Genomic DNA, 72,089 nt, shown 5'->3' with positions numbered 1-72,089 from the left:
TAACTGATGAATGATACAGGACATCTTAAAACATAGCTCTAGCATGAGGTTGAGCATCTATTTTCTTGGGAAGTTTAAAAGAAAGGATGAAGACCCAAACTACCAGCAGGCCGAAATAGCTCAGTTGGGAGAGCGTTAGACTGAAGATCTAAAGGTCCCTGGTTCAATCCCGTGTTTCGGCACAATTTCAACTTCTGCTTTTCATGTCACAAAAGCTGTTTGGAGTTAAATCAACGCTCTTCTTTATCAAAACCTTTTATCAATCTGATCAACAACACAATCAATTCAACATATTATTTACTTTCTGTCTTCCTTTCAAACTTGCTTCCACCTCTCTTGTATTCAACTATGCCTCATTTATTTGCAACTTCTTGCTTTATTTTAAAGTAAAGCTTTGCCTGCATCAGCCTCCAATTCCCCTTATACAAAACTGTCAGTAGTCAGATGACATAGCTTGTACACCCTGGCCATATAGGTCTGTGTTTCAGAGTATAAGTCAATTCAGAGTTTAGAAAAAAAAATTCTACCTACCTTGTCCCCTAAAAAGGATATTCACTCATCAGACCAAGTTACCTGCTGAATGATACTGGACACTTTAACACATAACTATAAACGAAAATAGAATGACCAGGTTCTGTATGTATCGTCTACAATTATTAATAATACATCAGGAGGCCACAGGGACTTGTTGGCTGAAATATCTCAGTTGGGAGATCGTTAGACTGAAGAGCTTAAGGTACCTGATTCAATCCTGACTTTCAGCACAGTGCGAGGGGATCCTACATTCTTGCAAAATATTTCTTGAAATCAGCTCTAGTTTTTTTCTTTATTTCTCAAAATATTTTATCAACTGATCAACAACATGATAACTTCAACAAAAAGTTGTCTTTCTGTCCTCCTTCTAAACTTGCTTCCACCTCTCTTGCCATCAGCTTTGATGACGAATTTATCCCATTTTATACTTTTTTCAAAGTAAACTCTTGTCTGCATCAGCTTTCACTTCTCCTTGAACAAAGTTGTCAGTATTGAGATGACATAGCTTACCTACTCAGGCGACATACGTCTGTGTAATACAGTGCTGGTCCACTGAGAGTTTTAAAAGAAAAACGACCTAACATTTATCCCAAAAACGCTACTCACCCATTTCACCAGTTAGCTGCTGAACAATGCAGGACACATTAAAACACAGCTCTAACCTCAGATTGAAAATCCAGGTTCTGCATCTCTGTTCTGGGATTGTTCAAAAAAAGAGGCTGAATACTATAGCTGCTGGCAGGCCGAAATAGCTCAGTTGGGAGAGCGTTAGACTGAAGATCCAAAGGTCCCTGGTTCGATCCCGTGTTTCGGCACATTTTGAACTTCTGCTTTGCATGCCACAAAGACTATTTTGAGTCAACTCATATTGACTTTGTTTATAATGATCAAAACCTTTTATCAAGATAATCGACAATACAATTAATTCAACATATTATTTACTTTCTGTCTTTCTTTCAAACTTGCTTCCACCTCTCTTGTATTTAACTTTGCCTCCCTTATTTCCCAATTCTTCCTTTAATTGAAAGTAAAGCTTTGCCTGCATCAGCCTCCAGTTCCCCTTATACAAAACTGTTAGTAGTCAGATGACCTAGCTTGCCGACCCTCGCCATAAAGGTCTGTGTTTCTGAGTATAAGTCCATTCATAGTTTACAAACATCATCTAACTAACTTGGCTCCTAAAAAGGAAATTCACCCATCAGACCAATTTAGCTACTGAATAATACTGGACAATTTAACACATAACTGCACATGCAGATAGAGTGACCAGGTTCTGCATTTATCTTTAACAATTATAAAAAATACAACAGAAAGCCAAAATTGCCAGCTGGATGAAATAGCTCAGTTGGGAGAGCAGTAGACTGAAGATCTAAAGGTCCCTGGTTCAATCCCGGGTTTAGGCACATTTTGAACTTCTGCTTTGCATGCCACAAATGCTATTTGGAGTCAACTCATATTGACGTTGTTTATAATGATCAAAACCTTTTATCAAGCTGATCGATAAGACAACCATTTCAACATATTTTTTACATTCTGTCTTTCTGTCAAACTTGCTTCCACCTCTCTTGTATTCAACTTTACCTGCTTTATTTGCCAATTCTTCCTTTAATTGAAAGTAAAGCTTTGCCTGCATCAGCCTCGAGTTCCCCTTATACAAAACTGTTAGTAGTCAGATTACCTAGTTTGCCTACCCTCGCCATATAGGTCTGTGTGTCTGAGTATAAGTCCATTCATAGTTTACAAACATCTTCTAACTAACTTGGCTCCTAAAAAGGAAATTCACCCATCAGACCAATTTAGCTGCTGAATAACATTGGACAATTTAACACATAACTGCACATGCAGATAGAATGACCAGGGTCTGCATTTATCTTTAACAATTATCAAAAATACAACAGAAAGCCAAAATGGCCAGCTGGATGAAATAGCTCAGTTGGGAGAGTGTTAGATTGAAAATCTAAAAGTCCCTTGTTCAATGCTGGGTTTCGGAAAAGTCTGAGAGGTTTCTTGCTTCTCACAAAATATTTCTTGGTATCAGCTCAAGTTTTTCTTTCTTTATTTATCAAAATATTTGATCAACTGACCGACAACATGATCAATTCAACATAGAATTGTCTTTCTGTCCTCCTTCTAAATTTGCTTCCACCTCTCTTGCATTCAGCTTCGACTACAAATGTTTCCTATTTCATGCTTTTTTGTAAAGTAAACTCTTGTCTGCATCAGCTTCCACTTCTCCTTGAACACAGATTTCAGTATTCAGATGACATAGCTTACCTACTCAGGCCAAATACCTCTGTGTAATATGGTGCTAGTCCATTCAGAGTAAAAAACAAAAGCTACCTAACCTGGATCCGAAAAATGCTATTTACCTATTGCACCCGTTAACTGATGAATGATACAGGACATCTTAAAACATAGCTCTAGCATGAGGTTGAGCATCTATTTTCTTGGGAAGTTTAAAAGAAAGGATGAAGACCCAAACTACCAGCAGGCCGAAATAGCTCAGTTGGGAGAGTGTTAGACTGAAGATCTAAAGGTCCCTGGTTCAATCCCGGGTTTCGGCACAATTTCAACTTCTGCTTTTCAGTCACAAAAGCTGTTTGGAGTTAAATCAACGCTCTTCTTTATCAAAACCTTTTATCAATCTGATCAACAACACAATCAATTCAACATATTATTTACTTTCTGTCTTCTTTTCAAACTTGCTTCCACCTCTCTTGTATTCAACTATGCCTCATTTATTTGAAACTTCTTGCTTTATTTTAAAGTAAAGCTTTGCCTGCATCAGCCTCCAATTCCCCTTATACAAAACTGTCAGTAGTCAGATGACATAGCTTGTACACCCTGGCCATATAGGTCTGTGTTTCAGAGTATAAGTCAATTCAGAGTTTAGAAAAAAAAATTCTACCTACATTGTCCCCTAAAAAGGATATTCACTCATCAGACCAAGTTACCTGCTGAATGATACTGGACACTTTAACACATAACTATAAACGAAAATAGAATGACCAGGTTCTGTATGTATCGTCTACAATTATTAATAATACATCAGGAGGCCACAGGGACTTGTTGGCTGAAATATCTCAGTTGGGAGATCGTTAGACTGAAGAGCTTAAGGTACCTGATTCAATCCTGACTTTCAGCACAGTGCGAGGGGATCCTACATTCTTGCAAAATATTTCTTGAAATCAGCTCTAGTTTTTTTCTTTATTTCTCAAAATATTTTATCAACTGATCAACAACATGATAACTTCAACAAAAAGTTGTCTTTCTGTCCTCCTTCTAAACTTGCTTCCACCTCTCTTGCCATCAGCTTTGATGACAAATTTATCCCATTTTATACTTTTTTCAAAGTAAACTCTTGTCTGCATCAGCTTTCACTTCTCCTTGAACAAAGTTGTCAGTATTGAGATGACATAGCTTACCTACTCAGGCGACATACGTCTGTGTAATACAGTGCTGGTCCACTGAGAGTTTTAAAAGAAAAACGACCTAACATTTATCCCAAAAACGCTACTCACCCATTTCACCAGTTAGCTGCTGAACAATGCAGGACACATTAAAACACAGCTCTAACCTCAGATTGAAAATCCAGGTTCTGCATCTCTGTTCTGGGATTGTTCAAAAAAAGAGGCTGAATACTATAGCTGCTGGCAGGCCGAAATAGCTCAGTTGGGAGAGCGTTAGACTGAAGATCCAAAGGTCCCTGGTTCGATCCCGTGTTTCGGCACATTTTGAACTTCTGCTTTGCATGCCACAAAGACTATTTTGAGTCAACTCATATTGACTTTGTTTATAATGATCAAAACCTTTTATCAAGATAATCGACAATACAATTAATTCAACATATTATTTACTTTCTGTCTTTCTTTCAAACTTGCTTCCACCTCTCTTGTATTCAACTTTGCCTCCCTTATTTCCCAATTCTTCCTTTAATTGAAAGTAAAGCTTTGCCTGCATCAGCCTCCAGTTCCCCTTATACAAAACTGTTAGTAGTCAGATGACCTAGCTTGCCGACCCTCGCCATATAGGTCTGTGTTTCTGAGTATAAGTCCATTCATAGTTTACAAACATCATCTAACTAACTTGGCTCCTAAAAAGGAAATTCACCCATCAGACCAATTTAGCTACTGAATAATACTGGACAATTTAACACATAACTGCACATGCAGATAGAGTGACCAGGTTCTGCATTTATCTTTAACAATTATAAAAAATACAACAGAAAGCCAAAATTGCCAGCTGGATGAAATAGCTCAGTTGGGAGAGCAGTAGACTGAAGATCTAAAGGTCCCTGGTTCAATCCCGGGTTTAGGCACATTTTGAACTTCTGCTTTGCATGCCACAAATGCTATTTGGAGTCAACTCATATTGACGTTGTTTATAATGATCAAAACCTTTTATCAAGCTGATCGATAAGACAACCATTTCAACATATTTTTTACATTCTGTCTTTCTGTCAAACTTGCTTCCACCTCTCTTGTATTCAACTTTACCTGCTTTATTTGCCAATTCTTCCTTTAATTGAAAGTAAAGCTTTGCCTGCATCAGCCTCGAGTTCCCCTTATACAAAACTGTTAGTAGTCAGATGACCTAGTTTGCCTACCCTCGCCATATAGGTCTGTGTCTCTGAGTATAAGTCCATTCATAGTTTACAAACATCTTCTAACTAACTTGGCTCCTAAAAAGGAAATTCACCCATCAGACCAATTTAGCTGCTGAATAATATTGGACAATTTAACACATAACTGCACATGCAGATAGAATGACCAGGGTCTGCATTTATCTTTAACAATTATCAAAAATACAACAGAAAGCCAAAATGGCCAGCTGGATGAAATAGCTCAGTTGGGAGAGTGTTAGATTGAAAATCTAAAAGTCCCTTGTTCAATGCTGGGTTTCGGAAAAGTCTGAGAGGTTTCTTGCTTCTCACAAAATATTTCTTGGTATCAGCTCAAGTTTTTCTTTCTTTATTTATCAAAATATTTGATCAACTGACCGACAACATGATCAATTCAACATAGAATTGTCTTTCTGTCCTCCTTCTAAATTTGCTTCCACCTCTCTTGCATTCAGCTTCGACTACAAATGTTTCCTATTTCATGCTTTTTTGTAAAGTAAACTCTTGTCTGCATCAGCTTCCACTTCTCCTTGAACACAGATTTCAGTATTCAGATGACATAGCTTACCTACTCAGGCCAAATACCTCTGTGTAATATGGTGCTAGTCCATTCAGAGTAAAAAACAAAAGCTACCTAACCTGGATCCGAAAAATGCTATTTACCTATTGCACCCGTTAACTGATGAATGATACAGGACATCTTAAAACATAGCTCTAGCATGAGGTTGAGCATCTATTTTCTTGGGAAGTTTAAAAGAAAGGATGAAGACCCAAACTACCAGCAGGCTGAAATAGCTCAGTTGGGAGTGCGTTAGACTGAAGATCTAAAGGTCCCTGGTTCAATCCCGGGTTTCGGCACAATTTCAACTTCTGCTTTTCATGTCACAAAAGCTGTTTGGAGTTAAATCAACACTCTTCTTTATCAAAACCTTTTATCAATCTGATCAACAACACAATCAATTCAACATATTATTTACTTTCTGTCTTCCTTTCAAACTTGCTTCCACCTCTCTTGTATTCAACTATGCCGCATTTATTTGCAACTTCTTGCTTTATTTTAAAGTAAAGCTTTGCCTGCATCAGCCTCCAATTCCCCTTATACAAAACTGTCAGTAGTCAGATGACATAGCTTGTACACCCTGGCCATATAGGTCTGTGTTTCAGAGTATAAGTCAATTCAGAGTTTAGAAAAAAAAATTCTACCTACCTTGTCCCCTAAAAAGGATATTCACTCATCAGACCAAGTTACCTGCTGAATGATACTGGACACTTTAACACATAACTATAAACGAAAATAGAATGACCAGGTTCTGTATGTATCGTCTACAATTATTAATAATACATCAGGAGGCCACAGGGACTTGTTGGCTGAAATATCTCAGTTGGGAGATCGTTAGACTGAAGAGCTTAAGGTACCTGATTCAATCCTGACTTTCAGCACAGTGCGAGGGGATCCTACATTCTTGCAAAATATTTCTTGAAATCAGCTCTATTTTTTTTTTCTTTATTTCTCAAAATATTTTATCAACTGATCAACAACATGATAACTTCAACAAAAAGTTGTCTTTCTGTCCTCCTTCTAAACTTGCTTCCACCTCTCTTGCCATCAACTTTGATGACGAATTTATCCCATTTTATACTTTTTTCAAAGTAAACACTTGTCTGCATCAGCTTTCACTTCTCCTTGAACAAAGTTGTCAGTATTGAGATGACATAGCTTACCTACTCAGGCGACATACGTCTGTGTAATACAGTGCTGGTCCACTCAGAGTTTTAAAAGAAAAACGACCTAACATTTATCCCAAAAACGCTACTCACCCATTTCACCAGTTAGCTGCTGAACAATGCAGGACACATTAAAACACAGTTCTAACCTCAGATTGAAAATCCAGGTTCTGCATCTCTGTTCTGGGATTGTTCAAAAAAAGAGGCTGAATACTATAGCTGCTGGCAGGCCGAAATAGCTCAGTTGGGAGAGAGTTAGACTGAAGATCTAAAGGTCCCTGGTTCGATCCCGGGTTTCGGCACATTTTGAACTTCTGCTTTGCATGCCACAAAGACTATTTTGAGTCAACTCATATTGACTTTGTTTATAATGATCAAAACCTTTTATCAAGATAATCGACAATACAATTAATTCAACATATTATTTACTTTCTGTCTTTCTTTCAAACTTGCTTCCACCTCTCTTGTATTCAACTTTGCCTCCTTTATTTCCCAATTCTTCCTTTAATTGAAAGTAAAGCTTTGCCTGCATCAGCCTCCAGTTCCCCTTATACAAAACTGTTAGTAGTCAGATGACCTAGCTTGCCGACCCTCGCCATATAGGTCTGTGTTTCTGAGTATAAGTCCATTCATAGTTTACAAACATCATCTAACTAACTTGGCTCCTAAAAAGGAAATTCACCCATCAGACCAATTTAGCTACTGAATAATACTGGACAATTTAACACATAACTGCACATGCAGATAGAGTGACCAGGTTCTGCATTTATCTTTAACAATTATAAAAAATACAACAGAAAGCCAAAATTGCCACACTGGATGAAATAGCTCAGTTGGGAGAGCAGTAGACTGAAGATCTAAAGGTCCCTGGTTCAATCCCGGGTTTAGGCACATTTTGAACTTCTGCTTTGCATGCCACAAATGCTATTTGGAGTCAACTCATATTGACGTTGTTTATAATGATCAAAACCTTTTATCAAGCTGATCGAAAAGACAACCATTTCAACATATTTTTTACATTCTGTCTTTCTGTCAAACTTGCTTCCACCTCTCTTGTATTCAACTTTACCTGCTTTATTTGCCAATTCTTCCTTTAATTGAAAGTAAAGCTTTGCCTGCATCAGCCTCGAGTTCCCCTTATACAAAACTGTTAGTAGTCAGATGACCTAGTTTGCCTACCCTCGCCACATAGGTCTGTGTGTCTGAGTATAAGTCCATTCATAGTTTACAAACATCTTCTAACTAACTTGGCTCCTAAAAAGGAAATTCACCCATCAGACCAATTTAGCTGCTGAATAACATTGGACAATTTAACACATAACTGCACATGCAGATAGAATGACCAGGGTCTGCATTTATCTTTAACAATTATCAAAAATACAACAGAAAGCCAAAATGGCCAGCTGGATGAAATAGCTCAGTTGGGAGAGTGTTAGATTGAAAATCTAAAAGTCCCTTGTTCAATGCTGGGTTTCGGAAAAGTCTGAGAGGTTTCTTGCTTCTCACAAAATATTTCTTGGTATCAGCTCAAGTTTTTCTTTCTTTATTTATCAAAATATTTGATCAACTGATCGACAACATGATCAATTCAACATAGAATTGTCTTTCTGTCCTCCTTCTAAATTTGCTTCCACCTCTCTTGCATTCAGCTTCGACTACAAATGTTTCCTATTTCATGCTTTTTTGTAAAGTAAACTCTTGTCTGCATCAGCTTCCACTTCTCCTTGAACACAGATTTCAGTATTCAGATGACATAGCTTACCTACTCAGGCTAAATACCTCTGTGTAATATGGTGCTAGTCCATTCAGAGTAAAAAAAAAAGCTACCTAACCTGGATCCGAAAAATGCTATTTACCTATTGCACCCGTTAACTGATGAATGATACAGGACATCTTAAAACATAGCTCTAGCATGAGGTTGAGCATCTATTTTCTTGGGAAGTTTAAAAGAAAGGATGAAGACCCAAACTACCAGCAGGCCGAAATAGCTCAGTTGGGAGAGCGTTAGACTGAAGATCTAAAGGTCCCTGGTTCAATCCCGGGTTTCGGCACAATTTCAACTTCTGCTTTTCATGTCACAAAAGCTGTTTGGAGTTAAATCAACGCTCTTCTTTATCAAAACCTTTTATCAATCTGATCAACAACACAATCAATTCAACATATTATTTACTTTCTGTCTTCTTTTCAAACTTGCTTCCACCTCTCTTGTATTCAACTATGCCTCATTTATTTGAAACTTCTTGCTTTATTTTAAAGTAAAGCTTTGCCTGCATCAGCCTCCAATTCCCCTTATACAAAACTGTCAGTAGTCAGATAACATAGCTTGTACACCCTGGCCATATAGGTCTGTGTTTCAGAGTATAAGTCAATTCAGAGTTTAGAAAAAAAAATTCTACCTACATTGTCCCCTAAAAAGGATATTCACTCATCAGACCAAGTTACCTGCTGAATGATACTGGACACTTTAACTCATAACTATAAACGAAAATAGAATGACCAGGTTCTGTATGTATCGTCTACAATTATTAATAATACATCAGGAGGCCACAGGGACTTGTTGGCTGAAATATCTCAGTTGGGAGATCGTTAGACTGAAGAGCTTAAGGTACCTGATTCAATCCTGACTTTCAGCACAGTGCGAGGGGATCCTACATTCTTGCAAAATATTTCTTGAAATCAGCTCTAGGTTTTTTTTTCTTTATTTCTCAAAATATTTTATCAACTGATCAACAACATGATAACTTCAACAAAAAGTTGTCTTTCTGTCCTCCTTCTAAACTTGCTTCCACCTCTCTTGCCATCAGCTTTGATGACGAATTTATCCCATTTTATACTTTTTCAAAGCAAACTCTTGTCTGCATCAGCTTTCACTTCTCCTTGAACAAAGTTGTCAGTATTGAGATGACATAGCTTACCTACTCAGGCGACATACGTCTGTGTAATACAGTGCTGGTCCACTTAGAGTTTTAAAAGAAAAACGACCTAACATTTATCCCAAAAACGCTACTCACCCATTTCACCAGTTAGCTGCTGAACAATGCAGGACACATTAAAACACAGCTCTAACCTCAGATTGAAAATCCAGGTTCTGCATCTCTGTTCTGGGATTGTTCAAAAAAAGAGGCTGAATACTATAGCTGCTGGGAGGCCGAAATAGCTCAGTTGGGAGAGCGTTAGACTGAAGATCTAAAGGTCCCTGGTTCGATCCCGGGTTTCGGAACATTTTGAACTTCTGCTTTGCATGCCACAAAGACTATTTTGAGTCAACTCATATTGACTTTGTTTATAATGATCAAAACCTTTTATCAAGATAATCGACAATACAATTAATTCAACATATTATTTACTTTCTGTCTTTCTTTCAAACTTGCTTCCACCTCTCTTGTATTCAACTTTGCCTCCTTTATTTCCCAATTCTTCCTTTAATTGAAAGTAAAGCTTTGCCTGCATCAGCCTCCAGTTCCCCTTATACAAAACTGTTAGTAGTCAGATGACCTAGCTTGCCGACCCTCGCCATATAGGTCTGTGTTTCTGAGTATAAGTCCATTCATAGTTTACAAACATCATCTAACTAACTTGGCTCCTAAAAAGGCAATTCACCCATCAGACCAATTTAGCTACTGAATAATACTGGACAATTTAACACATAACTGCACATGCAGATAGAGTGACCAGGTTCTGCATTTTTCTTTAACAATTATAAAAAATACAACAGAAAGCAAAAATTGCCAGCTGGATGAAATAGCTCAGTTGGGAGAGCAGTAGACTGAAGATCTGAAGGTCCCTGGTTCAATCCCGGGTTTAGGCACATTTTGAACTTCTGCTTTGCATGCCACAAATGCTATTTGGAGTCAACTCATATTGACGTTGTTTATAATGATCAAAACCTTTTATCAAGCTGATCGATAAGACAACCATTTCAACATATTTTTTACATTCTGTCTTTCTGTCAAACTTGCTTCCACCTCTCTTGTATTCAACTTTACCTGCTTTATTTGCCAATTCTTCCTTTAATTGAAAGTAAAGCTTTGCCTGCATCAGCCTCGAGTTCCCCTTATACAAAACTGTTAGTAGTCAGATGACCTAGTTTGCCTACCCTCGCCATATAGGTCTGTGTGTCTGAGTATAAGTCCATTCATAGTTTACAAACATCTTCTAACTAACTTGGCTCCTAAAAAGGAAATTCACCCATCAGACCAATTTAGCTGCTGAATAATATTGGACAATTTAACACATAACTGCACATGCAGATAGAATGACCAGGGTCTGCATTTATCTTTAACAATTATCAAAAATACAACAGAAAGCCAAAATGGCCAGCTGGATGAAATAGCTCAGTTGGGAGAGTGTTAGATTGAAAATCTAAAAGTCCCTTGTTCAATGCTGGGTTTCGGAAAAGTCTGAGAGGTTTCTTGCTTCTCACAAAATATTTCTTGGTATCAGCTCAAGTTTTTCTTTCTTTATTTATCAAAATATTTGATCAACTGACCGACAACATGATCAATTCAACATAGAATTGTCTTTCTGTCCTCCTTCTAAATTTGCTTCCACCTCTCTTGCATTCAGCTTCGACTACAAATGTTTCCTATTTCATGCTTTTTTGTAAAGTAAACTCTTGTCTGCATCAGCTTCCACTTCTCCTTGAACACAGATTTCAGTATTCAGATGACATAGCTTACCTACTCAGGCCAAATACCTCTGTGTAATATGGTGCTAGTCCATTCAGAGTAAAAAACAAAAGCTACCTAACCTGGATCCGAAAAATGCTATTTACCTATTGCACCCGTTAACTGATGAATGATACAGGACATCTTAAAACATAGCTCTAGCATGAGGTTGAGCATCTATTTTCTTGGGAAGTTTAAAAGAAAGGATGAAGACCCAAACTACCAGCAGGCCGAAATAGCTCAGTTGGGAGAGTGTTAGACTGAAGATCTAAAGGTCCCTGGTTCAATCCTGGGTTTCGGCACAATTTCAACTTCTGCTTTTCAGTCACAAAAGCTGTTTGGAGTTAAATCAACGCTCTTCTTTATCAAAACCTTTTATCAATCTGATCAACAACACAATCAATTCAACATATTATTTACTTTCTGTCTTCTTTTCAAACTTGCTTCCACCTCTCTTGTATTCAACTATGCCTCATTTATTTGCAACTTCTTGCTTTATTTTAAAGTAAAGCTTTGCCTGCATCAGCCTCCAATTCCCCTTATACAAAACTGTCAGTAGTCAGATGACATAGCTTGTACACCCTGGCCATATAGGTCTGTGTTTCAGAGTATAAGTCAATTCAGAGTTTAGAAAAAAAAATTCTACCTACATTGTCCCCTAAAAAGGATATTCTCTCATCAGACCAAGTTACCTGCTGAATGATACTGGACACTTTAACACATAACTATAAACGAAAATAGAATGACCAGGTTCTGTATATATCGTCTACAATTATTAATAATACATCAGGAGGCCACAGGGACTTGTTGGCTGAAATATCTCAGTTGGGAGATCGTTAGACTGAAGAGCTTAAGGTACCTGATTCAATCCTGACTTTCAGCACAGTGCGAGGGGATCCTACATTCTTGCAAAATATTTCTTGAAATCAGCTCTAGTTTTTTTCTTTATTTCTCAAAATATTTTATCAACTGATCAACAACATGATAACTTCAACAAAAAGTTGTCTTTCTGTCCTCCTTCTAAACTTGCTTCCACCTCTCTTGCCATCAGCTTTGATGACGAATTTATCCCATTTTATACTTTTTTCAAAGTAAACTCTTGTCTGCATCAGCTTTCACTTCTCCTTGAACAAAGTTGTCAGTATTGAGATGACATAGTTTACCTACTCAGGCGACATACGTCTGTGTAATACAGTGCTGGTCCACTGAGAGTTTTAAAAGAAAAACGACCTAACATTTATACCAAAAACGCTACTCACCCATTTCACCAGTTAGCTGCTGAACAATGCAGGACACATTAAAACACAGCTCTAACCTCAGATTGAAAATCCAGGTTCTGCATCTCTGTTCTGGGATTGTTCAAAAAAAGAGGCTGAATACTATAGCTGCTGGCAGGCTGAAATAGCTCAGTTGGGAGAGCGTTAGACTGAAGATCCAAAGGTCCCTGGTTCAATCCCGTGTTTCGGCACATTTTGAACTTCTGCTTTGCATGCCACAAAGACTATTTTGAGTCAACTCATATTGACTTTGTTTATAATGATCAAAACCTTTTATCAAGATAATCGACAATACAATTAATTCAACATATTATTTACTTTCTGTCTTTCTTTCAAACTTGCTTCCACCTCTCTTGTATTCAACTTTGCCTCCTTTATTTCCCAATTCTTCCTTTAATTGAAAGTAAAGCTTTGCCTGCATCAGCCTCCAGTTCCCCTTATACAAAACTGTTAGTAGTCAGATGACCTAGCTTGCCGACCCTCGCCATATAGGTCTGTGTTTCTGAGTATAAGTCCATTCATAGTTTACAAACATCATCTAACTAACTTGGCTCCTAAAAAGGAAATTCACCCATCAGACCAATTTAGCTACTGAATAATACTGGACAATTTAACACATAACTGCACATGCAGATAGAGTGACCAGGTTCTGCATTTATCTTTAACAATTATAAAAAATACAACAGAAAGCCAAAATTGCCACACTGGATGAAATAGCTCAGTTGGGAGAGCAGTAGACTGAAGATCTAAAGGTCCCTGGTTCAATCCCGGGTTTAGGCACATTTTGAACTTCTGCTTTGCATGCCACAAATGCTATTTGGAGTCAACTCATATTGACGTTGTTTATAATGATCAAAACCTTTTATCAAGCTGATCGAAAAGACAACCATTTCAACATATTTTTTACATTCTGTCTTTCTGTCAAACTTGCTTCCACCTCTCTTGTATTCAACTTTACCTGCTTTATTTGCCAATTCTTCCTTTAATTGAAAGTAAAGCTTTGCCTGCATCAGCCTCGAGTTCCCCTTATACAAAACTGTTAGTAGTCAGATGACCTAGTTTGCCTACCCTCGCCACATAGGTCTGTGTGTCTGAGTATAAGTCCATTCATAGTTTACAAACATCTTCTAACTAACTTGGCTCCTAAAAAGGAAATTCACCCATCAGACCAATTTAGCTGCTGAATAACATTGGACAATTTAACACATAACTGCACATGCAGATAGAATGACCAGGGTCTGCATTTATCTTTAACAATTATCAAAAATACAACAGAAAGCCAAAATGGCCAGCTGGATGAAATAGCTCAGTTGGGAGAGTGTTAGATTGAAAATCTAAAAGTCCCTTGTTCAATGCTGGGTTTCGGAAAAGTCTGAGAGGTTTCTTGCTTCTCACAAAATATTTCTTGGTATCAGCTCAAGTTTTTCTTTCTTTATTTATCAAAATATTTGATCAACTGATCGACAACATGATCAATTCAACATAGAATTGTCTTTCTGTCCTCCTTCTAAATTTGCTTCCACCTCTCTTGCATTCAGCTTCGACTACAAATGTTTCCTATTTCATGCTTTTTTGTAAAGTAAACTCTTGTCTGCATCAGCTTCCACTTCTCCTTGAACACAGATTTCAGTATTCAGATGACATAGCTTACCTACTCAGGCCAAATACCTCTGTGTAATATGGTGCTAGTCCATTCAGAGTAAAAAAAAAAGCTACCTAACCTGGATCCGAAAAATGCTATTTACCTATTGCACCCGTTAACTGATGAATGATACAGGACATCTTAAAACATAGCTCTAGCATGAGGTTGAGCATCTATTTTCTTGGGAAGTTTAAAAGAAAGGATGAAGACCCAAACTAACAGCAGGCCAAAATAGCTCAGTTGGGAGAGTGTTAGACGGAAGATCTAAAGGTCCCTGGTTCAATCCCGGGTTTCGGCACAATTTCAACTTCTGCTTTTCAGTCACAAAAGCTGTTTGGAGTTAAATCAACGCTCTTCTTTATCAAAACCTTTTATCAATCTGATCAACAACACAATCAATTCAACATATTATTTACTTTCTGTCTTCTTTTCAAACTTGCTTCCACCTCTCTTGTATTCAACTATGCCTCATTTATTTGAAACTTCTTGCTTTATTTTAAAGTAAAGCTTTGCCTGCATCAGCCTCCAATTCCCCTTATACAAAACTGTCAGTAGTCAGATGACATAGCTTGTACACCCTGGCCATATAGGTCTGTGTTTCAGAGTATAAGTCAATTCAGAGTTTAGAAAAAAAAATTCTACCTACATTGTCCCCTAAAAAGGATATTCACTCATCAGACCAAGTTACCTGCTGAATGATACTGGACACTTTAACACATAACTATAAACGAAAATAGAATGACCAGGTTCTGTATGTATCGTCTACAATTATTAATAATACATCAGGAGGCCACAGGGACTTGTTGGCTGAAATATCTCAGTTGGGAGATCGTTAGACTGAAGAGCTTAAGGTACCTGATTCAATCCTGACTTTCAGCACAGTGCGAGGGGATCCTACATTCTTGCAAAATATTTCTTGAAATCAGCTCTAGTTTTTTTCTTTATTTCTCAAAATATTTTATCAACTGATCAACAACATGATAACTTCAACAAAAAGTTGTCTTTCTGTCCTCCTTCTAAACTTGCTTCCACCTCTCTTGCCATCAGCTTTGATGACAAATTTATCCCATTTTATACTTTTTTCAAAGTAAACTCTTGTCTGCATCAGCTTTCACTTCTCCTTGAACAAAGTTGTCAGTATTGAGATGACATAGCTTACCTACTCAGGCGACATACGTCTGTGTAATACAGTGCTGGTCCACTGAGAGTTTTAAAAGAAAAACGACCTAACATTTATCCCAAAAACGCTACTCACCCATTTCACCAGTTAGCTGCTGAACAATGCAGGACACATTAAAACACAGTTCTAACCTCAGATTGAAAATCCAGGTTCTGCATCTCTGTTCTGGGATTGTTCAAAAAAAGAGGCTGAATACTATAGCTGCTGGCAGGCCGAAATAGCTCAGTTGGGAGAGCGTTAGACTGAAGATCCAAAGGTCCCTGGTTCGATCCCGTGTTTCGGCACATTTTGAACTTCTGCTTTGCATGCCACAAAGACTATTTTGAGTCAACTCATATTGACTTTGTTTATAATGATCAAAACCTTTTATCAAGATAATCGACAATACAATTAATTCAACATATTATTTACTTTCTGTCTTTCTTTCAAACTTGCTTCCACCTCTCTTGTATTCAACTTTGCCTCCTTTATTTCCCAATTCTTCCTTTAATTGAAAGTAAAGCTTTGCCTGCATCAGCCTCCAGTTCCCCTTATACAAAACTGTTAGTAGTCAGATGACCTAGCTTGCCGACCCTCGCCATATAGGTCTGTGTTTCTGAGTATAAGTCCATTCATAGTTTACAAACATCATCTAACTAACTTGGCTCCTAAAAAGGAAATTCACCCATCAGACCAATTTAGCTACTGAATAATACTGGACAATTTAACACATAACTGCACATGCAGATAGAGTGACCAGGTTCTGCATTTATCTTTAACAATTATAAAAAATACAACAGAAAGCCAAAATTGCCAGCTGGATGAAATAGCTCAGTTGGGAGAGCAGTAGACTGAAGATCTAAAGGTCCCTGGTTCAATCCCGGGTTTAGGCACATTTTGAACTTCTGCTTTGCATGCCACAAATGCTATTTGGAGTCAACTCATATTGACGTTGTTTATAATGATCAAAACCTTTTATCAAGCTGATCGAAAAGACAACCATTTCAACATATTTTTTACATTCTGTCTTTCTGTCAAACTTGCTTCCACCTCTCTTGTATTCAACTTTACCTGCTTTATTTGCCAATTCTTCCTTTAATTGAAAGTAAAGCTTTGCCTGCATCAGCCTCGAGTTCCCCTTATACAAAACTGTTAGTAGTCAGATGACCTAGTTTGCCTACCCTCGCCACATAGGTCTGTGTGTCTGAGTATAAGTCCATTCATAGTTTACAAACATCTTCTAACTAACTTGGCTCCTAAAAAGGAAATTCACCCATCAGACCAATTTAGCTGCTGAATAACATTGGACAATTTAACACATAACTGCACATGCAGATAGAATGACCAGGGTCTGCATTTATCTTTAACAATTATCAAAAATACAACAGAAAGCCAAAATGGCCAGCTGGATGAAATAGCTCAGTTGGGAGAGTGTTAGATTGAAAATCTAAAAGTCCCTTGTTCAATGCTGGGTTTCGGAAAAGTCTGAGAGGTTTCTTGCTTCTCACAAAATATTTCTTGGTATCAGCTCAAGTTTTTCTTTCTTTATTTATCAAAATATTTGATCAACTGATCGACAACATGATCAATTCAACATAGAATTGTCTTTCTGTCCTCCTTCTAAATTTGCTTCCACCTCTCTTGCATTCAGCTTCGACTACAAATGTTTCCTATTTCATGCTTTTTTGTAAAGTAAACTCTTGTCTGCATCAGCTTCCACTTCTCCTTGAACACAGATTTCAGTATTCAGATGACATAGCTTACCTACTCAGGCCAAATACCTCTGTGTAATATGGTGCTAGTCCATTCAGAGTAAAAAACAAAAGCTACCTAACCTGGATCCGAAAAATGCTATTTACCTATTGCACCCGTTAACTGATGAATGATACAGGACATCTTAAAACATAGCTCTAGCATGAGGTTGAGCATCTATTTTCTTGGGAAGTTTAAAAGAAAGGATGAAGACCCAAACTACCAGCAGGCCGAAATAGCTCAGTTGGGAGAGCGTTAGACTGAAGATCTAAAGGTCCCTGGTTCAATCCCGGGTTTCGGCACAATTTCAACTTCTGCTTTTCATGTCACAAAAGCTGTTTGGAGTTAAATCAACGCTCTTCTTTATCAAAACCTTTTATCAATCTGATCAACAACACAATCAATTCAACATATTATTTACTTTCTGTCTTCCTTTCAAACTTGCTTCCACCTCTCTTGTATTCAACTATGCCTCATTTATTTGCAACTTCTTGCTTTATTTTAAAGTAAAGCTTTGCCTGCATCAGCCTCCAATTCCCCTTATACAAAACTGTCAGTAGTCAGATGACATAGCTTGTACACCCTGGCCATATAGGTCTGTGTTTCAGAGTATGTCAATTCAGAGTTTAGAAAAAAAAATTCTACCTACCTTGTCCCCTAAAAAGGATATTCACTCATCAGACCAAGTTACCTGCTGAATGATACTGGACACTTTAACACATAACTATAAACGAAAATAGAATGACCAGGTTCTGTATGTATCGTCTACAATTATTAATAATACATCAGGAGGCCACAGGGACTTGTTGGCTGAAATATCTCAGTTGGGAGATCGTTAGACTGAAGAGCTTAAGGTACCTGATTCAATCCTGACTTTCAGCACAGTGCGAGGGGATCCTACATTCTTGCAAAATATTTCTTGAAATCAGCTCTAGTTTTTTTTTCTTTATTTCTCAAAATATTTTATCAACTGATCAACAACATGATAACTTCAACAAAAAGTTGTCTTTCTGTCCTCCTTTTAAACTTGCTTCCACCTCTCTTGCCATCAACTTTGATGACGAATTTATCCCATTTTATACTTTTTTCAAAGTAAACTCTTGTCTGCATCAGCTTTCACTTCTCCTTGAACAAAGTTGTCAGTATTGAGATGACATAGCTTACCTACTCAGGCGACATACGTCTGTGTAATACAGTGCTGGTCCACTCAGAGTTTTAAAAGAAAAACAACCTAACATTTATCCCAAAAACGCTACTCACCCATTTCACCAGTTAGCTGCTGAACAATGCAGGACACATTAAAACACAGCTCTAACCTCAGATTGAAAATCCAGGTTCTGCATCTCTGTTCTGGGATTGTTCAAAAAAAGAGGCTGAATACTATAGCTGCTGGCAGGCCGAAATAGCTCAGTTGGGAGAGTGTTAGACTGAAGATCTAAAGGTCCCTGGTTCGATCCCGGGTTTCGGCACATTTTGAACTTCTGCTTTGCATGCCACAAAGACTATTTTGAGTCAACTCATATTGACTTTGTTTATAATGATCAAAACCTTTTATCAAGATAATCGACAATACAATTAATTCAACATATTATTTACTTTCTGTCTTTCTTTCAAACTTGCTTCCACCTCTCTTGTATTCAACTTTGCCTCCTTTATTTCCCAATTCTTCCTTTAATTGAAAGTAAAGCTTTGCCTGCATCAGCCTCCAGTTCCCCTTATACAAAACTGTTAGTAGTCAGATGACCTAGCTTGCCGACCCTCGCCATATAGGTCTGTGTTTCTGAGTATAAGTCCATTCATAGTTTACAAACATCATCTAACTAACTTGGCTCCTAAAAAGGAAATTCACCCATCAGACCAATTTAGCTACTGAATAATACTGGACAATTTAACACATAACTCCACATGCAGATAGAGTGACCAGGTTCTGCATTTATCTTTAACAATTATAAAAAATACAACAGAAAGCCAAAATTGCCAGCTGGATGAAATAGCTCAGTTGGGAGAGCAGTAGACTGAAGATCTAAAGGTCCCTGGTTCAATCCCGGGTTTAGGCACATTTTGAACTTCTGCTTTGCATGCCACAAATGCTATTTGGAGTCAACTCATATTGACGTTTTTTATAATGATCAAAACCTTTTATCAAGCTGATCGATAAGACAACCATTTCAACATATTTTTTACATTCTGTCTTTCTGTCAAACTTGCTTCCACCTCTCTTGTATTCAACTTTACCTGCTTTATTTGCCAATTCTTCCTTTAATTGAAAGTAAAGCTTTGCCTGCATCAGCCTCGAGTTCCCCTTATACAAAACTGTTAGTAGTCAGATGACCTAGTTTGCCTACCCTCGCCATATAGGTCTGTGTGTCTGAGTATAAGTCCATTCATAGTTTACAAACATCTTCTAACTAACTTGGCTCCTAAAAAGGAAATTCATCCATCAGACCAATTTAGCTACTGAATAATACTGGACAATTTAACACATAACTGCACATGCAGATAGAGTGACCAGGTTCTGCATTTATCTTTAACAATTATAAAAAATACAACAGAAAGCCAAAATTGCCAGCTGGATGAAATAGCTCAGTTGGGAGAGCAGTAGACTGAAGATCTAAAGGTCCCTGGTTCAATCCCGGGTTTAGGCACATTTTGAACTTCTGCTTTGCATGCCACAAATGCTATTTGGAGTCAACTCATATTGACGTTGTTTATAATGATCAAAACCTTTTATCAAGCTGATCGATAAGACAACCATTTCAACATATTTTTTACATTCTGTCTTTCTGTCAAACTTGCTTCCACCTCTCTTGTATTCAACTTTACCTGCTTTATTTGCCAATTCTTCCTTTAATTGAAAGTAAAGCTTTGCCTGCATCAGCCTCGAGTTCCCCTTATACAAAACTGTTAGTAGTCAGATGACCTAGTTTGCCTACCCTCGCCATATAGGTCTGTGTGTCTGAGTATAAGTCCATTCATAGTTTACAAACATCTTCTAACTAACTTGGCTCCTAAAAAGGAAATTCACCCATCAGACCAATTTAGCTGCTGAATAATATTGGACAATTTAACACATAACTGCACATGCAGATAGAATGACCAGGGTCTGCATTTATCTTTAACAATTATCAAAAATACAACAGAAAGCCAAAATGGCCAGCTGGATGAAATAGCTCAGTTGGGAGAGTGTTAGATTGAAAATCTAAAAGTCCCTTGTTCAATGCTGGGTTTCGGAAAAGTCTGAGAGGTTTCTTGCTTCTCACAAAATATTTCTTGGTATCAGCTCAAGTTTTTCTTTCTTTATTTATCAAAATATTTGATCAACTGACCGACAACATGATCAATTCAACATAGAATTGTCTTTCTGTCCTCCTTCTAAATTTGCTTCCACCTCTCTTGCATTCAGCTTCGACTACAAATGTTTCCTATTTCATGCTTTTTTGTAAAGTAAACTCTTGTCTGCATCAGCTTCCACTTCTCCTTGAACACAGATTTCAGTATTCAGATGACATAGCTTACCTACTCAGGCCAAATACCTCTGTGTAATATGGTGCTAGTCCATTCAGAGTAAAAAACAAAAGCTACCTAACCTGGATCCGAAAAATGCTATTTACCTATTGCACCCGTTAACTGATGAATGATACAGGACATCTTAAAACATAGCTCTAGCATGAGGTTGAGCATCTATTTTCTTGGGAAGTTTAAAAGAAAGGATGAAGACCCAAACTACCAGCAGGCCGAAATAGCTCAGTTGGGAGAGTGTTAGACTGAAGATCTAAAGGTCCCTGGTTCAATCCTGGGTTTCGGCACAATTTCAACTTCTGCTTTTCAGTCACAAAAGCTGTTTGGAGTTAAATCAACGCTCTTCTTTATCAAAACCTTTTATCAATCTGATCAACAACACAATCAATTCAACATATTATTTACTTTCTGTCTTCTTTTCAAACTTGCTTCCACCTCTCTTGTATTCAACTATGCCTCATTTATTTGCAACTTCTTGCTTTATTTTAAAGTAAAGCTTTGCCTGCATCAGCCTCCAATTCCCCTTATACAAAACTGTCAGTAGTCAGATGACATAGCTTGTACACCCTGGCCATATAGGTCTGTGTTTCAGAGTATAAGTCAATTCAGAGTTTAGAAAAAAAAATTCTACCTACATTGTCCCCTAAAAAGGATATTCACTCATCAGACCAAGTTACCTGCTGAATGATACTGGACACTTTAACACATAACTATAAACGAAAATAGAATGACCAGGTTCTGTATGTATCGTCTACAATTATTAATAATACATCAGGAGGCCACAGGGACTTGTTGGCTGAAATATCTCAGTTGGGAGATCGTTAGACTGAAGAGCTTAAGGTACCTGATTCAATCCTGACTTTCAGCACAGTGCGAGGGGATCCTACATTCTTGCAAAATATTTCTTGAAATCAGCTCTAGTTTTTTTCTTTATTTCTCAAAATATTTTATCAACTGATCAACAACATGATAACTTCAACAAAAAGTTGTCTTTCTGTCCTCCTTCTAAACTTGCTTCCACCTCTCTTGCCATCAGCTTTGATGACGAATTTATCCCATTTTATACTTTTTTCAAAGTAAACTCTTGTCTGCATCAGCTTTCACTTCTCCTTGAACAAAGTTGTCAGTATTGAGATGACATAGCTTACCTACTCAGGCGACATACGTCTGTGTAATACAGTGCTGGTCCACTGAGAGTTTTAAAAGAAAAACGACCTAACATTTATCCCAAAAACGCTACTCACCCATTTCACCAGTTAGCTGCTGAACAATGCAGGACACATTAAAACACAGCTCTAACCTCAGATTGAAAATCCAGGTTCTGCATCTCTGTTCTGGGATTGTTCAAAAAAAGAGGCTGAATACTATAGCTGCTGGCAGGCTGAAATAGCTCAGTTGGGAGAGCGTTAGACTGAAGATCCAAAGGTCCCTGGTTCAATCCCGTGTTTCGGCACATTTTGAACTTCTGCTTTGCATGCCACAAAGACTATTTTGAGTCAACTCATATTGACTTTGTTTATAATGATCAAAACCTTTTATCAAGATAATCGACAATACAATTAATTCAACATATTATTTACTTTCTGTCTTTCTTTCAAACTTGCTTCCACCTCTCTTGTATTCAACTTTGCCTCCCTTATTTCCCAATTCTTCCTTTAATTGAAAGTAAAGCTTTGCCTGCATCAGCCTCCAGTTCCCCTTATACAAAACTGTTAGTAGTCAGATGACCTAGCTTGCCGATCCTCGCCATATAGGTCTGTGTTTCTGAGTATAAGTCCATTCATAGTTTACAAACATCATCTAACTAACTTGGCTCCTAAAAAGGAAATTCACCCATCAGACCAATTTAGCTACTGAATAATACTGGACAATTTAACACATAACTGCACATGCAGATAGAGTGACCAGGTTCTGCATTTTTCTTTAACAATTATAAAAAATACAACAGAAAGCCAAAATTGCCAGCTGGATGAAATAGCTCAGTTGGGAGAGCAGTAGACTGAAGATCTAAAGGTCCCTGGTTCAATCCCGGGTTTAGGCACATTTTGAACTTCTGCTTTGCATGCCACAAATGCTATTTGGAGTCAACTCATATTGACGTTGTTTATAATGATCAAAACCTTTTATCAAGCTGATCGATAAGACAACCATTTCAACATATTTTTTACATTCTGTCTTTCTGTCAAACTTGCTTCCACCTCTCTTGTATTCAACTTTACCTGCTTTATTTGCCAATTCTTCCTTTAATTGAAAGTAAAGCTTTGCCTGCATCAGCCTCGAGTTCCCCTTATACAAAACTGTTAGTAGTCAGACAACCTAGTTTGCCTACCCTCGCCATATAGGTCTGTGTGTCTGAGTATAAGTCCATTCATAGTTTACAAACATCTTCTAACTAACTTGGCTCCTAAAAAGGAAATTCACCCATCAGACCAATTTAGCTGCTGAATAATATTGGACAATTTAACACATAACTGCACATGCAGATAGAATGACCAGGGTCTGCATTTATCTTTAACAATTATCAAAAATACAACAGAAAGCCAAAATGGCCAGCTGGATGAAATAGCTCAGTTGGGAGAGTGTTAGATTGAAAATCTAAAAGTCCCTTGTTCAATGCTGGGTTTCGGAAAAGTCTGAGAGGTTTCTTGCTTCTCACAAAATATTTCTTGGTATCAGCTCAAGTTTTTCTTTCTTTATTTATCAAAATATTTGATCAACTGATCGACAACATGATCAATTCAACATAGAATTGTCTTTCTGTCCTCCTTCTAAATTTGCTTCCACCTCTCTTGCATTCAGCTTCGACTACAAATGTTTCCTATTTCATGCTTTTTTGTAAAGTAAACTCTTGTCTGCATCAGCTTCCACTTCTCCTTGAACACAGATTTCAGTATTCAGATGACATAGCTTACCTACTCAGGCCAAATACCTCTGTGTAATATGGTGCTAGTCCATTCAGAGTAAAAAACAAAAGCTACCTAACCTGGATCCGAAAAATGCTATTTACCTATTGCACCCGTTAACTGATGAATGATACAGGACATCTTAAAACATAGCTCTAGCATGAGGTTGAGCATCTATTTTCTTGGGAAGTTTAAAAGAAAGGATGAAGACCCAAACTACCAGCAGGCCGAAATAGCTCAGTTGGGAGAGCGTTAGACTGAAGATCTAAAGGTCCCTGGTTCAATCCCGTGTTTCGGCACAATTTCAACTTCTGCTTTTCATGTCACAAAAGCTGTTTGGAGTTAAATCAACGCTCTTCTTTATCAAAACCTTTTATCAATCTGATCAACAACACAATCAATTCAACATATTATTTACTTTCTGTCTTCCTTTCAAACTTGCTTCCACCTCTCTTGTATTCAACTATGCCTCATTTATTTGCAACTTCTTGCTTTATTTTAAAGTAAAGCTTTGCCTGCATCAGCCTCCAATTCCCCTTATACAAAACTGTCAGTAGTCAGATGACATAGCTTGTACACCCTGGCCATATAGGTCTGTGTTTCAGAGTATAAGTCAATTCAGAGTTTAGAAAAAAAAATTCTACCTACCTTGTCCCCTAAAAAGGATATTCACTCATCAGACCAAGTTACCTGCTGAATGATACTGGACACTTTAACACATAACTATAAACGAAAATAGAATGACCAGGTTCTGTATGTATCGTCTACAATTATTAATAATACATCAGGAGGCCACAGGGACTTGTTGGCTGAAATATCTCAGTTGGGAGATCGTTAGACTGAAGAGCTTAAGGTACCTGATTCAATCCTGACTTTCAGCACAGTGCGAGGGGATCCTACATTCTTGCAAAATATTTCTTGAAATCAGCTCTAGTTTTTTTCTTTATTTCTCAAAATATTTTATCAACTGATCAACAACATGATAACTTCAACAAAAAGTTGTCTTTCTGTCCTCCTTCTAAACTTGCTTCCACCTCTCTTGCCATCAGCTTTGATGACGAATTTATCCCATTTTATACTTTTTTCAAAGTAAACTCTTGTCTGCATCAGCTTTCACTTCTCCTTGAACAAAGTTGTCAGTATTGAGATGACATAGCTTACCTACTCAGGCGACATACGTCTGTGTAATACAGTGCTGGTCCACTGAGAGTTTTAAAAGAAAAACGACCTAACATTTATCCCAAAAACGCTACTCACCCATTTCACCAGTTAGCTGCTGAACAATGCAGGACACATTAAAACACAGCTCTAACCTCAGATTGAAAATCCAGGTTCTGCATCTCTGTTCTGGGATTGTTCAAAAAAAGAGGCTGAATACTATAGCTGCTGGCAGGCCGAAATAGCTCAGTTGGGAGAGCGTTAGACTGAAGATCCAAAGGTCCCTGGTTCGATCCCGTGTTTCGGCACATTTTGAACTTCTGCTTTGCATGCCACAAAGACTATTTTGAGTCAACTCATATTGACTTTGTTTATAATGATCAAAACCTTTTATCAAGATAATCGACAATACAATTAATTCAACATATTATTTACTTTCTGTCTTTCTTTCAAACTTGCTTCCACCTCTCTTGTATTCAACTTTGCCTCCCTTATTTCCCAATTCTTCCTTTAATTGAAAGTAAAGCTTTGCCTGCATCAGCCTCCAGTTCCCCTTATACAAAACTGTTAGTAGTCAGATGACCTAGCTTGCCGACCCTCGCCATAAAGGTCTGTGTTTCTGAGTATAAGTCCATTCATAGTTTACAAACATCATCTAACTAACTTGGCTCCTAAAAAGGAAATTCACCCATCAGACCAATTTAGCTACTGAATAATACTGGACAATTTAACACATAACTGCACATGCAGATAGAGTGACCAGGTTCTGCATTTTTCTTTAACAATTATAAAAAATACAACAGAAAGCCAAAATTGCCAGCTGGATGAAATAGCTCAGTTGGGAGAGCAGTAGACTGAAGATCTAAAGGTCCCTGGTTCAATCCCGGGTTTAGGCACATTTTGAACTTCTGCTTTGCATGCCACAAATGCTATTTGGAGTCAACTCATATTGACGTTGTTTATAATGATCAAAACCTTTTATCAAGCTGATCGATAAGACAACCATTTCAACATATTTTTTACATTCTGTCTTTCTGTCAAACTTGCTTCCACCTCTCTTGTATTCAACTTTACCTGCTTTATTTGCCAATTCTTCCTTTAATTGAAAGTAAAGCTTTGCCTGCATCAGCCTCGAGTTCCCCTTATACAAAACTGTTAGTAGTCAGATAACCTAGTTTGCCTACCCTCGCCATATAGGTCTGTGTGTCTGAGTATAAGTCCATTCATAGTTTACAAACATCTTCTAACTAACTTGGCTCCTAAAAAGGAAATTCACCCATCAGACCAATTTAGCTGCTGAATAATATTGGACAATTTAACACATAACTGCACATGCAGATAGAATGACCAGGGTCTGCATTTATCTTTAACAATTATCAAAAATACAACAGAAAGCCAAAATGGCCAGCTGGATGAAATAGCTCAGTTGGGAGAGTGTTAGATTGAAAATCTAAAAGTCCCTTGTTCAATGCTGGGTTTCGGAAAAGTCTGAGAGGTTTCTTGCTTCTCACAAAATATTTCTTGGTATCAGCTCAAGTTTTTCTTTCTTTATTTATCAAAATATTTGATCAACTGATCGACAACATGATCAATTCAACATAGAATTGTCTTTCTGTCCTCCTTCTAAATTTGCTTCCACCTCTCTTGCATTCAGCTTCGACTACAAATGTTTCCTATTTCATGCTTTTTTGTAAAGTAAACTCTTGTCTGCATCAGCTTCCACTTCTCCTTGAACACAGATTTCAGTATTCAGATGACATAGCTTACCTACTCAGGCCAAATACCTCTGTGTAATATGGTGCTAGTCCATTCAGAGTAAAAAACAAAAGCTACCTAACCTGGATCCGAAAAATGCTATTTACCTATTGCACCCGTTAACTGATGAATGATACAGGACATCTTAAAACATAGCTCTAGCATGAGGTTGAGCATCTATTTTCTTGGGAAGTTTAAAAGAAAGGATGAAGACCCAAACTACCAGCAGGCCGAAATAGCTCAGTTGGGAGAGCGTTAGACTGAAGATCTAAAGGTCCCTGGTTCAATCCCGTGTTTCGGCACAATTTCAACTTCTGCTTTTCATGTCACAAAAGCTGTTTGGAGTTAAATCAACGCTCTTCTTTATCAAAACCTTTTATCAATCTGATCAACAACACAATCAATTCAACATATTATTTACTTTCTGTCTTCCTTTCAAACTTGCTTCCACCTCTCTTGTATTCAACTATGCCTCATTTATTTGCAACTTCTTGCTTTATTTTAAAGTAAAGCTTTGCCTGCATCAGCCTCCAATTCCCCTTATACAAAACTGTCAGTAGTCAGATGACATAGCTTGTACACCCTGGCCATATAGGTCTGTGTTTCAGAGTATAAGTCAATTCAGAGTTTAGAAAAAAAAATTCTACCTACCTTGTCCCCTAAAAAGGATATTCACTCATCAGACCAAGTTACCTGCTGAATGATACTGGACACTTTAACACATAACTATAAACGAAAATAGAATGACCAGGTTCTGTATGTATCGTCTACAATTATTAATAATACATCAGGAGGCCACAGGGACTTGTTGGCTGAAATATCTCAGTTGGGAGATCGTTAGACTGAAGAGCTTAAGGTACCTGATTCAATCCTGACTTTCAGCACAGTGCGAGGGGATCCTACATTCTTGCAAAATATTTCTTGAAATCAGCTCTAGTTTTTTTCTTTATTTCTCAAAATATTTTATCAACTGATCAACAACATGATAACTTCAACAAAAAGTTGTCTTTCTGTCCTCCTTCTAAACTTGCTTCCACCTCTCTTGCCATCAGCTTTGATGACGAATTTATCCCATTTTATACTTTTTTCAAAGTAAACTCTTGTCTGCATCAGCTTTCACTTCTCCTTGAACAAAGTTGTCAGTATTGAGATGACATAGCTTACCTACTCAGGCGACATACGTCTGTGTAATACAGTGCTGGTCCACTGAGAGTTTTAAAAGAAAAACGACCTAACATTTATCCCAAAAACGCTACTCACCCATTTCACCAGTTAGCTGCTGAACAATGCAGGACACATTAAAACACAGCTCTAACCTCAGATTGAAAATCCAGGTTCTGCATCTCTGTTCTGGGATTGTTCAAAAAAAGAGGCTGAATACTATAGCTGCTGGCAGGCCGAAATAGCTCAGTTGGGAGAGCGTTAGACTGAAGATCCAAAGGTCCCTGGTTCGATCCCGTGTTTCGGCACATTTTGAACTTCTGCTTTGCATGCCACAAAGACTATTTTGAGTCAACTCATATTGACTTTGTTTATAATGATCAAAACCTTTTATCAAGATAATCGACAATACAATTAATTCAACATATTATTTACTTTCTGTCTTTCTTTCAAACTTGCTTCCACCTCTCTTGTATTCAACTTTGCCTCCCTTATTTCCCAATTCTTCCTTTAATTGAAAGTAAAGCTTTGCCTGCATCAGCCTCCAGTTCCCCTTATACAAAACTGTTAGTAGTCAGATGACCTAGCTTGCCGACCCTCGCCATAAAGGTCTGTGTTTCTGAGTATAAGTCCATTCATAGTTTACAAACATCATCTAACTAACTTGGCTCCTAAAAAGGAAATTCACCCATCAGACCAATTTAGCTACTGAATAATACTGGACAATTTAACACATAACTGCACATGCAGATAGAGTGACCAGGTTCTGCATTTTTCTTTAACAATTATAAAAAATACAACAGAAAGCCAAAATTGCCAGCTGGATGAAATAGCTCAGTTGGGAGAGCAGTAGACTGAAGATCTAAAGGTCCCTGGTTCAATCCCGGGTTTAGGCACATTTTGAACTTCTGCTTTGCATGCCACAAATGCTATTTGGAGTCAACTCATATTGACGTTGTTTATAATGATCAAAACCTTTTATCAAGCTGATCGATAAGACAACCATTTCAACATATTTTTTACATTCTGTCTTTCTGTCAAACTTGCTTCCACCTCTCTTGTATTCAACTTTACCTGCTTTATTTGCCAATTCTTCCTTTAATTGAAAGTAAAGCTTTGCCTGCATCAGCCTCGAGTTCCCCTTATACAAAACTGTTAGTAGTCAGATAACCTAGTTTGCCTACCCTCGCCATATAGGTCTGTGTGTCTGAGTATAAGTCCATTCATAGTTTACAAACATCTTCTAACTAACTTGGCTCCTAAAAAGGAAATTCACCCATCAGACCAATTTAGCTGCTGAATAATATTGGACAATTTAACACATAACTGCACATGCAGATAGAATGACCAGGGTCTGCATTTATCTTTAACAATTATCAAAAATACAACAGAAAGCCAAAATGGCCAGCTGGATGAAATAGCTCAGTTGGGAGAGTGTTAGATTGAAAATCTAAAAGTCCCTTGTTCAATGCTGGGTTTCGGAAAAGTCTGAGAGGTTTCTTGCTTCTCACAAAATATTTCTTGGTATCAGCTCAAGTTTTTCTTTCTTTATTTATCAAAATATTTGATCAACTGATCGACAACATGATCAATTCAACATAGAATTGTCTTTCTGTCCTCCTTCTAAATTTGCTTCCACCTCTCTTGCATTCAGCTTCGACTACAAATGTTTCCTATTTCATGCTTTTTTGTAAAGTAAACTCTTGTCTGCATCAGCTTCCACTTCTCCTTGAACACAGATTTCAGTATTCAGATGACATAGCTTACCTACTCAGGCCAAATACCTCTGTGTAATATGGTGCTAGTCCATTCAGAGTAAAAAACAAAAGCTACCTAACCTGGATCCGAAAAATGCTATTTACCTATTGCACCCGTTAACTGATGAATGATACAGGACATCTTAAAACATAGCTCTAGCATGAGGTTGAGCATCTATTTTCTTGGGAAGTTTAAAAGAAAGGATGAAGACCCAAACTACCAGCAGGCCGAAATAGCTCAGTTGGGAGAGCGTTAGACTGAAGATCTAAAGGTCCCTGGTTCAATCCCGTGTTTCGGCACAATTTCAACTTCTGCTTTTCATGTCACAAAAGCTGTTTGGAGTTAAATCAACGCTCTTCTTTATCAAAACCTTTTATCAATCTGATCAACAACACAATCAATTCAACATATTATTTACTTTCTGTCTTCCTTTCAAACTTGCTTCCACCTCTCTTGTATTCAACTATGCCTCATTTATTTGCAACTTCTTGCTTTATTTTAAAGTAAAGCTTTGCCTGCATCAGCCTCCAATTCCCCTTATACAAAACTGTCAGTAGTCAGATGACATAGCTTGTACACCCTGGCCATATAGGTCTGTGTTTCAGAGTATAAGTCAATTCAGAGTTTAGAAAAAAAAATTCTACCTACCTTGTCCCCTAAAAAGGATATTCACTCATCAGACCAAGTTACCTGCTGAATGATACTGGACACTTTAACACATAACTATAAACGAAAATAGAATGACCAGGTTCTGTATGTATCGTCTACAATTATTAATAATACATCAGGAGGCCACAGGGACTTGTTGGCTGAAATATCTCAGTTGGGAGATCGTTAGACTGAAGAGCTTAAGGTACCTGATTCAATCCTGACTTTCAGCACAGTGCGAGGGGATCCTACATTCTTGCAAAATATTTCTTGAAATCAGCTCTAGTTTTTTTCTTTATTTCTCAAAATATTTTATCAACTGATCAACAACATGATAACTTCAACAAAAAGTTGTCTTTCTGTCCTCCTTCTAAACTTGCTTCCACCTCTCTTGCCATCAGCTTTGATGACGAATTTATCCCATTTTATACTTTTTTCAAAGTAAACTCTTGTCTGCATCAGCTTTCACTTCTCCTTGAACAAAGTTGTCAGTATTGAGATGACATAGCTTACCTACTCAGGCGACATACGTCTGTGTAATACAGTGCTGGTCCACTGAGAGTTTTAAAAGAAAAACGACCTAACATTTATCCCAAAAACGCTACTCACCCATTTCACCAGTTAGCTGCTGAACAATGCAGGACACATTAAAACACAGCTCTAACCTCAGATTGAAAATCCAGGTTCTGCATCTCTGTTCTGGGATTGTTCAAAAAAAGAGGCTGAATACTATAGCTGCTGGCAGGCCGAAATAGCTCAGTTGGGAGAGCGTTAGACTGAAGATCCAAAGGTCCCTGGTTCGATCCCGTGTTTCGGCACATTTTGAACTTCTGCTTTGCATGCCACAAAGACTATTTTGAGTCAACTCATATTGACTTTGTTTATAATGATCAAAACCTTTTATCAAGATAATCGACAATACAATTAATTCAACATATTATTTACTTTCTGTCTTTCTTTCAAACTTGCTTCCACCTCTCTTGTATTCAACTTTGCCTCCCTTATTTCCCAATTCTTCCTTTAATTGAAAGTAAAGCTTTGCCTGCATCAGCCTCCAGTTCCCCTTATACAAAACTGTTAGTAGTCAGATGACCTAGCTTGCCGACCCTCGCCATAAAGGTCTGTGTTTCTGAGTATAAGTCCATTCATAGTTTACAAACATCATCTAACTAACTTGGCTCCTAAAAAGGAAATTCACCCATCAGACCAATTTAGCTACTGAATAATACTGGACAATTTAACACATAACTGCACATGCAGATAGAGTGACCAGGTTCTGCATTTTTCTTTAACAATTATAAAAAATACAACAGAAAGCCAAAATTGCCAGCTGGATGAAATAGCTCAGTTGGGAGAGCAGTAGACTGAAGATCTAAAGGTCCCTGGTTCAATCCCGGGTTTAGGCACATTTTGAACTTCTGCTTTGCATGCCACAAATGCTATTTGGAGTCAACTCATATTGACGTTGTTTATAATGATCAAAACCTTTTATCAAGCTGATCGATAAGACAACCATTTCAACATATTTTTTACATTCTGTCTTTCTGTCAAACTTGCTTCCACCTCTCTTGTATTCAACTTTACCTGCTTTATTTGCCAATTCTTCCTTTAATTGAAAGTAAAGCTTTGCCTGCATCAGCCTCGAGTTCCCCTTATACAAAACTGTTAGTAGTCAGATAACCTAGTTTGCCTACCCTCGCCATATAGGTCTGTGTGTCTGAGTATAAGTCCATTCATAGTTTACAAACATCTTCTAACTAACTTGGCTCCTAAAAAGGAAATTCACCCATCAGACCAATTTAGCTGCTGAATAATATTGGACAATTTAACACATAACTGCACATGCAGATAGAATGACCAGGGTCTGCATTTATCTTTAACAATTATCAAAAATACAACAGAAAGCCAAAATGGCCAGCTGGATGAAATAGCTCAGTTGGGAGAGTGTTAGATTGAAAATCTAAAAGTCCCTTGTTCAATGCTGGGTTTCGGAAAAGTCTGAGAGGTTTCTTGCTTCTCACAAAATATTTCTTGGTATCAGCTCAAGTTTTTCTTTCTTTATTTATCAAAATATTTGATCAACTGATCGACAACATGATCAATTCAACATAGAATTGTCTTTCTGTCCTCCTTCTAAATTTGCTTCCACCTCTCTTGCATTCAGCTTCGACTACAAATGTTTCCTATTTCATGCTTTTTTGTAAAGTAAACTCTTGTCTGCATCAGCTTCCACTTCTCCTTGAACACAGATTTCAGTATTCAGATGACATAGCTTACCTACTCAGGCCAAATACCTCTGTGTAATATGGTGCTAGTCCATTCAGAGTAAAAAACAAAAGCTACCTAACCTGGATCCGAAAAATGCTATTTACCTATTGCACCCGTTAACTGATGAATGATACAGGACATCTTAAAACATAGCTCTAGCATGAGGTTGAGCATCTATTTTCTTGGGAAGTTTAAAAGAAAGGATGAAGACCCAAACTACCAGCAGGCCGAAATAGCTCAGTTGGGAGAGCGTTAGACTGAAGATCTAAAGGTCCCTGGTTCAATCCCGTGTTTCGGCACAATTTCAACTTCTGCTTTTCATGTCACAAAAGCTGTTTGGAGTTAAATCAACGCTCTTCTTTATCAAAACCTTTTATCAATCTGATCAACAACACAATCAATTCAACATATTATTTACTTTCTGTCTTCCTTTCAAACTTGCTTCCACCTCTCTTGTATTCAACTATGCCTCATTTATTTGCAACTTCTTGCTTTATTTTAAAGTAAAGCTTTGCCTGCATCAGCCTCCAATTCCCCTTATACAAAACTGTCAGTAGTCAGATGACATAGCTTGTACACCCTGGCCATATAGGTCTGTGTTTCAGAGTATAAGTCAATTCAGAGTTTAGAAAAAAAAATTCTACCTACCTTGTCCCCTAAAAAGGATATTCACTCATCAGACCAAGTTACCTGCTGAATGATACTGGACACTTTAACACATAACTATAAACGAAAATAAAATGACCAGGTTCTGTATGTATCGTCTACAATTATTAATAATACATCAGGAGGCCACAGGGACTTGTTGGCTGAAATATCTCAGTTGGGAGATCGTTAGACTGAAGAGCTTAAGGTACCTGATTCAATCCTGACTTTCAGCACAGTGCGAGGGGATCCTACATTCTTGCAAAATATTTCTTGAAATCAGCTCTAGTTTTTTTCTTTATTTCTCAAAATATTTTATCAACTGATCAACAACATGATAACTTCAACAAAAAGTTGTCTTTCTGTCCTCCTTCTAAACTTGCTTCCACCTCTCTTGCCATCAGCTTTGATGACGAATTTATCCCATTTTATACTTTTTTCAAAGTAAACTCTTGTCTGCATCAGCTTTCACTTCTCCTTGTACAAAGTTGTCAGTATTGAGATGACATAGCTTACCTACTCAGGCGACATACGTCTGTGTAATACAGTGCTGGTCCACTGAGAGTTTTAAAAGAAAAACGACCTAACATTTATCCCAAAAACGCTACTCACCCATTTCACCAGTTAGCTGCTGAACAATGCAGGACACATTAAAACACAGCTCTAACCTCAGATTGAAAATCCAGGTTCTGCATCTCTGTTCTGGGATTGTTCAAAAAAAGAGGCTGAATACTATAGCTGCTGGCAGGCCGAAATAGCTCAGTTGGGAGAGCGTTAGACTGAAGATCCAAAGGTCCCTGGTTCGATCCCGTGTTTCGGCACATTTTGAACTTCTGCTTTGCATGCCACAAAGACTATTTTGAGTCAACTCATATTGACTTTGTTTATAATGATCAAAACCTTTTATCAAGATAATCGACAATACAATTAATTCAACATATTATTTACTTTCTGTCTTTCTTTCAAACTTGCTTCCACCTCTCTTGTATTCAACTTTGCCTCCCTTATTTCCCAATTCTTCCTTTAATTGAAAGTAAAGCTTTGCCTGCATCAGCCTCCAGTTCCCCTTATACAAAACTGTTAGTAGTCAGATGACCTAGCTTGCCGACCCTCGCCATAAAGGTCTGTGTTTCTGAGTATAAGTCCATTCATAGTTTACAAACATCATCTAACTAACTTGGCTCCTAAAAAGGAAATTCACCCATCAGACCAATTTAGCTACTGAATAATACTGGACAATTTAACACATAACTGCACATGCAGATAGAGTGACCAGGTTCTGCATTTATCTTTAACAATTATAAAAAATACAACAGAAAGCCAAAATTGCCAGCTGGATGAAATAGCTCAGTTGGGAGAGCAGTAGACTGAAGATCTAAAGGTCCCTGGTTCAATCCCGGGTTTAGGCACATTTTGAACTTCTGCTTTGCATGCCACAAATGCTATTTGGAGTCAACTCATATTGACGTTGTTTATAATGATCAAAACCTTTTATCAAGCTGATCGATAAGACAACCATTTCAACATATTTTTTACATTCTGTCTTTCTGTCAAACTTGCTTCCACCTCTCTTGTATTCAACTTTACCTGCTTTATTTGCCAATTCTTCCTTTAATTGAAAGTAAAGCTTTGCCTGCATCAGCCTCGAGTTCCCCTTATACAAAACTGTTAGTAGTCAGATTACCTAGTTTGCCTACCCTCGCCATATAGGTCTGTGTGTCTGAGTATAAGTCCATTCATAGTTTACAAACATCTTCTAACTAACTTGGCTCCTAAAAAGGAAATTCACCCATCAGACCAATTTAGCTGCTGAATAACATTGGACAATTTAACACATAACTGCACATGCAGATAGAATGACCAGGGTCTGCATTTATCTTTAACAATTATCAAAAATACAACAGAAAGCCAAAATGGCCAGCTGGATGAAATAGCTCAGTTGGGAGAGTGTTAGATTGAAAATCTAAAAGTCCCTTGTTCAATGCTGGGTTTCGGAAAAGTCTGAGAGGTTTCTTGCTTCTCACAAAATATTTCTTGGTATCAGCTCAAGTTTTTCTTTCTTTATTTATCAAAATATTTGATCAACTGACCGACAACATGATCAATTCAACATAGAATTGTCTTTCTGTCCTCCTTCTAAATTTGCTTCCACCTCTCTTGCATTCAGCTTCGACTACAAATGTTTCCTATTTCATGCTTTTTTGTAAAGTAAACTCTTGTCTGCATCAGCTTCCACTTCTCCTTGAACACAGATTTCAGTATTCAGATGACATAGCTTACCTACTCAGGCCAAATACCTCTGTGTAATATGGTGCTAGTCCATTCAGAGTAAAAAACAAAAGCTACCTAACCTGGATCCGAAAAATGCTATTTACCTATTGCACCCGTTAACTGATGAATGATACAGGACATCTTAAAACATAGCTCTAGCATGAGGTTGAGCATCTATTTTCTTGGGAAGTTTAAAAGAAAGGATGAAGACCCAAACTACCAGCAGGCTGAAATAGCTCAGTTGGGAGTGCGTTAGACTGAAGATCTAAAGGTCCCTGGTTCAATCCCGGGTTTCGGCACAATTTCAACTTCTGCTTTTCATGTCACAAAAGCTGTTTGGAGTTAAATCAACACTCTTCTTTATCAAAACCTTTTATCAATCTGATCAACAACACAATCAATTCAACATATTATTTACTTTCTGTCTTCCTTTCAAACTTGCTTCCACCTCTCTTGTATTCAACTATGCCGCATTTATTTGCAACTTCTTGCTTTATTTTAAAGTAAAGCTTTGCCTGCATCAGCCTCCAATTCCCCTTATACAAAACTGTCAGTAGTCAGATGACATAGCTTGTACACCCTGGCCATATAGGTCTGTGTTTCAGAGTATAAGTCAATTCAGAGTTTAGAAAAAAAAATTCTACCTACCTTGTCCCCTAAAAAGGATATTCACTCATCAGACCAAGTTACCTGCTGAATGATATTGGACACTTTAACACATAACTATAAACGAAAATAGAATGACCAGGTTCTGTATGTATCGTCTACAATTATTAATAATACATCAGGAGGCCACAGGGACTTGTTGGCTGAAATATCTCAGTTGGGAGATCGTTAGACTGAAGAGCTTAAGGTACCTGATTCAATCCTGACTTTCAGCACAGTGCGAGGGGATCCTACATTCTTGCAAACTATTTCTTGAAATCAGCTCTATTTTTTTTTTCTTTATTTCTCAAAATATTTTATCAACTGATCAACAACATGATAACTTCAACAAAAAGTTGTCTTTCTGTCCTCCTTCTAAACTTGCTTCCACCTCTCTTGCCATCAACTTTGATGACGAATTTATCCCATTTTATACTTTTTTCAAAGTAAACACTTGTCTGCATCAGCTTTCACTTCTCCTTGAACAAAGTTGTCAGTATTGAGATGACATAGCTTACCTACTCAGGCGACATACGTCTGTGTAATACAGTGCTGGTCCACTCAGAGTTTTAAAAGAAAAACGACCTAACATTTATCCCAAAAACGCTACTCACCCATTTCACCAGTTAGCTGCTGAACAATGCAGGACACATTAAAACACAGTTCTAACCTCAGATTGAAAATCCAGGTTCTGCATCTCTGTTCTGGGATTGTTCAATAAAAGAGGCTGAATACTATAGCTGCTGGCAGGCCGAAATAGCTCAGTTGGGAGAGAGTTAGACTGAAGATCTAAAGGTCCCTGGTTCGATCCCGGGTTTTGGCACATTTTGAACTTCTGCTTTGCATGCCACAAAGACTATTTTGAGTCAACTCATATTGACTTTGTTTATAATGATCAAAACCTTTTATCAAGATAATCGACAATACAATTAATTCAACATATTATTTACTTTCTGTCTTTCTTTCAAACTTGCTTCCACCTCTCTTGTATTCAACTTTGCCTCCTTTATTTCCCAATTCTTCCTTTAATTGAAAGTAAAGCTTTGCCTGCATCAGCCTCCAGTTCCCCTTATACAAAACTGTTAGTAGTCAGATGACCTAGCTTGCCGACCCTCGCCATATAGGTCTGTGTTTCTGAGTATAAGTCCATTCATAGTTTACAAACATCATCTAACTAACTTGGCTCCTAAAAAGGCAATTCACCCATCAGACCAATTTAGCTACTGAATAATACTGGACAATTTAACACATAACTGCACATGCAGATAGAGTGACCAGGTTCTGCATTTTTCTTTAACAATTATAAAAAATACAACAGAAAGCAAAAATTGCCAGCTGGATGAAATAGCTCAGTTGGGAGAGCAGTAGACTGAAGATCTAAAGGTCCCTGGTTCAATCCCGAGTTTAGGCACATTTTGAACTTCTGCTTTGCATGCCACAAATGCTATTTGGAGTCAACTCATATTGACGTTGTTTATAATGATCAAAACCTTTTATCAAGCTGATCGATAAGACAACCATTTCAACATATTTTTTACATTCTGTCTTTCTGTCAAACTTGCTTCCACCTCTCTTGTATTCAACTTTACCTGCTTTATTTGCCAATTCTTCCTTTAATTGAAAGTAAAGCTTTGCCTGCATCAGCCTCGAGTTCCCCTTATACAAAACTGTTAGTAGTCAGATGACCTAGTTTGCCTACCCTCGCCATATAGGTCTGTGTGTCTGAGTATAAGTCCATTCATAGTTTACAAACATCTTCTAACTAACTTGGCTCCTAAAAAGGAAATTCACCCATCAGACCAATTTAGCTGCTGAATAATATTGGACAATTTAACACATAACTGCACATGCAGATAGAATGACCAGGGTCTGCATTTATCTTTAACAATTATCAAAAATACAACAGAAAGCCAAAATGGCCAGCTGGATGAAATAGCTCAGTTGGGAGAGTGTTAGATTGAAAATCTAAAAGTCCCTTGTTCAATGCTGGGTTTCGGAAAAGTCTGAGAGGTTTCTTGCTTCTCACAAAATATTTCTTGGTATCAGCTCAAGTTTTTCTTTCTTTATTTATCAAAATATTTGATCAACTGATCGACAACATGATCAATTCAACATAGAATTGTCTTTCTGTCCTCCTTCTAAATTTGCTTCCACCTCTCTTGCATTCAGCTTCGACTACAAATGTTTCCTATTTCATGCTTTTTTGTAAAGTAAACTCTTGTCTGCATCAGCTTCCACTTCTCCTTGAACACAGATTTCAGTATTCAGATGACATAGCTTACCTACTCAGGCCAAATACCTCTGTGTAATATGGTGCTAGTCCATTCAGAGTAAAAAACAAAAGCTACCTAACCTGGATCCGAAAAATGCTATTTACCTATTGCACCCGTTAACTGATGAATGATACAGGACATCTTAAAACATAGCTCTAGCATGAGGTTGAGCATCTATTTTCTTGGGAAGTTTAAAAGAAAGGATGAAGACCCAAACTACCAGCAGGCCGAAATAGCTCAGTTGGGAGAGCGTTAGACTGAAGATCTAAAGGTCCCTGGTTCAATCCCGGGTTTCGGCACAATTTCAACTTCTGCTTTTCATGTCACAAAAGCTGTTTGGAGTTAAATCAACGCTCTTCTTTATCAAAACCTTTTATCAATCTGATCAACAACACAATCAATTCAACATATTATTTACTTTCTGTCTTCCTTTCAAACTTGCTTCCACCTCTCTTGTATTCAACTATGCCTCATTTATTTGCAACTTCTTGCTTTATTTTAAAGTAAAGCTTTGCCTGCATCAGCCTCCAATTCCCCTTATACAAAACTGTCAGTAGTCAGATGACATAGCTTGTACACCCTGGCCATATAGGTCTGTGTTTCAGAGTATAAGTCAATTCAGAGTTTAGAAAAAAAAATTCTACCTACCTTGTCCCCTAAAAAGGATATTCACTCATCAGACCAAGTTACCTGCTGAATGATACTGGACACTTTAACACATAACTATAAACGAAAATAGAATGACCAGGTTCTGTATGTATCGTCTACAATTATTAATAATACATCAGGAGGCCACAGGGACTTGTTGGCTGAAATATCTCAGTTGGGAGATCGTTAGACTGAAGAGCTTAAGGTACCTGATTCAATCCTGACTTTCAGCACAGTGCGAGGGGATCCTACATTCTTGCAAAATATTTCTTGAAATCAGCTCTAGTTTTTTTTTCTTTATTTCTCAAAATATTTTATCAACTGATCAACAACATGATAACTTCAACAAAAAGTTGTCTTTCTGTCCTCCTTCTAAACTTGCTTCCACCTCTCTTGCCATCAACTTTGATGACGAATTTATCCCATTTTATACTTTTTTCAAAGTAAACTCTTGTCTGCATCAGCTTTCACTTCTCCTTGAACAAAGTTGTCAGTATTGAGATGACATAGCTTACCTACTCAGGCGACATACGTCTGTGTAATACAGTGCTGGTCCACTCAGAGTTTTAAAAGAAAAACAACCTAACATTTATCCCAAAAACGCTACTCACCCATTTCACCAGTTAGCTGCTGAACAATGCAGGACACATTAAAACACAGCTCTAACCTCAGATTGAAAATCCAGGTTCTGCATCTCTGTTCTGGGATTGTTCAAAAAAAGAGGCTGAATACTATAGCTGCTGGCAGGCCGAAATAGCTCAGTTGGGAGAGTGTTAGACTGAAGATCTAAAGGTCCCTGGTTCGATCCCGGGTTTCGGCACATTTTGAACTTCTGCTTTGCATGCCACAAAGACTATTTTGAGTCAACTCATATTGACTTTGTTTATAATGATCAAAACCTTTTATCAAGATAATCGACAATACAATTAATTCAACATATTATTTACTTTCTGTCTTTCTTTCAAACTTGCTTCCACCTCTCTTGTATTCAACTTTGCCTCCTTTATTTCCCAATTCTTCCTTTAATTGAAAGTAAAGCTTTGCCTGCATCAGCCTCCAGTTCCCCTTATACAAAACTGTTAGTAGTCAGATGACCTAGCTTGCCGACCCTCGCCATATAGGTCTGTGTTTCTGAGTATAAGTCCATTCATAGTTTACAAACATCATCTAACTAACTTGGCTCCTAAAAAGGAAATTCACCCATCAGACCAATTTAGCTACTGAATAATACTGGACAATTTAACACATAACTGCACATGCAGATAGAGTGACCAGGTTCTGCATTTATCTTTAACAATTATAAAAAATACAACAGAAAGCCAAAATTGCCAGCTGGATGAAATAGCTCAGTTGGGAGAGCAGTAGACTGAAGATCTAAAGGTCCCTGGTTCAATCCCGGGTTTAGGCACATTTTGAACTTCTGCTTTGCATGCCACAAATGCTATTTGGAGTCAACTCATATTGACGTTGTTTATAATGATCAAAACCTTTTATCAAGCTGATCGATAAGACAACCATTTCAACATATTTTTTACATTCTGTCTTTCTGTCAAACTTGCTTCCACCTCTCTTGTATTCAACTTTACCTGCTTTATTTGCCAATTCTTCCTTTAATTGAAAGTAAAGCTTTGCCTGCATCAGCCTCGAGTTCCCCTTATACAAAACTGTTAGTAGTCAGATGACCTAGTTTGCCTACCCTCGCCATATAGGTCTGTGTCTCTGAGTATAAGTCCATTCATAGTTTACAAACATCTTCTAACTAACTTGGCTCCTAAAAAGGAAATTCACCCATCAGACCAATTTAGCTGCTGAATAATATTGGACAATTTAACACATAACTGCACATGCAGATAGAATGACCAGGGTCTGCATTTATCTTTAACAATTATCAAAAATACAACAGAAAGCCAAAATGGCCAGCTGGATGAAATAGCTCAGTTGGGAGAGTGTTAGATTGAAAATCTAAAAGTCCCTTGTTCAATGCTGGGTTTCGGAAAAGTCTGAGAGGTTTCTTGCTTCTCACAAAATATTTCTTGGTATCAGCTCAAGTTTTTCTTTCTTTATTTATCAAAATATTTGATCAACTGACCGACAACATGATCAATTCAACATAGAATTGTCTTTCTGTCCTCCTTCTAAATTTGCTTCCACCTCTCTTGCATTCAGCTTCGACTACAAATGTTTCCTATTTCATGCTTTTTTGTAAAGTAAACTCTTGTCTGCATCAGCTTCCACTTCTCCTTGAACACAGATTTCAGTATTCAGATGACATAGCTTACCTACTCAGGCCAAATACCTCTGTGTAATATGGTGCTAGTCCATTCAGAGTAAAAAACAAAAGCTACCTAACCTGGATCCGAAAAATGCTATTTACCTATTGCACCCGTTAACTGATGAATGATACAGGACATCTTAAAACATAGCTCTAGCATGAGGTTGAGCATCTATTTTCTTGGGAAGTTTAAAAGAAAGGATGAAGACCCAAACTACCAGCAGGCCGAAATAGCTCAGTTGGGAGAGCGTTAGACTGAAGATCTAAAGGTCCCTGGTTCAATCCCGGGTTTCGGCACAATTTCAACTTCTGCTTTTCATGTCACAAAAGCTGTTTGGAGTTAAATCAACGCTCTTCTTTATCAAAACCTTTTATCAATCTGATCAACAACACAATCAATTCAACATATTATTTACTTTCTGTCTTCCTTTCAAACTTGCTTCCACCTCTCTTGTATTCAACTATGCCGCATTTATTTGCAACTTCTTGCTTTATTTTAAAGTAAAGCTTTGCCTGCATCAGCCTCCAATTCCCCTTATACAAAACTGTCAGTAGTCAGATGACATAGCTTGTACACCCTGGCCATATAGGTCTGTGTTTCAGAGTATAAGTCAATTCAGAGTTTAGAAAAAAAAATTCTACCTACCTTGTCCCCTAAAAAGGATATTCACTCATCAGACCAAGTTACCTGCTGAATGATACTGGACACTTTAACACATAACTATAAACGAAAATAGAATGACCAGGTTCTGTATGTATCGTCTACAATTATTAATAATACATCAGGAGGCCACAGGGACTTGTTGGCTGAAATATCTCAGTTGGGAGATCGTTAGACTGAAGAGCTTAAGGTACCTGATTCAATCCTGACTTTCAGCACAGTGCGAGGGGATCCTACATTCTTGCAAAATATTTCTTGAAATCAGCTCTAGTTTTTTTTTCTTTATTTCTCAAAATATTTTATCAACTGATCAACAACATGATAACTTCAACAAAAAGTTGTCTTTCTGTCCTCCTTCTAAACTTGCTTCCACCTCTCTTGCCATCAACTTTGATGACGAATTTATCCCATTTTATACTTTTTTCAAAGTAAACACTTGTCTGCATCAGCTTTCACTTCTCCTTGAACAAAGTTGTCAGTATTGAGATGACATAGCTTACCTACTCAGGCGACATACGTCTGTGTAATACAGTGCTGGTCCACTCAGAGTTTTAAAAGAAAAACGACCTAACATTTATCCCAAAAACGCTACTCACCCATTTCACCAGTTAGCTGCTGAACAATGCAGGACACATTAAAACACAGTTCTAACCTCAGATTGAAAATCCAGGTTCTGCATCTCTGTTCTGGGATTGTTCAAAAAAAGAGGCTGAATACTATAGCTGCTGGCAGGCCGAAATAGCTCAGTTGGGAGAGTGTTAGACTGAAGATCTAAAGGTCCCTTGTTCGATCCCGGGTTTCGGCACATTTTGAACTTCTGCTTTGCATGCCACAAAGACTATTTTGAGTCAACTCATATTGACTTTGTTTATAATGATCAAAACCTTTTATCAAGATAATCGACAATACAATTAATTCAACATATTATTTACTTTCTGTCTTTCTTTCAAACTTGCTTCCACCTCTCTTGTATTCAACTTTGCCTCCTTTATTTCCCAATTCTTCCTTTAATTGAAAGTAAAGCTTTGCCTGCATCAGCCTCCAGTTCCCCTTATACAAAACTGTTAGTAGTCAGATGACCTAGCTTGCCGACCCTCGCCATATAGGTCTGTGTTTCTGAGTATAAGTCCATTCATAGTTTACAAACATCATCTAACTAACTTGGCTCCTAAAAAGGAAATTCACCCATCAGACCAATTTAGCTACTGAATAATACTGGACAATTTAACACATAACTGCACATGCAGATAGAGTGACCAGGTTCTGCATTTATCTTTAACAATTATAAAAAATACAACAGAAAGCCAAAATTGCCACACTGGATGAAATAGCTCAGTTGGGAGAGCAGTAGACTGAAGATCTAAAGGTCCCTGGTTCAATCCCGGGTTTAGGCACATTTTGAACTTCTGCTTTGCATGCCACAAATGCTATTTGGAGTCAACTCATATTGACGTTGTTTATAATAATCAAAACCTTTTATCAAGCTGATCGAAAAGACAACCATTTCAACATATTTTTTACATTCTGTCTTTCTGTCAAACTTGCTTCCACCTCTCTTGTATTCAACTTTACCTGCTTTATTTGCCAATTCTTCCTTTAATTGAAAGTAAAGCTTTGCCTGCATCAGCCTCGAGTTCCCCTTATACAAAACTGTTAGTAGTCAGATGACCTAGTTTGCCTACCCTCGCCACATAGGTCTGTGTGTCTGAGTATAAGTCCATTCATAGTTTACAAACATCTTCTAACTAACTTGGCTCCTAAAAAGGAAATTCACCCATCAGACCAATTTAGCTGCTGAATAACATTGGACAATTTAACACATAACTGCACATGCAGATAGAATGACCAGGGTCTGCATTTATCTTTAACAATTATCAAAAATACAACAGAAAGCCAAAATGGCCAGCTGGATGAAATAGCTCAGTTGGGAGAGTGTTAGATTGAAAATCTAAAAGTCCCTTGTTCAATGCTGGGTTTCGGAAAAGTCTGAGAGGTTTCTTGCTTCTCACAAAATATTTCTTGGTATCAGCTCAAGTTTTTCTTTCTTTATTTATCAAAATATTTGATCAACTGATCGACAACATGATCAATTCAACATAGAATTGTCTTTCTGTCCTCCTTCTAAATTTGCTTCCACCTCTCTTGCATTCAGCTTCGACTACAAATGTTTCCTATTTCATGCTTTTTTGTAAAGTAAACTCTTGTCTGCATCAGCTTCCACTTCTCCTTGAACACAGATTTCAGTATTCAGATGACATAGCTTACCTACTCAGGCCAAATACCTCTGTGTAATATGGTGCTAGTCCATTCAGAGTAAAAAAAAAAGCTACCTAACCTGGATCCGAAAAATGCTATTTACCTATTGCACCCGTTAACTGATGAATGATACAGGACATCTTAAAACATAGCTCTAGCATGAGGTTGAGCATCTATTTTCTTGGGAAGTTTAAAAGAAAGGATGAAGACCCAAACTAACAGCAGGCCGAAATAGCTCAGTTGGGAGAGTGTTAGACTGAAGATCTAAAGGTCCCTGGTTCAATCCCGGGTTTCGGCACAATTTCAACTTCTGCTTTTCAGTCACAAAAGCTGTTTGGAGTTAAATCAACGCTCTTCTTTATCAAAACCTTTTATCAATCTGATCAACAACACAATCAATTCAACATATTATTTACTTTCTGTCTTCTTTTCAAACTTGCTTCCACCTCTCTTGTATTCAACTATGCCTCATTTATTTGAAACTTCTTGCTTTATTTTAAAGTAAAGCTTTGCCTGCATCAGCCTCCAATTCCCCTTATACAAAACTGTCAGTAGTCAGATGACATAGCTTGTACACCCTGGCCATATAGGTCTGTGTTTCAGAGTATAAGTCAATTCAGAGTTTAGAAAAAAAAATTCTACCTACCTTGTCCCCTAAAAAGGATATTCACTCATCAAACCAAGTTACCTGCTGAATGATACTGGACACTTTAACACATAACTATAAACGAAAATAGAATGACCAGGTTCTGTATGTATCGTCTACAATTATTAATAATACATCAGGAGGCCACAGGGACTTGTTGGCTGAAATATCTCAGTTGGGAGATCGTTAGACTGAAGAGCTTAAGGTACCTGATTCAATCCTGACTTTCAGCACAGTGCGAGGGGATCCTACATTCTTGCAAAATATTTCTTGAAATCAGCTCTATTTTTTTTTTCTTTATTTCTCAAAATATTTTATCAACTGATCAACAACATGATAACTTCAACAAAAAGTTGTCTTTCTGTCCTCCTTCTAAACTTGCTTCCACCTCTCTTGCCATCAACTTTGATGACGAATTTATCCCATTTTATACTTTTTTCAAAGTAAACACTTGTCTGCATCAGCTTTCACTTCTCCTTGAACAAAGTTGTCAGTATTGAGATGACATAGCTTACCTACTCAGGCGACATACGTCTGTGTAATACAGTGCTGGTCCACTCAGAGTTTTAAAAGAAAAACGACCTAACATTTATCCCAAAAACGCTACTCACCCATTTCACCAGTTAGCTGCTGAACAATGCAGGACACATTAAAACACAGTTCTAACCTCAGATTGAAAATCCAGGTTCTGCATCTCTGTTCTGGGATTGTTCAAAAAAAGAGGCTGAATACTATAGCTGCTGGCAGGCTGAAATAGCTCAGTTGGGACAGTGTTAGACTGAAGATCTAAAGGTCCCTGGTTCGATCCCGGGTTTCGGCACATTTTGAACTTCTGCTTTGCATGCCACAAAGACTATTTTGAGTCAACTCATATTGACTTTGTTTATAATGATCAAAACCTTTTATCAAGATAATCGACAATACAATTAATTCAACATATTATTTACTTTCTGTCTTTCTTTCAAACTTGCTTCCACCTCTCTTGTATTCAACTTTGCCTCCTTTATTTCCCAATTCTTCCTTTAATTGAAAGTAAAGCTTTGCCTGCATCAGCCTCCAGTTCCCCTTATACAAAACTGTTAGTAGTCAGATGACCTAGCTTGCCGACCCTCGCCATATAGGTCTGTGTTTCTGAGTATAAGTCCATTCATAGTTTACAAACATCATCTAACTAACTTGGCTCCTAAAAAGGAAATTCACCCATCAGACCAATTTAGCTACTGAATAATACTGGACAATTTAACACATAACTGCACATGCAGATAGAGTGACCAGGTTCTGCATTTATCTTTAACAATTATAAAAAATACAACAGAAAGCCAAAATTGCCACACTGGATGAAATAGCTCAGTTGGGAGAGCAGTAGACTGAAGATCTAAAGGTCCCTGGTTCAATCCCGGGTTTAGGCACATTTTGAACTTCTGCTTTGCATGCCACAAATGCTATTTGGAGTCAACTCATATTGACGTTGTTTATAATGATCAAAACCTTTTATCAAGCTGATCGAAAAGACAACCATTTCAACATATTTTTTACATTCTGTCTTTCTGTCAAACTTGCTTCCACCTCTCTTGTATTCAACTTTACCTGCTTTATTTGCCAATTCTTCCTTTAATTGAAAGTAAAGCTTTGCCTGCATCAGCCTCGAGTTCCCCTTATACAAAACTGTTAGTAGTCAGATGACCTAGTTTGCCTACCCTCGCCACATAGGTCTGTGTGTCTGAGTATAAGTCCATTCATAGTTTACAAACATCTTCTAACTAACTTGGCTCCTAAAAAGGAAATTCACCCATCAGACCAATTTAGCTGCTGAATAACATTGGACAATTTAACACATAACTGCACATGCAGATAGAATGACCAGGGTCTGCATTTATCTTTAACAATTATCAAAAATACAACAGAAAGCCAAAATGGCCAGCTGGATGAAATAGCTCAGTTGGGAGAGTGTTAGATTGAAAATCTAAAAGTCCCTTGTTCAATGCTGGGTTTCGGAAAAGTCTGAGAGGTTTCTTGCTTCTCACAAAATATTTCTTGGTATCAGCTCAAGTTTTTCTTTCTTTATTTATCAAAATATTTGATCAACTGATCGACAACATGATCAATTCAACATAGAATTGTCTTTCTGTCCTCCTTCTAAATTTGCTTCCACCTCTCTTGCATTCAGCTTCGACTACAAATGTTTCCTATTTCATGCTTTTTTGTAAAGTAAACTCTTGTCTGCATCAGCTTCCACTTCTCCTTGAACACAGATTTCAGTATTCAGATGACATAGCTTACCTACTCAGGCCAAATACCTCTGTGTAATATGGTGCTAGTCCATTCAGAGTAAAAAAAAAAGCTACCTAACCTGGATCCGAAAAATGCTATTTACCTATTGCACCCGTTAACTGATGAATGATACAGGACATCTTAAAACATAGCTCTAGCATGAGGTTGAGCATCTATTTTCTTGGGAAGTTTAAAAGAAAGGATGAAGACCCAAACTAACAGCAGGCCGAAATAGCTCAGTTGGGAGAGTGTTAGACGGAAGATCTAAAGGTCCCTGGTTCAATCCCGGGTTTCGGCACAATTTCAACTTCTGCTTTTCAGTCACAAAAGCTGTTTGGAGTTAAATCAACGCTCTTCTTTATCAAAACCTTTTATCAATCTGATCAACAACACAATCAATTCAACATATTATTTACTTTCTGTCTTCTTTTCAAACTTGCTTCCACCTCTCTTGTATTCAACTATGCCTCATTTATTTGAAACTTCTTGCTTTATTTTAAAGTAAAGCTTTGCCTGCATCAGCCTCCAATTCCCCTTATACAAAACTGTCAGTAGTCAGATGACATAGCTTGTACACCCTGGCCATATAGGTCTGTGTTTCAGAGTATAAGTCAATTCAGAGTTTAGAAAAAAAAATTCTACCTACATTGTCCCCTAAAAAGGATATTCACTCATCAGACCAAGTTACCTGCTGAATGATACTGGACACTTTAACACATAACTATAAACGAAAATAGAATGACCAGGTTCTGTATGTATCGTCTACAATTATTAATAATACATCAGGAGGCCACAGGGACTTGTTGGCTGAAATATCTCAGTTGGGAGATCGTTAGACTGAAGAGCTTAAGGTACCTGATTCAATCCTGACTTTCAGCACAGTGCGAGGGGATCCTACATTCTTGCAAAATATTTCTTGAAATCAGCTCTAGTTTTTTTCTTTATTTCTCAAAATATTTTATCAACTGATCAACAACATGATAACTTCAACAAAAAGTTGTCTTTCTGTCCTCCTTCTAAACTTGCTTCCACCTCTCTTGCCATCAGCTTTGATGACAAATTTATCCCATTTTATACTTTTTTCAAAGTAAACTCTTGTCTGCATCAGCTTTCACTTCTCCTTGAACAAAGTTGTCAGTATTGAGATGACATAGCTTACCTACTCAGGCGACATACGTCTGTGTAATACAGTGCTGGTCCACTGAGAGTTTTAAAAGAAAAACGACCTAACATTTATCCCAAAAACGCTACTCACCCATTTCACCAGTTAGCTGCTGAACAATGCAGGACACATTAAAACACAGTTCTAACCTCAGATTGAAAATCCAGGTTCTGCATCTCTGTTCTGGGATTGTTCAAAAAAAGAGGCTGAATACTATAGCTGCTGGCAGGCCGAAATAGCTCAGTTGGGAGAGCGTTAGACTGAAGATCCAAAGGTCCCTGGTTCGATCCCGTGTTTCGGCACATTTTGAACTTCTGCTTTGCATGCCACAAAGACTATTTTGAGTCAACTCATATTGACTTTGTTTATAATGATCAAAACCTTTTATCAAGATAATCGACAATACAATTAATTCAACATATTATTTACTTTCTGTCTTTCTTTCAAACTTGCTTCCACCTCTCTTGTATTCAACTTTGCCTCCTTTATTTCCCAATTCTTCCTTTAATTGAAAGTAAAGCTTTGCCTGCATCAGCCTCCAGTTCCCCTTATACAAAACTGTTAGTAGTCAGATGACCTAGCTTGCCGACCCTCGCCATATAGGTCTGTGTTTCTGAGTATAAGTCCATTCATAGTTTACAAACATCATCTAACTAACTTGGCTCCTAAAAAGGAAATTCACCCATCAGACCAATTTAGCTACTGAATAATACTGGACAATTTAACACATAACTGCACATGCAGATAGAGTGACCAGGTTCTGCATTTATCTTTAACAATTATAAAAAATACAACAGAAAGCCAAAATTGCCAGCTGGATGAAATAGCTCAGTTGGGAGAGCAGTAGACTGAAGATCTAAAGGTCCCTGGTTCAATCCCGGGTTTAGGCACATTTTGAACTTCTGCTTTGCATGCCACAAATGCTATTTGGAGTCAACTCATATTGACGTTGTTTATAATGATCAAAACCTTTTATCAAGCTGATCGAAAAGACAACCATTTCAACATATTTTTTACATTCTGTCTTTCTGTCAAACTTGCTTCCACCTCTCTTGTATTCAACTTTACCTGCTTTATTTGCCAATTCTTCCTTTAATTGAAAGTAAAGCTTTGCCTGCATCAGCCTCGAGTTCCCCTTATACAAAACTGTTAGTAGTCAGATGACCTAGTTTGCCTACCCTCGCCACATAGGTCTGTGTGTCTGAGTATAAGTCCATTCATAGTTTACAAACATCTTCTAACTAACTTGGCTCCTAAAAAGGAAATTCACCCATCAGACCAATTTAGCTGCTGAATAACATTGGACAATTTAACACATAACTGCACATGCAGATAGAATGACCAGGGTCTGCATTTATCTTTAACAATTATCAAAAATACAACAGAAAGCCAAAATGGCCAGCTGGATGAAATAGCTCAGTTGGGAGAGTGTTAGATTGAAAATCTAAAAGTCCCTTGTTAAATGCTGGGTTTCGGAAAAGTCTGAGAGGTTTCTTGCTTCTCACAAAATATTTCTTGGTATCAGCTCAAGTTTTTCTTTCTTTATTTATCAAAATATTTGATCAACTGATCGACAACATGATCAATTCAACATAGAATTGTCTTTCTGTCCTCCTTCTAAATTTGCTTCCACCTCTCTTGCATTCAGCTTCGACTACAAATGTTTCCTATTTCATGCTTTTTTGTAAAGTAAACTCTTGTCTGCATCAGCTTCCACTTCTCCTTGAACACAGATTTCAGTATTCAGATGACATAGCTTACCTACTCAGGCCAAATACCTCTGTGTAATATGGTGCTAGTCCATTCAGAGTAAAAAACAAAAGCTACCTAACCTGGATCCGAAAAATGCTATTTACCTATTGCACCCGTTAACTGATGAATGATACAGGACATCTTAAAACATAGCTCTAGCATGAGGTTGAGCATCTATTTTCTTGGGAAGTTTAAAAGAAAGGATGAAGACCCAAACTACCAGCAGGCCGAAATAGCTCAGTTGGGAGAGCGTTAGACTGAAGATCTAAAGGTCCCTGGTTCAATCCCGGGTTTCGGCACAATTTCAACTTCTGCTTTTCATGTCACAAAAGCTGTTTGGAGTTAAATCAACGCTCTTCTTTATCAAAACCTTTTATCAATCTGATCAACAACACAATCAATTCAACATATTATTTACTTTCTGTCTTCCTTTCAAACTTGCTTCCACCTCTCTTGTATTCAACTATGCCTCATTTATTTGCAACTTCTTGCTTTATTTTAAAGTAAAGCTTTGCCTGCATCAGCCTCCAATTCCCCTTATACAAAACTGTCAGTAGTCAGATGACATAGCTTGTACACCCTGGCCATATAGGTCTGTGTTTCAGAGTATGTCAATTCAGAGTTTAGAAAAAAAAATTCTACCTACCTTGTCCCCTAAAAAGGATATTCACTCATCAGACCAAGTTACCTGCTGAATGATACTGGACACTTTAACACATAACTATAAACGAAAATAGAATGACCAGGTTCTGTATGTATCGTCTACAATTATTAACCCCTTCGCTGCTAGGCCTTTTCCCCTCCTGTGCTAAGCCCTTTTTGGGCTATTTGAGGTAGTGCGCGCTTAGGCCCCTGTAACTTTTTGACCACATTAGGTATCCACGCCAAATTTGCGTCCTTTTCTTCCAACATCTTGGGGATTCTAAAGGTACCCAGGGTTTGTGGATTCTCCTAGAGGGTTCCCAGAAATTAGTCAAAATACAGCAATTTTTTTTTTTTTTTGTGAAAAATGTGAAAAATGGGCTGCAAATGAAAGCTTCTGGGTTTTTCTCTGCAAATGGTATCAAAAAAGGGTTTGTGGGGCTGAAATCACAATTTCTCCAGCTTTTAGGGAATGACAGACTTTTGTTAGAAAACCAACATTTTTTACACAGTTTTGGCATTTTTCTGGGACATACCCTATTTTTGCTATTTTTTGTGCTTTCAACCTCCTTCCAGTTAACGGTAGAAAAGGGTAACAAAACAATAATGGATCCTGGAAAGCTATACATTTTTGAAAAGTAGACAAAATTCTGAATTCAGCAAGGGGTCATTTGCGTAGATCCATCAAGGTTTCTTTATAGAAATTTACAGGCAAATATATGAGAAATTAAAAATTTGTTGAAAAAAGCAGCCTCTTGAGTCAACGTTTTTACCTGTAACTTCTTCGAATTATGACATCTCTTTGAAAGCAATGTACCGTTACATCCGGTAGACCTTCCTGGTTGTGTGGACATATAGGACTTGTAGGTTCATCAAGAGCCCAACGAACCCAGAGTAGAAAAATGAGCAGCATTTTGTAATGTTTTTTTTTTTTGGTCCGGGTATATAGCAATTATTGTGGGAAAATGTATACTTGGAAAAATCGGTATGAAAGTCACCTATGTATTTCTGAAATGGGAACAAATTACAGAGTTCAGAAACAGTGCATATTTGCACATTTTCGAAATTGGGAATACTCATATTTGCATGACAATTATTGGTCATTTTTCAAAATGACTTTTTTTTTACACAATGTCTTTCATTTGGAAGGGAGAAATGCATCAAAAATCAACAGGTAATAACAGTAGCTTTACAAATTTGAACTACCCTAAGTCTCCCGAGAAAAATGGTACCTCACTTGTGTGGGTAGGCATAGTGCCCACGACAGGAAGTGGCTCAAAACCTAAGGTGAACACACCACATTTTCACACTGAAAATTTACACTTTTTTTGCAAAGAGTCTAGCTGTAGTTTTTGAACCCTAGCCCTGCCGGCACCTAGGGAAACCTAGCAAACCTATACATTTTTGAAAACTAGACACCCAGGGGAATCCAGGATGGGGTGACTTGACTGCCTCCCACCATGGTCTGTTACCCAGAATCCCTTGCAAACGTAAAAAATTGAAAAAAAAACCACATTTTCCCCACATTTCTGTGATGCAAAGTTCTGGAATCTGCGTGGATCCACAAATTTCCACCCACCCCGCGTTCCCCAAAGTCCTACGAGAAAAATGGTACCTCACTTGTGCGGGTCGGCCTAGTGCCCGCGACAGGAAACGGCGCAAAACGCAACGTGGTTTTGGAGTGAAAAATGACCCTTTTTTTGGCAAAGTGACTAGCTGTAGATTTTGTACCCTAGCCCTGCCGGCACCTAGGGAAACCTAGCAAACCTATACATTTCTGAAAACTAGACACCCAGGGGAATCCAGGATGGGGTGACTTGACTGCCTCCCACCATGGTCTGTTACCCAGAATCCCTTGCAAACGTAAAAAATTGAAAAAAAAACCACATTTTCCCCACATTTCTGTGATGCAAAGTTCTGGAATCTGCGTGGATCCACAAATTTCCACCCACCCCGCGTTCCCCAAAGTCCTACGAGAAAAATGGTACCTCACTTGTGCGGGTCGGCCTAGTGCCCGCGACAGGAAACGGCGCAAAACGCAACGTGGTTTTGGAGTGAAAAATGACCCTTTTTTTGGCAAAGTGACTAGCTGTAGATTTTGTACCCTAGCCCTGCCGGCACCTAGGGAAACCTAGCAAACCTATACATTTCTGAAAACTAGACACCCAGGGGAATCCAGGATGGGGTGACTTGACTGCCTCCCACCATGGTCTGTTACCCAGAATCCCTTGCAAACGTAAAAAATTGAAAAAAAAACCACATTTTCCCCACATTTCTGTGATGCAAAGTTCTGGAATCTGCGTGGATCCACAAATTTCCACCCACCCCGCGTTCCCCAAAGTCCTACGAGAAAAATGGTACCTCACTTGTGCGGGTCGGCCTAGTGCCCGCGACAGGAAACGGCGCAAAACGCAACGTGGTTTTGGAGTGAAAAATGACCCTTTTTTTGGCAAAGTGACTAGCTGTAGATTTTGTACCCTAGCCCTGCCGGCACCTAGGGAAACCTAGCAAACCTATACATTTCTGAAAACTAGACACCCAGGGGAATCCAGGATGGGGTGACTTGACTGCCTCCCACCATGGTCTGTTACCCAGAATCCCTTGCAAACGTAAAAAATTGACAAAAAAAACACATTTTCCCCACATTTCTGTGATGGAAAGTTCTGGAATCTGCGTGGATCCACAAATTTCCACCCACCCCGCGTTCCCCAAAGTCCTACGAGAAAAATGGTACCTCACTTGTGCGGGTCGGCCTAGTGCCCGCGACAGGAAACGGCGCAAAACGCAACATGGTTTTGGAGTGAAAAATGACCCTTTTTTTGGCAAAGTGACTAGCTGTAGATTTTGTACCCTAGCCCTGCCGGCACCTAGGGAAACCTAGCAAACCTATACATTTCTGAAAACTAGACACCCAGGGGAATCCAGGATGGGGTGACTTGACTGCCTCCCACCATGGTCTGTTACCCAGAATCCCTTGCAAACGTAAAAAATTGACAAAAAAAACACATTTCCCCCACATTTCTGTGATGGAAAGTTCTGGAATCTGTGTGGATCCACAAATTTCCACCCACCCCGCGTTCCCCAAAGTCCTACGAGAAAAATGGTACCTCACTTGTGCGGGTCGGCCTAGTGCCCGCGACAGGAAACGGCGCAAAACGCAACATGGTTTTGGAGTGAAAAATGACCCTTTTTTTGGCAAAGTGACTAGCTGTAGATTTTGTACCCTAGCCCTGCCGGCACCTAGGGAAACCTAGCAAACCTATACATTTCTGAAAACTAGACACCCAGGGGAATCCAGGATGGGGTGACTTGACTGCCTCCCACCATGGTCTGTTACCCAGAATCCCTTGCAAACGTAAAAAATTGACAAAAAAAACACATTTTCCCCACATTTCTGTGATGGAAAGTTCTGGAATCTGCGTGGATCCACAAATTTCCACCCACCCCGCGTTCCCCAAAGTCCTACGAGAAAAATGGTACCTCACTTGTGCGGGTCGGCCTAGTGCCCGCGACAGGAAACGGCGCAAAACGCAACGTGGTTTTGGAGTGAAAAATGACCCTTTTTTTGGCAAAGTGACTAGCTGTAGATTTTGTACCCTAGCCCTGCCGGCACCTAGGGAAACCTAGCAAACCTATACATTTCTGAAAACTAGACACCCAGGGGAATCCAGGATGGGGTGACTTGACTGCCTCCCACCATGGTCTGTTACCCAGAATCCCTTGCAAACGTAAAAAATTGACAAAAAAAACACATTTTCCCCACATTTCTGTGATGGAAAGTTCTGGAATCTGCGTGGATCCACAAATTTCCACCCACCCCGCGTTCCCCAAAGTCCTACGAGAAAAATGGTACCTCACTTGTGCGGGTCGGCCTAGTGCCCGCGACAGGAAACGGCGCAAAACGCAACATGGTTTTGGAGTGAAAAATGACCCTTTTTTTGGCAAAGTGACTAGCTGTAGATTTTGTACCCTAGCCCTGCCGGCACCTAGGGAAACCTAGCAAACCTATACATTTCTGAAAACTAGACACCCAGGGGAATCCAGGATGGGGTGACTTGACTGCCTCCCACCATGGTCTGTTACCCAGAATCCCTTGCAAACGTAAAAAATTGACAAAAAAAACACATTTTCCCCACATTTCTGTGATGGAAAGTTCTGGAATCTGCGTGGATCCACAAATTTCCACCCACCCCGCGTTCCCCAAAGTCCTACGAGAAAAATGGTACCTCACTTGTGCGGGTCGGCCTAGTGCCCGCGACAGGAAACGGCGCAAAACGCAACGTGGTTTTGGAGTGAAAAATGACCCTTTTTTTGGCAAAGTGACTAGCTGTAGATTTTGTACCCTAGCCCTGCCGGCACCTAGGGAAACCTAGCAAACCTATACATTTCTGAAAACTAGACACCCAGGGGAATCCAGGATGGGGTGACTTGACTGCCTCCCACCATGGTCTGTTACCCAGAATCCCTTGCAAACGTAAAAAATTGACAAAAAAAACACATTTTCCCCACATTTCTGTGATGGAAAGTTCTGGAATCTGCGTGGATCCACAAATTTCCACCCACCCCGCGTTCCCCAAAGTCCTACGAGAAAAATGGTACCTCACTTGTGCGGGTCGGCCTAGTGCCCGCGACAGGAAACGGCGCAAAACGCAACGTGGTTTTGGAGTGAAAAATGACCCTTTTTTTGGCAAAGTGACTAGCTGTAGATTTTGTACCCTAGCCCTGCCGGCACCTAGGGAAACCTAGCAAACCTATACATTTCTGAAAACTAGACACCCAGGGGAATCCAGGATGGGGTGACTTGACTGCCTCCCACCATGGTCTGTTACCCAGAATCCCTTGCAAACGTAAAAAATTGACAAAAAAAACACATTTTCCCCACATTTCTGTGATGGAAAGTTCTGGAATCTGCGTGGATCCACAAATTTCCACCCACCCCGCGTTCCCCAAAGTCCTACGAGAAAAATGGTACCTCACTTGTGCGGGTCGGCCTAGTGCCCGCGACAGGAAACGGCGCAAAACGCAACGTGGTTTTGGAGTGAAAAATGACCCTTTTTTTGGCAAAGTGACTAGCTGTAGATTTTGTACCCTAGCCCTGCCGGCACCTAGGGAAACCTAGCAAACCTATACATTTCTGAAAACTAGACACCCAGGGGAATCCAGGATGGGGTGACTTGACTGCCTCCCACCATGGTCTGTTACCCAGAATCCCTTGCAAACGTAAAAAATTGACAAAAAAAACACATTTTCCCCACATTTCTGTGATGGAAAGTTCTGGAATCTGCGTGGATCCACAAATTTCCACCCACCCCGCGTTCCCCAAAGTCCTACGAGAAAAATGGTACCTCACTTGTGCGGGTCGGCCTAGTGCCCGCGACAGGAAACGGCGCAAAACGCAACGTGGTTTTGGAGTGAAAAATGACCCTTTTTTTGGCAAAGTGACTAGCTGTAGATTTTGTACCCTAGCCCTGCCGGCACCTAGGGAAACCTAGCAAACCTATACATTTCTGAAAACTAGACACCCAGGGGAATCCAGGATGGGGTGACTTGACTGCCTCCCACCATGGTCTGTTACCCAGAATCCCTTGCAAACGTAAAAAATTGACAAAAAAAACACATTTTCCCCACATTTCTGTGATGGAAAGTTCTGGAATCTGCGTGGATCCACAAATTTCCACCCACCCCGCGTTCCCCAAAGTCCTACGAGAAAAATGGTACCTCACTTGTGCGGGTCGGCCTAGTGCCCGCGACAGGAAACGGCGCAAAACGCAACGTGGTTTTGGAGTGAAAAATGACCCTTTTTTTTGGCAAAGTGACTAGCTGTAGATTTTGTACCCTAGCCCTGCCGGCACCTAGGGAAACCTAGCAAACCTATACATTTCTGAAAACTAGACACCCAGGGGAATCCAGGATGGGGTGACTTGACTGCCTCCCACCATGGTCTGTTACCCAGAATCCCTTGCAAACGTAAAAAATTGACAAAAAAAACACATTTTCCCCACATTTCTGTGATGGAAAGTTCTGGAATCTGCGTGGATCCACAAATTTCCACCCACCCCGCGTTCCCCAAAGTCCTACGAGAAAAATGGTACCTCACTTGTGCGGGTCGGCCTAGTGCCCGCGACAGGAAACGGCGCAAAACGCAACGTGGTTTTGGAGTGAAAAATGACCCTTTTTTTGGCAAAGTGACTAGCTGTAGATTTTGTACCCTAGCCCTGCCGGCACCTAGGGAAACCTACCAAACCTATACATTTCTGAAAACTAGACACCCGGCGGTTTCCAGGGAGGTATGGCTTGCGTGGATCCCCCAACGTTTCCTTACCCAGAATCCCCTGCAAACCTCAATTTTTGCTCAAAAAATCACTTTTTTAACACATTTTGGGGTGGGAAAGTAGTGGCATCACCGGGCTCACACAAATTTACCACCACCCAGCGTTCCCCCAGGTCTCCCGGTAAAAATGGTGCCTCACTTGTGTGGGAGGCCCAAGTACCCGCGGCAGGCAAGGGCCCCAAAGGTAGTGAGGCCACCTCAAGATGGCCTATCGCCAAACCACCTGGTTTTGCAAGGGGGGTCACTTTGGTTTTTGGCCCGGTGCGCGGCGGCCATCTAGGGAAACCTACCAAACCCAGGCATTTTTGAAAACTAGACACCCGGCGGCTTCCAGGGAGGTATGGCTTGCGTGGATCCCCCAACGTTTCCTTACCCAGAATCCCCTGCAAACCTCAATTTTTGCTCAAAAAATCACTTTTTTCACACATTTTGGGGTGGGAAAGTAGTGGCATCACCGGGCTCACACAAATTTACCACCACCCAGCGTTCCCCCAGGTCTCCCGGTAAAAATGGTGCCTCACTTGTGTGGGAGGCCCAAGTACCCGCGGCAGGCAAGGGCCCCAAACGTAGTGAGGCCACCTCAAGATGGCCTATCGCCAAACCACCTGGTTTTGCAAGGGGGGTCACTTTGGTTTTTGGCCCGGTGCGCGGCGGCCATCTAGGGAAACCTACCAAACCCAGGCATTTTTGAAAACTAGACACCCGGCGGCTTCCAGGGAGGTATGGCTTGCGTGGATCCCCCAACGTTTCCTTACCCAGAATCCCCTGCAAACCTCAATTTTTGCTCAAAAAATCACTTTTTTCACACATTTTGGGGTGGGAAAGTAGTGGCATCACCGGGCTCACACAAATTTACCACCACCCAGCGTTCCCCCAGGTCTCCCGGTAAAAATGGTGCCTCACTTGTGTGGGAGGCCCAAGTACCCGCGGCAGGCAAGGGCCCCAAACGTAGTGAGGCCACCTCAAGATGGCCTATCGCCAAACCACCTGGTTTTGCAAGGGGGGTCACTTTGGTTTTTGGCCCGGTGCGCGGCGGCCATCTAGGGAAACCTACCAAACCCAGGCATTTTTGAAAACTAGACACCCGGCGGCTTCCAGGGAGGTATGGCTTGCGTGGATCCCCCAACGTTTCCTTACCCAGAATCCCCTGCAAACCTCAATTTTTGCTCAAAAAATCACTTTTTTCACACATTTTGGGGTGGGAAAGTAGTGGCATCACCGGGCTCACACAAATTTACCACCACCCAGCGTTCCCCCAGGTCTCCCGGTAAAAATGGTGCCTCACTTGTGTGGGAGGCCCAAGTACCCGCGGCAGGCAAGGGCCCCAAACGTAGTGAGGCCACCTCAAGATGGCCTATCGCCAAACCACCTGGTTTTGCAAGGGGGGTCACTTTGGTTTTTGGCCCGGTGCGCGGCGGCCATCTAGGGAAACCTACCAAACCCAGGCATTTTTGAAAACTAGACACCCGGCGGCTTCCAGGGAGGTATGGCTTGCGTGGATCCCCCAACGTTTCCTTACCCAGAATCCCCTGCAAACCTCAATTTTTGCTCAAAAAATCACTTTTTTCACACATTTTGGGGTGGGAAAGTAGTGGCATCACCGGGCTCACACAAATTTACCACCACCCAGCGTTCCCCCAGGTCTCCCGGTAAAAATGGTGCCTCACTTGTGTGGGAGGCCCAAGTACCCGCGGCAGGCAAGGGCCCCAAACGTAGTGAGGCCACCTCAAGATGGCCTATCGCCAAACCACCTGGTTTTGCAAGGGGGGTCACTTTGGTTTTTGGCCCGGTGCGCGGCGGCCATCTAGGGAAACCTACCAAACCCAGGCATTTTTGAAAACTAGACACCCGGCGGCTTCCAGGGAGGTATGGCTTGCGTGGATCCCCCAACGTTTCCTTACCCAGAATCCCCTGCAAACCTCAATTTTTGCTCAAAAAATCACATTTTTAACACATTTGGGGGTGGGAAAGTAGTGGCATCACCGGGCTCACACAAATTTACCACCACCCAGCGTTCCCCCAGGTCTCCCGGTAAAAATGGTGCCTCACTTGTGTGGGAGGCCCAAGTACCCGCGGCAGGCAAGGGCCCCAAACGTAGTGAGGCCACCTCAAGATGGCCTATCGCCAAACCACCTGGTTTTGCAAGGGGGGTCACTTTGGTTTTTGGCCCGGTGCGCGGCGGCCATCTAGGGAAACCTACCAAACCCAGGCATTTTTGAAAACTAGACACCCGGCGGCTTCCAGGGAGGTATGGCTTGCGTGGATCCCCCAACGTTTCCTTACCCAGAATCCCCTGCAAACCTCAATTTTTGCTCAAAAAATCACTTTTTTCACACATTTTGGGGTGGGAAAGTAGTGGCATCACCGGGCTCACACAAATTTACCACCACCCAGCGTTCCCCCAGGTCTCCCGGTAAAAATGGTGCCTCACTTGTGTGGGAGGCCCAAGTACCCGCGGCAGGCAAGGGCCCCAAACGTAGTGAGGCCACCTCAAGATGGCCTATCGCCAAACCACCTGGTTTTGCAAGGGGGGTCACTTTGGTTTTTGGCCCGGTGCGCGGCGGCCATCTAGGGAAACCTACCAAACCCAGGCATTTTTGAAAACTAGACACCCGGCGGCTTCCAGGGAGGTATGGCTTGCGTGGATCCCCCAACGTTTCCTTACCCAGAATCCCCTGCAAACCTCAATTTTTGCTCAAAAAATCACATTTTTAACACATTTGGGGGTGGGAAAGTAGTGGCATCACCGGGCTCACACAAATTTACCACCACCCAGCGTTCCCCCAGGTCTCCCGGTAAAAATGGTGCCTCACATGTGTGGGAGGCCCAAGTACCCGCGGCAGGCAAGGGCCCCAAACGTAGTGAGGCCACCTCAAGATGGCCTATCGCCAAACCACCTGGTTTTGCAAGGGGGGTCACTTTGGTTTTTGGCCCGGTGCGCGGCGGCCATCTAGGGAAACCTACCAAACCCAGGCATTTTTGAAAACTAGACACCCGGCGGCTTCCAGGGAGGTATGGCTTGCGTGGATCCCCCAACGTTTCCTTACCCAGAATCCCCTGCAAACCTCAATTTTTGCTCAAAAAATCACATTTTTAACACATTTGGGGGTGGGAAAGTAGTGGCATCACCGGGCTCACACAAATTTACCACCACCCAGCGTTCCCCCAGGTCTCCCGGTAAAAATGGTGCCTCACTTGTGTGGGAGGCCCAAGTACCCGCGGCAGGCAAGGGCCCCAAACGTAGTGAGGCAACATCAACATTGCCTATCCCAAAGGTCGCCTCACTACGTTTGGGGCCCTTGCCTGCCGCGGGTACTTGGGCCTCCCACACAAGTGAGGCACCATTTTTACCGGGAGACCTGGGGGAACGCTGGGTGGTGGTAAATTTGTGTGAGCCCGGTGATGCCACTACTTTCCCACCCCAAAATGTGTGAAAAAAGTGATTTTTTGAGCAAAAATTGAGGTTTGCAGGGGATTCTGGGTAAGGAAACGTTGGGGGATCCACGCAAGCCATACCTCCCTGGAAGCCGCCGGGTGTCTAGTTTTCAAAAATGCCTGGGTTTGGTAGGTTTCCCTAGATGGCCGCCGCGCACCGGGCCAAAAACCAAAGTGACCCCCCTTGCAAAACCAGGTGGTTTGGCGATAGGCCATCTTGAGGTGGCCTCACTACGTTTGGGGCCCTTGCCTGCCGCGGGTACTTGGGCCTCCCACACAAGTGAGGCACCATTTTTACCGGGAGACCTGGGGGAACGCTGGGTGGTGGTAAATTTGTGTGAGCCCGGTGATGCCACTACTTTCCCACCCCAAAATGTGTGAAAAAAGTGATTTTTTGAGCAAAAATTGAGGTTTGCAGGGGATTCTGGGTAAGGAAACGTTGGGGGATCCACGCAAGCCATACCTCCCTGGAAGCCGCCGGGTGTCTAGTTTTCAAAAATGCCTGGGTTTGGTAGGTTTCCCTAGATGGCCGCCGCGCACCGGGCCAAAAACCAAAGTGACCCCCCTTGCAAAACCAGGTGGTTTGGCGATAGGCCATCTTGAGGTGGCCTCACTACCTTTGGGGCCCTTGCCTGCCGCGGGTACTTGGGCCTCCCACACAAGTGAGGCACCATTTTTACCGGGAGACCTGGGGGAACGCTGGGTGGTGGTAAATTTGTGTGAGCCCGGTGATGCCACTACTTTCCCACCCCAAAATGTGTGAAAAAAGTGATTTTTTGAGCAAAAATTGAGGTTTGCAGGGGATTCTGGGTAAGGAAACGTTGGGGGATCCACGCAAGCCATACCTCCCTGGAAGCCGCCGGGTGTCTAGTTTTCAAAAATGCCTGGGTTTGGTAGGTTTCCCTAGATGGCCGCCGCGCACCGGGCCAAAAACCAAAGTGACCCCCCTTGCAAAACCAGGTGGTTTGGCGATAGGCCATCTTGAGGTGGCCTCACTACCTTTGGGGCCCTTGCCTGCCGCGGGTACTTGGGCCTCCCACACAAGTGAGGCACCATTTTTACCGGGAGACCTGGGGGAACGCTGGGTGGTGGTAAATTTGTGTGAGCCCGGTGATGCCACTACTTTCCCACCCCAAAATGTGTGAAAAAAGTGATTTTTTGAGCAAAAATTGAGGTTTGCAGGGGATTCTGGGTAAGGAAACGTTGGGGGATCCACGCAAGCCATACCTCTCTGGAAGCCGCCGGGTGTCTAGTTTTCAAAAATGCCTGGGTTTGGTAGGTTTCCCTAGATGGCCGCCGCGCACCGGGCCAAAAACCAAAGTGACCCCCCTTGCAAAACCAGGTGGTTTGGCGATAGGCCATCTTGAGGTGGCCTCACTACGTTTGGGGCCCTTGCCTGCCGCGGGTACTTGGGCCTCCCACACAAGTGAGGCACCATTTTTACCGGGAGACCTGGGGGAACGCTGGGTGGTGGTAAATTTGTGTGAGCCCGGTGATGCCACTACTTTCCCACCCCAAAATGTGTGAAAAAAGTGATTTTTTGAGCAAAAATTGAGGTTTGCAGGGGATTCTGGGTAAGGAAACGTTGGGGGATCCACGCAAGCCATACCTCCCTGGAAGCCGCCGGGTGTCTAGTTTTCAAAAATGCCTGGGTTTGGTAGGTTTCCCTAGATGGCCGCCGCGCACCGGGCCAAAAACCAAAGTGACCCCCCTTGCAAAACCAGGTGGTTTGGCGATAGGCCATCTTGAGGTGGCCTCACTACGTTTGGGGCCCTTGCCTGCCGCGGGTACTTGGGCCTCCCACACAAGTGAGGCACCATTTTTACCGGGAGACCTGGGGGAACGCTGGGTGGTGGTAAATTTGTGTGAGCCCGGTGATGCCACTACTTTCCCACCCCAAAATGTGTGAAAAAAGTGATTTTTTGAGCAAAAATTGAGGTTTGCAGGGGATTCTGGGTAAGGAAACGTTGGGGGATCCACGCAAGCCATACCTCCCTGGAAGCCGCCGGGTGTCTAGTTTTCAAAAATGCCTGGGTTTGGTAGGTTTCCCTAGATGGCCGCCGCGCACCGGGCCAAAAACCAAAGTGACCCCCCTTGCAAAACCAGGTGGTTTGGCGATAGGCCATCTTGAGGTGGCCTCACTACGTTTGGGGCCCTTGCCTGCCGCGGGTACTTGGGCCTCCCACACAAGTGAGGCACCATTTTTACCGGGAGACCTGGGGGAACGCTGGGTGGTGGTAAATTTGTGTGAGCCCGGTGATGCCACTACTTTCCCACCCCAAAATGTGTGAAAAAAGTGATTTTTTGAGCAAAAATTGAGGTTTGCAGGGGATTCTGGGTAAGGAAACGTTGGGGGATCCACGCAAGCCATACCTCCCTGGAAGCCGCCGGGTGTCTAGTTTTCAAAAATGCCTGGGTTTGGTAGGTTTCCCTAGATGGCCGCCGCGCACCGGGCCAAAAACCAAAGTGACCCCCCTTGCAAAACCAGGTGGTTTGGCGATAGGCCATCTTGAGGTGGCCTCACTACCTTTGGGGCCCTTGCCTGCCGCGGGTACTTGGGCCTCCCACACAAGTGAGGCACCATTTTTACCGGGAGACCTGGGGGAACGCTGGGTGGTGGTAAATTTGTGTGAGCCCGGTGATGCCACTACTTTCCCACCCCAAAATGTGTGAAAAAAGTGATTTTTTGAGCAAAAATTGAGGTTTGCAGGGGATTCTGGGTAAGGAAACATTGGGGGATCCACGCAAGCCATACCTCCCTGGAAGCCGCCGGGTGTCTAGTTTTCAAAAATGCCTGGGTTTGGTAGGTTTCCCTAGATGGCCGCCGCGCACCGGGCCAAAAACCAAAGTGACCCCCCTTGCAAAACCAGGTGGTTTGGCGATAGGCCATCTTGAGGTGGCCTCACTACCTTTGGGGCCCTTGCCTGCCGCGGGTACTTGGGCCTCCCACACAAGTGAGGCACCATTTTTACCGGGAGACCTGGGGGAACGCTGGGTGGTGGTAAATTTGTGTGAGCCCGGTGATGCCACTACTTTCCCACCCCAAAATGTGTGAAAAAAGTGATTTTTTGGGCAAAAATTGAGGTTTGCAGGGGATTCTGGGTAAGGAAACGTTGGGGGATCCACGCAAGCCATACCTCCCTGGAAGCCGCCGGGTGTCTAGTTTTCAAAAATGCCTGGGTTTGGTAGGTTTCCCTAGATGGCCGCCGAGCCCTGGGCAAAAAACAAAAGTAACCCCCCTTGCATAACCAGATTACCTATTGTTACTACAGCGTGAGAATTTAGGAATAATACTGCAAAGAAAATGTGGCAGACAATTTGAGGTTTACAGGACAATGGGGATAAAAAATATTTTTCAAATCACTAGAGAGACATCACCATGAACTCCCAAAGGTTTTCGACAATATCTACAGTTGGTGGGTTATTCTTACATGGAAAGTGTACCTTGGCAGAGAAACAAAAAAAAAAGATTCCTGCACAACCATCTATTCCTCAAACACACACACATACTGGTTGGATTTGGCACGAGGGCAAGTCATGGTTCAGTGTATTAAATTTTATTAACAAGAGATTTCACAAATATGAAATGCACTGTCAATAATTAAATTCACAAAAATCCAAACCAATGACTTGCAGCTCGTGAGCTGTAAAGCCACGTCAAGGCACCAACCGCTTTACAGGCCATTCACACACCTTTCATACGTGATACAAACAAGACCATTCGCACCACCAGGTACAAAAGCAACACAGTACAAAAATCACCAAAAAGGGACAAGGTACACCCTGCTTCAAAAAAACAAATATTACTGCACAGTCATCTAACCCGCAAGCACACGCACATACTGGTTGGATTTGGCACGAGGGTGAGTGATGGTTCAGTAGATAAAATTGTATTACCAAGTGATTTCACAAAAAATGAAATGCACTGGTAATAATTGAAAGGGCAAGAAACTGAACCATTGACTCACAGCTCGTGAGCTGTAAAGCCACGACAAGGCACCAACCTCTTTACAGGCCATTCATACACCTTTCATACGTGTGAGACATACAAAACCATTCACACCGCCAGCCGCGGGCCCATCACATAACAAAACTCACACCGGCACACAGCGCCATTCAAGGGCCCATCACTTTCACACGCCCACAATCCAGACACAGCAACTACACAGGCAGAAGGATTGCGTGGAGTGGCACTCAGCTAGCAGTGTGTGTAGTGACCAGCAGAAAGTCACTACTCACACACAGCCAGCCAAGCACCGGTCGACACACACCGCTAGCCAAACGCCAGTCCACGCACACCGCTAGCCAAGCGCCAGTCCAGGCACACCACCATCCAATCGCCAGTCCAGGCACACCGGCAGCCAATCGCCAATCCACCTACACCGCCAGCCAAGCTCCAGTCCACGGACACCACCAGACAAGCACCATTCCACACACACCGCCAGCCAAGCTCCAGTCCACACACACCACCAGACAAGCTCCAGTCCACGGACACCACCAGCCAAGCTCCAGTCCACGGACACCACCAGCCAAACACCAGTCCGCACACACCACCAGTCCACACACACTGCCAGCCAAGAACCAGTCCACGCACAGCGCCAGCCAAGCACCATTCCACGCACACCACCAGCCAAGCACCATTCCACGCACACCGCCAGCCAAGCACCATTCCACGCACACCACCAGCCACGCACACCACCAGCCACGCACCAGTCCACGCACACCGCCAGTCCATGCACACCGCCAGTCCACGCACACCGTCAGCCAAGCACCATTCCACGCACACCACCAACCAAGTGCCAGTCCACACACACCAACAGCCAAGCGCAAGCCTACACACACCGCCATCACATTTTGGATTTTTTTAGAAAAAAATAAAAACACAAACAAATTGCAAATAGATACAAATTTTCTAACAGAAAATCAGCAACTAAATACATTGCACTAACACCAACCTTGAAACAGAATCAAATTATCCAAAGAATACAGACCAGCCAGTTCACTTTACCACTCAAGAATCCTCCCAAAAATTTTTTCGCGTGTGGTACGCTCTAAAACAAGCAGAGAGACACAGTGCAGGATGAGAGGGACAATCGGGGCAGTACATACGACACTCCTTCCGCGTACCTCTTCGCCAACAGACTCTACATCTCCTACTGGGAAAATCTTTTGCGGGTGTGGGAGGAATGTGATCTGGAAAGTGGCGTTCTTTCAATCTAGCAACATCCTCCACCAGTCCAACTCTAGGAACACTTGCCTGTTCCACTACAACAAGGCTGCCTATTACAGACTCCTGAAACTTAGCAAAAGTCATCTTTGACTCATGGCAAGAATCCTGGAACACAACAAAAGCATTAAACATTGCCAAGTGGAAAAGATGGATAGCCAACTTCTTGTACCAAATGTAAGCCTTACGAAGAGCAGTGTAAGGTTCCAACCTCTGATCTACTCTGTCAACACCACCCATGTACCTATTATAGTCTAAAACACATACAGGTTTGCGCGCTTCAGCGACCTGACCCCAAACAGTCACAGGTGCAGTGCTTTCATCATGGATGGAAGTCAGCATGTAGACATCTCTCCTGTCTGTAAACTTCACAGCAAGAAGCTCCTGGCAACGCAACGCACTGCACTGTCCCCGCACAAGCTTTTGACAAACAAGTTCTTTCGGAAAACCTTTACGGTTACAGCGGACTGTGCCACAAGCAAAAGTGTCCACTTTGGCCAATTCCCTGAACAACCGTACACCAGTGTAGAAGTTATCTACATATAAATGGTGGCCTTTGTTAAAAAATCCTCTTCCAAGTTCCCAAACAATTTTCTCAGTCACTCCAAAAGTGGACGGACAACCAGGGAGGTTAAACCTAGATTCCTTACCGGTGTACACCCTGAAATTGGAGACATATCCAGTCCTACTGTCACACAGCATATACAGCTTTATTCCATAGCGTGCCCTCTTACTAGGAATGTATTGCCTAAAAACCAAGCGGCCCTTGAACAACACCAAAGACTCATCCACTGCAATTTCTCTACCAGGGGCATAAATCTCAGAAAATCGATCAACAAAGTGATCAAGGACAGGCCTAATCTTAAAAAGACGGTCACAATCAGGGTGATCTCGTGGCAACGCTAAACCATTATCTACAAAGTGCATCATCCGAAGCAGAAGCAAATACCTGTCACGACTCATGACTGCCGGAAAAATAGACGTTGCCATCAAGGGACTGCTAGACCAATATGAAGCCAATGATGGCTTCCTTAGCAAGCCCATCAAAAAAGTTAAACCCAAGAACTTCTTCATCTCTTCAACATTTGTGGGAGTCCACCGGGTAGCTCTAGAGTGTGGCTTAAGACTGGCACTGTTGTCCCTCAAAAACTGTTCGGCATACAAATTAGTCTGCTCAACAATCTCTGCCAAAAACACATCGTCCATAAACAACTGAAAAAAATTTACAGGCAAAAAGTTCTCGGTATTCACTCTAGACCCTGGAACACCAGTAAACTCAGGAAATTCCGGCTGCACCATGCCAGGGGCAACCCAGAGGTCATCACTTTCAACGGGAAGACTTGCAGCCCCAGCCTGCAGCCCAGATGTCTCTTGCCGCACTACACCAACGGAAAGGCTTGCAGCCCCAGCCTGCAGCCCAGATGTCTCTTGCCGCACTACACCAACGGGAAGCCTTGCAGTCCCAGCCTGCAGCCCAGATGTCTCTTGCCGCACTACACCAACGGGAAGCCTTGCAGCCGCAGGCTGCAGCCCAGATGCCTCTTGCCGCACTATCGGCACATCAGTCTCCTCCTCTAACACAGGCACTTCATCCGCACTAAGAGTATCTTCATCATCCGATGACCCCATACGGAGAGAAAACTCACTGCCAGAATCTTCCCCTGCCCCCTCTCCCTCAGAAGCAGAGTCAGTCTCTGACCCAATATCAGAGGAAGACTCAAACAGCAAACCAACAACCTGCTGAGCAGTCATCCTGCGGCTAGCCATTATACCTACTAAGATGGAAGACTGCACAAACAAGTCAACAACAACCAACAATGTGCACACCAAGTAAGTAAAGAATTGTGTACCTTTATCACAAAGATCAATGTACTCAAAAACTATACAATCCAATTACAAGAGACAGCTGCACTCACCAGAAATAAACTCTGCAGTGACACAGCAAAGACCAACGATATCAAACTAGAAAGAAGAAAAAAAAACAAATTACTCACAAGACAACAAAATACACATCGAGCACCAATGCAAAAAGTTTTTGACACTCAAAAACCAAACATACTGCTATTATTACACCATTTGCAAAAAAAAAACAGGCAGAGAAATCAAACACATTTACATTGTACAAAAATAAGTCTCTTACCAAACTACACAAACAGCAGAACCACCAGCCACAAAACGGCAACGTGAAAAGAAGAAAAGCCTTCACCTAGAACAAAAAAGTAAACAAAAAAAAAACATTACAATTGGAAATCACAAAAAATATAACAATAAACATTCTAACATGCTATGTCACTACCCAAATGGTCAATCGGGTTGTGTGCCAGGTGGGGCAGAAAACAAATTGCACCCTGGAAGCGAGGGGTCACTTCTATTTTTATTTGAACTAATTCCCTGGGGTCTAGTGGGCTTTTCTGCCCCCCGTGGGAGCAGAAACGGCGAAAAAATAAAACCGATCCCCCGGGCAGAAAAGTCTTCAAAAAATTTAGGGGCCCAAGGAAGCGACCCTTGCCCAAGGGGTCGCTTCCTACAATAATATTTATATCCCTGGTGTCTAGTGGGCTTTTCTGCCCCCCCCCCCCCAGGAGCAGAAATGGCAAAAAAATAACACCGATCTGCCCCCAGAGGGGGCAGAAAAGTCTTCCAAATATTTAGGGGCCCTAGGAAGCGACCCTTGCCCAAGGGGTCGCTTCCTTCATAAATACTGATATCCCTAGTGTCTAGTGGGCTTTTCTGCCCCCCCTGGGAGCAGAAACGGCGAAAAAAAAACACCGATCTGCCCCCAGAGGGGGCAGAAAAGTCTTCAAATAATAAATGGCCCCAAGGAAGCGACCCTTACCCAAGGGGTCGCTTCCTACATAAATACTAATATCCCTGGTGTCTAGTGGGCTTTTCTGCCCCCCCCTGGGAGCAGAAACGGCGAAAAAAAAACACCGATCTGCCCCCAGAGGGGGCAGAAAAGTCTTCAGATATAAATTGGCCCCAAGGAAGCGACCCTTACCCAAGGGGTCGCTTCCAACATAAATACTAATATCCCTGGTGTCTAGTGGGCTTTTCTGCCCCCCCTGGGAGCAGAAACGGCGAAAAAAAAACACCGATCTGCCCCCAGAGGGGGCAGAAAAGTCTACAGAATAATAATTGGCCCCAGGAAGCGACCCTTACCCAAGGGGTCGCTTCCAACATAAATACTAATATCCCTGGTGTCTAGTGGGCTTTTCTGCCCCCCCTGGGAGCAGAAACGGTGAAAAAAAAACACCGATCTGCCCCCAGAGGGGGCAGAAAAGTCTACAGATAATAATTGGCCCCAGGAAGCGACCCTTACCCAAGGGGTCGCTTCCAAAATAAAAAAAAACACATCCCTGGTGTCTAGTGGGGCATCCCTGCTCCACGATCGCGACGCTGTGCGCGATCGTGGAGCAGGAATGCCCTGTATTGAGACATCAGGGGAGAGGAAATACTCTTTCCTCTCCCCCGACGCCTCAATACACTCTACAAGGCCCCCGCCACCCCACCGGAGCAAACACCACTCACCTTCCTCTATGGACGCCTGGAAGCAAATGGCTTCCAGGCGTCCGAGCACTTCCTGATGACGCCAGCGCGCGCTGTGCGCGCTGACGTCACCAGGAAGCGTGGGGGGGCTCGGGGGTGGCAGCGGAAACTCTTCCGCTGCCATCCCCGTCTGTGGGGGCACGATCGGTGCCCCAGGGGGGGAGCGCCAGCGCTTCCCCCAGGGGCTGTCCTCATGACGGAGCGGTTCCGTCATGAGCACAGCCCAACTGATGCTCATGACGGAACCGCTCCGTCATGAGCATCCAAGGGGTTAATAATACATCAGGAGGCCACAGGGACTTGTTGGCTGAAATATCTCAGTTGGGAGATCGTTAGACTGAAGAGCTTAAGGTACCTGATTCAATCCTGACTTTCAGCACAGTGCGAGGGGATCCTACATTCTTGCAAAATATTTCTTGAAATCAGCTCTAGTTTTTTTTTCTTTATTTCTCAAAATATTTTATCAACTGATCAACAACATGATAACTTCAACAAAAAGTTGTCTTTCTGTCCTCCTTTTAAACTTGCTTCCACCTCTCTTGCCATCAACTTTGATGACGAATTTATCCCATTTTATACTTTTTTCAAAGTAAACTCTTGTCTGCATCAGCTTTCACTTCTCCTTGAACAAAGTTGTCAGTATTGAGATGACATAGCTTACCTACTCAGGCGACATACGTCTGTGTAATACAGTGCTGGTCCACTCAGAGTTTTAAAAGAAAAACAACCTAACATTTATCCCAAAAACGCTACTCACCCATTTCACCAGTTAGCTGCTGAACAATGCAGGACACATTAAAACACAGCTCTAACCTCAGATTGAAAATCCAGGTTCTGCATCTCTGTTCTGGGATTGTTCAAAAAAAGAGGCTGAATACTATAGCTGCTGGCAGGCCGAAATAGCTCAGTTGGGAGAGTGTTAGACTGAAGATCTAAAGGTCCCTGGTTCGATCCCGGGTTTCGGCACATTTTGAACTTCTGCTTTGCATGCCACAAAGACTATTTTGAGTCAACTCATATTGACTTTGTTTATAATGATCAAAACCTTTTATCAAGATAATCGACAATACAATTAATTCAACATATTATTTACTTTCTGTCTTTCTTTCAAACTTGCTTCCACCTCTCTTGTATTCAACTTTGCCTCCTTTATTTCCCAATTCTTCCTTTAATTGAAAGTAAAGCTTTGCCTGCATCAGCCTCCAGTTCCCCTTATACAAAACTGTTAGTAGTCAGATGACCTAGCTTGCCGACCCTCGCCATATAGGTCTGTGTTTCTGAGTATAAGTCCATTCATAGTTTACAAACATCATCTAACTAACTTGGCTCCTAAAAAGGAAATTCACCCATCAGACCAATTTAGCTACTGAATAATACTGGACAATTTAACACATAACTCCACATGCAGATAGAGTGACCAGGTTCTGCATTTATCTTTAACAATTATAAAAAATACAACAGAAAGCCAAAATTGCCAGCTGGATGAAATAGCTCAGTTGGGAGAGCAGTAGACTGAAGATCTAAAGGTCCCTGGTTCAATCCCGGGTTTAGGCACATTTTGAACTTCTGCTTTGCATGCCACAAATGCTATTTGGAGTCAACTCATATTGACGTTGTTTATAATGATCAAAACCTTTTATCAAGCTGATCGATAAGACAACCATTTCAACATATTTTTTACATTCTGTCTTTCTGTCAAACTTGCTTCCACCTCTCTTGTATTCAACTTTACCTGCTTTATTTGCCAATTCTTCCTTTAATTGAAAGTAAAGCTTTGCCTGCATCAGCCTCGAGTTCCCCTTATACAAAACTGTTAGTAGTCAGATGACCTAGTTTGCCTACCCTCGCCATATAGGTCTGTGTGTCTGAGTATAAGTCCATTCATAGTTTACAAACATCTTCTAACTAACTTGGCTCCTAAAAAGGAAATTCACCCATCAGACCAATTTAGCTACTGAATAATACTGGACAATTTAACACATAACTGCACATGCAGATAGAGTGACCAGGTTCTGCATTTATCTTTAACAATTATAAAAAATACAACAGAAAGCCAAAATTGCCAGCTGGATGAAATAGCTCAGTTGGGAGAGCAGTAGACTGAAGATCTAAAGGTCCCTGGTTCAATCCCGGGTTTAGGCACATTTTGAACTTCTGCTTTGCATGCCACAAATGCTATTTGGAGTCAACTCATATTGACGTTGTTTATAATGATCAAAACCTTTTATCAAGCTGATCGATAAGACAACCATTTCAACATATTTTTTACATTCTGTCTTTCTGTCAAACTTGCTTCCACCTCTCTTGTATTCAACTTTACCTGCTTTATTTGCCAATTCTTCCTTTAATTGAAAGTAAAGCTTTGCCTGCATCAGCCTCGAGTTCCCCTTATACAAAACTGTTAGTAGTCAGATGACCTAGTTTGCCTACCCTCGCCATATAGGTCTGTGTGTCTGAGTATAAGTCCATTCATAGTTTACAAACATCTTCTAACTAACTTGGCTCCTAAAAAGGAAATTCACCCATCAGACCAATTTAGCTGCTGAATAATATTGGACAATTTAACACATAACTGCACATGCAGATAGAATGACCAGGGTCTGCATTTATCTTTAACAATTATCAAAAATACAACAGAAAGCCAAAATGGCCAGCTGGATGAAATAGCTCAGTTGGGAGAGTGTTAGATTGAAAATCTAAAAGTCCCTTGTTCAATGCTGGGTTTCGGAAAAGTCTGAGAGGTTTCTTGCTTCTCACAAAATATTTCTTGGTATCAGCTCAAGTTTTTCTTTCTTTATTTATCAAAATATTTGATCAACTGACCGACAACATGATCAATTCAACATAGAATTGTCTTTC

The 72,089-nt window shown here is 40.8% G+C and overlaps 10 non-coding genes across 10 annotated transcripts; all 10 read left to right on the top strand.

The window, feature by feature from the left end:
• The first annotated feature begins 3,025 nt into the window (after positions 1–3,025).
• On the top strand, positions 3,026–3,098 carry TRNAF-GAA (transfer RNA phenylalanine (anticodon GAA)). Its single transcript has one exon. It is a non-coding gene; the product is annotated as a tRNA-Phe (tRNA).
• A 5,760-nt stretch (positions 3,099–8,858) lies between these two features.
• TRNAF-GAA (transfer RNA phenylalanine (anticodon GAA)) lies at positions 8,859–8,931 on the top strand. Its single transcript has one exon. It is a non-coding gene; the product is annotated as a tRNA-Phe (tRNA).
• Positions 8,932–17,606: 8,675 nt separating this feature from the next.
• On the top strand, positions 17,607–17,679 carry TRNAF-GAA (transfer RNA phenylalanine (anticodon GAA)). Its single transcript has one exon. It is a non-coding gene; the product is annotated as a tRNA-Phe (tRNA).
• A 1,094-nt stretch (positions 17,680–18,773) lies between these two features.
• TRNAF-GAA (transfer RNA phenylalanine (anticodon GAA)) lies at positions 18,774–18,846 on the top strand. The gene has a single exon. It is a non-coding gene; the product is annotated as a tRNA-Phe (tRNA).
• Positions 18,847–38,607: 19,761 nt separating this feature from the next.
• On the top strand, positions 38,608–38,680 carry TRNAF-GAA (transfer RNA phenylalanine (anticodon GAA)). Its single transcript has one exon. It is a non-coding gene; the product is annotated as a tRNA-Phe (tRNA).
• A 1,096-nt stretch (positions 38,681–39,776) lies between these two features.
• TRNAF-GAA (transfer RNA phenylalanine (anticodon GAA)) lies at positions 39,777–39,849 on the top strand. Its single transcript has one exon. It is a non-coding gene; the product is annotated as a tRNA-Phe (tRNA).
• A 1,676-nt stretch (positions 39,850–41,525) lies between these two features.
• On the top strand, positions 41,526–41,598 carry TRNAF-GAA (transfer RNA phenylalanine (anticodon GAA)). The gene has a single exon. It is a non-coding gene; the product is annotated as a tRNA-Phe (tRNA).
• A 2,845-nt stretch (positions 41,599–44,443) lies between these two features.
• TRNAF-GAA (transfer RNA phenylalanine (anticodon GAA)) lies at positions 44,444–44,516 on the top strand. Its single transcript has one exon. It is a non-coding gene; the product is annotated as a tRNA-Phe (tRNA).
• Positions 44,517–50,275: 5,759 nt separating this feature from the next.
• TRNAF-GAA (transfer RNA phenylalanine (anticodon GAA)) lies at positions 50,276–50,348 on the top strand. Its single transcript has one exon. It is a non-coding gene; the product is annotated as a tRNA-Phe (tRNA).
• Positions 50,349–70,123: 19,775 nt separating this feature from the next.
• On the top strand, positions 70,124–70,196 carry TRNAF-GAA (transfer RNA phenylalanine (anticodon GAA)). Its single transcript has one exon. It is a non-coding gene; the product is annotated as a tRNA-Phe (tRNA).
• Positions 70,197–72,089: the final 1,893 nt, after the last annotated feature.

Source organism: Triturus cristatus, chromosome 8 (assembly GCF_964204655.1).
Source record: "Triturus cristatus chromosome 8, aTriCri1.1, whole genome shotgun sequence".
NCBI classification, from domain to species: domain Eukaryota; kingdom Metazoa; phylum Chordata; class Amphibia; order Caudata; family Salamandridae; genus Triturus; species Triturus cristatus.
Note: the sequence above shows the minus strand (reverse complement) of the source record. Positions and strands in the feature narration are given on the sequence as shown.